At 34.8% G+C, this 72089-nt stretch overlaps 3 protein-coding genes and 1 long non-coding RNA gene across 5 annotated transcripts; 3 read left to right on the top strand and 1 right to left on the bottom strand.

Moving 5' to 3' along the window:
• The first annotated feature begins 1517 nt into the window (after positions 1-1517).
• Positions 1518-4131, top strand: LOC110463462. The gene is made up of 3 exons (XR_002464397.1): positions 1518-1597; positions 3283-3327; positions 4050-4131. It is a non-coding gene; the product is annotated as an uncharacterized LOC110463462 (long non-coding RNA).
• A 21069-nt stretch (positions 4132-25200) lies between these two features.
• On the top strand, positions 25201-32488 carry LOC110463439. Its single transcript, XM_021518045.1, has 9 exons — positions 25201-25532; positions 25836-25986; positions 26941-27125; positions 27409-27680; positions 28054-28189; positions 28716-28824; positions 29222-29599; positions 30814-31013; positions 31931-32488. Exons 1-9 carry the CDS (start codon positions 25221-25223, stop codon positions 32219-32221), a joined length of 2034 nt encoding a protein of 677 aa, XP_021373720.1. The 5' UTR covers positions 25201-25220; the 3' UTR covers positions 32222-32488.
• A 9607-nt stretch (positions 32489-42095) lies between these two features.
• Positions 42096-53468, top strand: LOC110463428 (tyrosinase-like protein 2). 2 transcript variants are annotated; one of them, XM_021518024.1, is made up of 4 exons: positions 42096-42183; positions 50010-50438; positions 51244-51356; positions 51921-53468. In XM_021518024.1, exons 2-4 carry the CDS (start codon positions 50028-50030, stop codon positions 53455-53457), a joined length of 2061 nt encoding a protein of 686 aa, XP_021373699.1. In that variant the 5' UTR covers positions 42096-42183; positions 50010-50027; the 3' UTR covers positions 53458-53468. The 2 variants fall into 2 exon arrangements, with proteins under 2 accessions (XP_021373699.1, XP_021373709.1); XM_021518034.1 differs by having other exon boundaries at positions 42138-42187.
• Positions 53469-63323: 9855 nt separating this feature from the next.
• LOC110463603 (toll-like receptor Tollo) lies at positions 63324-68734 on the bottom strand. The gene has a single exon (XM_021518350.1). It carries the CDS (start codon positions 68191-68193, stop codon positions 66157-66159), a length of 2037 nt encoding a protein of 678 aa, XP_021374025.1. The 5' UTR covers positions 68194-68734; the 3' UTR covers positions 63324-66156.
• Positions 68735-72089: the final 3355 nt, after the last annotated feature.

Genomic DNA, 72089 nt, shown 5'->3' with positions numbered 1-72089 from the left:
TCCTTCAATTTTGATATGACATATTCCAGGCGTGTAGAGAGCGAAAGTGAGCGTAGCCCCTGGATATCGAGGATGTGTCACGAATTGCTTTCAAAATATAGATTACCGCGTGAAGAATCAAGACTTCCGAAACAATTGTTTGTTAGATTCACGAAAACTTTAACCACAGAAAGACTTCTGAAACATACACGAACAAGAAGGAAGATTATAACTGGCATGTACACCGTCGAACAAGAAGGAAGATTCGAACGATAAACAAAAGTCACAGTACATATATTTATACCATAGCCTCGACAAAATAGTTATTTCGTGAATATCCACTGCATGTTGAGGTTGTGCGTCAATGGAGTGACTTGTTGAGAAAATTTGACTATATGAAATGAGTTATTTTTGTTACTGCTAATGTTGACGATACAGAAGCTATACAGAGTTGCGACCCTTGTATTGGTTCGATTTGGCAGTGTCAGATTTAAGGACCGCCATCTCGCAAATCTTTGATTCCCTGATCGACTTTCTCCCGTAGTGAGACAAGACTATATATATGTATATTGCGAAGTATTCCGGATTAACAGTAACAGGTTATTTTCGCGTGTTTCAAAATTCGCGAATTTGCAAAGTTAAAGTAAACGTTTTTACCGTTGCACGTTTCGTGACGGAATATGTTGGCGTATATTTTAAAACATAGTACCATTCGCAATGTTATCATATAACAATTAAAAGGTGAAAAACATCGTCGATCAACAATGTCATGAATGTGCACGTGCAATGTGTGATGTAGTGATAGCAATCGCAACGTCTCGGCCTATTCCGCCAAAGTTCGGAGTCAATTTGATTCAACCGTAGCCTTGACGGCATTAGCCGAGATGTTGCGATCGACGAAAGCAGATATATACTAATAACGTTATCATACACGGCTATCCCGAGTGTACATTTATGTCAATACCCTCATCACATACCTCATAGTATACTCGGTTTTTTCAAAGCATCGTTATCTTCGTTTTATATTTACCGAAATGTGTACTATTGAATATTCATAAGTGAAACAGAAATTCTTTTCACGTTTTGAATTTTTATTATTCAACAGAAAAATTCTTTAGTCGTCACAACGTTTGAACTACTTATCAATTTTAAATTACTTCAAACTTCTTTTGAAAACTATGTTAAGCTAACCAGCCTTTTATAAATTACACTACTTTGGACGAAATTGTTCAATGTATGATCAGCTTAACGAAATGTTAAACTCCAATTTCAAACGGATTTTTTTTATGTTTTAAACCTGAGAAATATTTCTCTTGTTTTTAAGCGTTTTTTTTTTTTTAATTATAATTTGAACAAATTTAGAAAATACTTTGCACACTGCATACATGCTTCAGTGTTTCAGTAAGCTAACTAAGCATTGGGTTTGAGCAACTTCAGCTCTTGACTTTTGTACTCTCATATCTAATAATACACAAAGCTAAATATGTAACGTGTATTCAATGCATTATGGACGTGCTTTCATTCGTAAATATTACCATGTGAATTAGCATCCTTTCTACTGCAATGAAGCTGAAGGTGTTTTCCTATTTGGCAACGGTCGTTGCATTAGCATATGCAGGTGAGTAATATATTATTAAGACGAATTTGAATCTGTAGGTATTAATAATAATAATAATAATGATAATATACAACATTTATATAGCGCCCTATATAATTTGTAAAATTACTCTAAAGCGCTTTACAACATATGGATGATAGTAATGGTTATAATTGTGAAAACAAAAAACAAAGGCTTACAATCACTTTGTATACATTTAAGCAAGCAGTGTGCACATAATTGAACAAATAATAGAGTGGTATTTACATGACGTCTTTGCAAAGATTTTAAAATGCAGACGTGAAGAGGTGAGTTTTGATGTCCCTCTTGAACTTGGCCAGGGTATTTGACTTTCAAAAAGCAGATGGTAAGCTATAAAGCATCTGTTTCCGTACGTCACAGTACGAGATTTTGGGATACACAACAAAACGATTTTAACGATAGTTTGATGTTATCCCGTTAAAAATATTCTAAACTTAGTTATGTTTAGTTTTATATTCAAATTCAATTAAATTTTAAATCACCATGATGGGTAGCCTCTTGGATGAAAAACGACAAGATAATACCGAAGCGTTACCAAACCTGAATTCGACCTCTCAAGTTCGACAAAACTAGGGCAAAATATTTGCAAAAGAAAGATTTATATGGAGACCGTTGGAAAAGTACAAGGAGTATAAGACCAGGTGTTCAGGAAGGGTAAGCGTCTTCTGCTTCATTGACGACACTCGCTATGTACATCTAGACAAAACCCAAGTAATGTCACGTCCTTACATCGATAATTCGGATAATGACAACAAATAAAATGAGAATAATAACAAACATCGACCTTCACATCACACAAAGAAATAGCATTTCCTTATGAGATCATGATGACGATCAGAAAACTGGTCCTTATTTTTCATATCAACCTACTTTCTGAAAACCTTGTATGTTTGTCCGTCATCAGTCGATATCTATTCCGTCTTTTCGTATTGCAGAGTTATCGTCTCTTGTGAGCATTGTTACGTCCTTTGTTTGTGAGAGTAACGTCATCGACTTTTGAGAAAACGACGTAATTTTCTCACACAAACCAATGACGTAACAATCAATACCTGCTCACAAGAGAAGATAACTCTGCAATACGCAAAGACGGAATAAAGGAAGGCAAATATTTGTAGCAGTCTCTTGAATACTGAACCAACTGCGACACGTAAATACCATAGGTAGTGGATGCAGGGATGTTACTACCGTGAAAGGGAAAATTCACAATAGGAACGTCGAAATCGTTTGCATCATGCTTTGTGAGAGCATGCGATAATCTCACCAAGACTACTCCAGGTTAATTATAATTTTGGACAGCGTCCAATTTCATCACGTTTTCATTCCGGGTCACTGACGTTTGGAAGCGATGGTTGAGCCACACGCATTTTCAAGACGGTGCATTAGATTATATTAATCAGCATAAGAAGCGTCTCATCTAAATGAGAGAAAAAAGAAAAATCTAAGAGAAGTCAAGTCGTTTGTATTAATGCTGATTAATATCGATTTTCTGAGTAAGAGGTGGAAGGAATATAGTTTTTCAGTTACATGAAGGTTTGAGGGATATAGAATCCTATTCACGTGTATAGAAATTGTGACCATAATTCAACAGCGATGTAAACATTTCATAGTCTCATACCTAGATAGTAGTATATTAGACACACTTTATCTAATTCCTTTCCTTGTAGGCCCTATTGGCGACGGGAATGCTTCGTGTTCAAATTCGTGCACTGGTAAGTTAATTATGTTGTGATATTGCAGCAGCAATATTACAACGGACAGCGATTGAAACCATTTTCAATAGTTCTTGTCCGCAAAATACATCTAGAAAAATAAAATGGAATAACATATGTTCAATTGTTGTTTAATGGAGCCAACACATACAAATTAATCCGGTGTATGTCCGGTTAGCGACGTGAAGGACTACTGTGCGAATTCCTGTACTGGTAAATTGATTACCTTGTAATATTACATTCGTACAATTGAAATGGACACCTAGTGAAACCAATTTAAATTGTCCTTGTCTGCCAAACACATTATAAAACAGTATAATGATACAAAATATGTTACTTTCAACAATATATTATTATTTAGTAAGTCAATTAATACAATATCTACAAAGAATTAAAATCATGTATTATTGTAAAATGAACATTTTCGCGGGTGGAAATGTTCACGGTGAGATACTTTAGAGTTTAAGCTGATTTCAATGAGGCAATTTTCGCTTTGGCAATCGTTTTGAAATCAATTACTCTATTACAATCTTTAAATAAATGTACGCATGTGGATATTTTCGCGCTAATTTACTCAACTCGAAACGCAAATATCCCAAATCGCGAAAATGTGTACTTTTTACAGTATTTGAGTTATTCAATTCTGAAAGTAGACTTTTTGAAAAGGATATTGCTAACCATGTTGATTATTGTACAGCTCATAATCTCTTTGCTGATGATAGGATCACATAAGTTTGGCTACCGCCCTGGGATCGCTTATGAGTTTGAATACAATATTAAGACATCTACGGGGGTGAAAGGGCCGTCAGAAGGATTGTCCAGCCTGGAAGTGACCGCTACAGTGCACGTGGAGGCTATATCAAAATGTGATTTTATTCTTAAGGTAAATATTGTGTAAACATTTCTTTAATATTCACGAACGCATGTGTAAATTAGGTCTGTTAGATTGAAGCCTGATTGACATAATACTTGTACTATAAAATGAACAACCTTACCTCATCTTCTTCATGCTTTTTGTCACATAAGGCCCTGTCTCAACTTTTCCATTTCAACCCGACTTTTCGCACTGTCCTCACCTCACCCCAATCTCTCCATCTGATGCGTCCTCTATTCATTTAACTTCTCCATTCCCTCTATTTCTATCTCTCCATCTGGTATCTTTGGTCTTCGTGCTCTTGTCAGTGCTCAACCTTAAAATACATAAAAGCAATGTCCTTCTTACCTTCACTCACTCTTTATTACTGTCTCGCCCATGATGGAAAACTATTGACTGTCTCTGTAATTGTAATTTTACTTTGGTTTGTAGGTTGACAATACTCAGTTGTATGAAATAAACACGAATTCGAGCAGCGAAAATGTGTTGTCTGCTGGGAGTGAACGTTTTCAACGGAACTTGGAGCAACACGCCCTGAAGTTTTCGTTTCAAGACGGCATCATCGACAGAGTTTGTGCATCTCCCGACGAAGCAATATGGACTTTGAATGTGAAACGTGGTATTTTGTCAGTCTTTCAGAACAGCATGGGTAATTTCAACCAGGAAAAGCGTTTGAAAGAGGTAAAAAAGGAATTGTATGTGTAAAATTCCAATGCATGTGCATCCATTGTCATTACCGTTACTGAAAAAGAATTAAAGAAAACCTTGAAGAACAGGAAAGCAAATAGATCATTATAATTGCATGATGTCAAACATTATTTTATGCTATTCGTGTCTTGTTTTTGGTTTATTTTTTATTTTTTTTTGTGATAAGTTAGAAAATTTAAAAAGAAAAAAATGCATATAGGGAGCAACACCAATCTAGTTTAAGCGATATGTATTCTGTCATTATTTGATTTTACACTACATTGTTATATAAATATTTTGTCTTTCTGTTGTTGTTTTTTTCAATGAATTATTTTAATATCATATCTCTGTAAGTCTACATAAATTTCACACACTTTGTTGACACATGACTGCCATTTATATTTTTACCAGTACTCCTCTAAAAATTTGAATTTATATCTGAGGTGTTTTTAACCTGCTGCTCTGTTTCAACAGTAGTTTATACTAGTTGGATTTCAAACCTTTTTGTCCCCAGCAACAAAGATGAGTCCTAGAAGGACGAAACAGCTGTGTGATGCAGTGTAATTCATTTTTGGTTTACTGTATATTACCAACATTTAAAGAAGCAGTTTTCAAGATACAAGGTGGTAGCTATATACATGTAGACTCTCAAGTCTGCTCGTGGATTTTTTAATCTCCGAGGTTTGCCGTAACCATGATGGCAAAAGTCATCCCTTTTGAGTAGTGGCATGTTTCATGATATACCACTGAAATACCCGTAAAATACATAATTCTTTTACTGTATAACGCGAAACTCATGAGTATATTCGTGGGTTTTTGGAACTCAAACCTGTTCGCATGTTTAGTTACAACTGCTGATCGCTAACATTTGTTTGAACAAAAGCACTATAGAACAATAGAACACGAACTAGAGCACCCAATAAAACTCAACGTTATATAGTATCCAACTTGTTGTAAATAAATATCAATATCTTATACAGTCACCTGTTTTTATCAGACTGACGTAACCGGTACATGTGACACAGAATACACAACGATGTCAAAACAAAGTGGTCACGTGGTGAGGAAGACAAAGGACCTTCACAGTTGTACTGGTCGTCATGGTTTCCGCACCGCAATACACGGAGTTCCGTACGGCGCTAGTTCGGTAAGTTTTGGTAATTTGTAATAAGATTACAATTTATATCTCACCAATTTTCATTTTTTTTAAATTCTTCCATTTTTGTTTCTTTCGCCGATCGAAGAGTTGTCACACATGCATCTAAAACATTTCCCTCACCTATTGGTAAAATAGCTGGACATAGTCAACAATGATTATGTAAAGTGGAACAAGTCATTTGCGACGAGGTGTTTGCTTTTGTTTATTGATGCATATTTACATAGCAGGGTTCCCCACTTCAATGCTTCAGTAAGCCATAACAGAGAAGCTTATTTTAACTAGGTCATCAGGAAATTCCAGCTTCGCATCTGGATCAACCAATCCCTGCATAGAAAAATGAGGAGACACAGCTGAAACAAAAGGCGAAATATTGTATATTGTTTAGTTGAATATAGAGGAACTAAGCACTTCGATTTTCAAAATAATATTGATTTAGAAAACAATCACACAATTCAAACATATGTTTTGTACTTTTGTTTAATGTTATATAGGATTTCCAATCCTTACCACTAATGAGTTGCAACCACCAATGTCAGCAAGACATCTCGACTGATGGGCTGCTGAATTTTGCTAGGTGCGTGGAAACCCACCTATTTAAACCTTTCTCTCGTGAGGGGAGTGGAGCTGTTACGGAGATAACACAGACACTGGAGTTCGTACAGGAAACCACACCAACAACAGCTGCAACACACGGTACTGGGCTTGTATACAAATTTTAATCTTACTGTTTTTGCTGCGTTTCTTCTTATCATTAGTATTGTTTAGTCTTTTTGTTCTGCCAAAAAAGGTTTTGGACATTTTCTCAGATCCCAATGAAACTATGCAAGGATATTGCATTTGAAGACGATGCATCAAACATCAAACATAGTCACCGTAGCCTCTAATTCTGTTTCACTACTGAAAGGTACGTGAGCGGTGCGCGCGCATCTTCCATCATTAGCAAACGTATCTTCTAGCTTGACAGGAACGGAAAATTTCGCCCTGAAAAAAAATCATCAGATTTATTAGATAATTTTGATAACTGACAAAGTATATCTTGTTGTAAACGGTGACAAAAGTTACAATTGATTGTTTGTCAATATATTTACTGACGTGCTTTTCAACTTACTGGTAAGTCTCATTTAATTTCTAAATTAATTGACACGTTTATAGGTGTACGCCAAGGTGATCCTAACGGTCCATCTCTATATGTTTGACTTTGTCTCGCTGTTTTGTTGTCACTAAATAAGTTGTCGGTGTAGAAACGTGGATTCGACATCGGTTTAAAGACTGGTGTCAGTGATGAAGCAAAAGAAAGCAGAATCCCCGCGAATTAAAGGCAAAATACAAAACAAAACAAAAGAAAAGATCTGGGTTCAGTCTTATAGTAACTGTGCTGCACTGTTCAAATTGTATGGTTCTATAAATGAGCCAAAAGAAATAAGGGCTCATATATATATGTTTAAAATCGGTTCAGAAATTCAGAACTTTTAAAAAACACCTTGGAATGCGATGTACTAAAAATATAATAGAAATATACAACCCTTACATAATTTGGTTTTAAGCCTTGGCTTTTGCCCCAAATTCTGTACCCTCGGTTAGAATATTCTATCCTACATATGTTCCATTGCAATTTATTTTATCTACATTTCTTGCCGTCTTAATAAAGTCAATTCGGTGATGGACTCTGTCCAGCGATAAAGATAATTTTACAACGTACCCTTGGTACATAATTTCGATACAAAATCCTCGGCCCGAAATTCTGTTCCCTCGGGTGGGAATTTCTAAACTACATAATTATATACATATTGTAAAGTCATTTAGTCTTTTATCCCTTAAACGTTAAGCAGAGTAACTTCAGATCTGACAGGACGCTACACACATGTTGTTTTATGATAATCTTTATTTGATTTCTCTTCAATAAATGTGTGCATACAATTGACACAATTTTCCCCATTAAATTGTATCGAAAACCTCTATTTGAAAAAAATGAAATCACTCGCCAATGTGCATCGAAATTCTTTCATCTTCTAAAAGATGTCAATTTCAATGAACATTAAGATAAATGAATTTCCAATGTATCGGCAATACAGGATCAAAGTAACCATAATTAATACAAAATATATAGTTTAGTAGTTATTCGTAACGCCTCTTGTACATCATAATGTTATACCATGTCATTAGGTAAACTGATTAATTGTACCAAGAATGACAATAGAAAGATATAGATGCGTAATATTGCAAACTAGATTAATTATTCTTTCTGTTATCAAAATACCCCAAGAACAATATATTTATATCTGTTTAAATAATGTTGATATTACACCGGACATTCTTTTTCTTTATGTCATCTTTTTTGACAATTAGGTACTTTCACAAATTACCGAGGATTGCTGTTTGAACACCAGGATGGCATTATGAAACCTAATGTGACGGTTAACGATCTCGAGACCGTTTTACAGAAAATATGTGAAAATACTCGCAGGGATATACGTCCAGAGTCCACTGCACTGTTCTCACAACTCGTCGATATAATAAAAACTCTCGATACACAATCATTAAGAGAAGTGCATCGCCGATTAAATGACGGTCATATTTGTGGGGAACCTTCGCGCACAAGGTATACATATTGCATTATATTTACTTATGATGAGGTTATTGATTAATTAGATATACTGTAAACTTACTTTTAACTACGCCTTTCAGGCTGTGTTCAACCCACTATTTAATGTACAGTGTTAATTGTATAAAAGCATATGCAATGAAAGGAATCACATAACGCTAATTTAAAGAATGAAAAAGACAAACCATATTAATCAACCAATTTCAAATTCGGAAGAATCTAAAAGAAAACCAGATCAATTTACCAATATAAAATTTGAATGAATGAAAAAGACAATCCATATATATATATCAATTTACCAAAAATATTAAACGATTTGCCAATTCCAATTTTATAGAAAGTTCTTCTTGGACGCCATGCCAGTGACCGGAAGTGTTGACGCCCTGCGGTTGATGACGGAACTGATACTTAGTGAAGATGTCACGGGACCGGAAACTGATATATGGCTGACAACCTTGTCTTTCGTGCAATCCCCAACAAAGGACATGCTGAGAGAACTGACGGTGAGTGTTTACAAATATGAACTATGTAAAATATATATCTATTCGAAGAATTTTGCACTATATTTTTTATCTTGGTCATAACAGCACAAAACATGGAAAGATAACTTTTATCATTTATCATGTTAATTATTATAAAAATTAAATTGGTGCATTGTATGATATATTAAAAATTTGACAAAAGAGTGACCACCAAAGCCGACAGGCATGTTTAATATCGATATACCACTAATTGTTCTTTTTAGTTTAAATAAATTCGTTGTTAAATAAAACATTCTTTGAAATGCCATACTTACATCTTTTTCACGGACATAGAATAGACTTAACTCTTACTTCCGCAAAATGTTCAATTGGTTTTTATATCATAAACGTTCTGTGCATATACAATTTTACATACAGTAAAGAACGTTTTATTTTGATGGAGAATTAATTTGCGTGTATAAAGGTGGTATGATTCTTGAATTTCCTGAAAAAATAAAAATAGGTTTAGGAAAAAGTTTAGGAAAAATATTTCATTTATTTTTGGTAGGAATTGTGATGGAGGACGTTCTCTCTAGAACATGCTTATCAGTCGGAACAATTTAGCTTTCACCAAGAAAGAGTTAGGATGAACAGATTTTCCGGAAGAATCTACTCTTTATTTAATATGATTTATTTAGTTTTAAGTTCAATTCCGATGTGTTATGAAAATCTATCTTCTACAGCCTCTTATTTCTCTGAGTAGTGGAAATGCTCTTCTACCCGTGTCGTCTCTCGTTCATGCCTACTGCAGCAGTACATCTTGTGATGGTGATATGGTCATTCACAACATCATGAACGCACTTAAGGAAAAGATGGCAGTAGGATGTTTTGTGGACGAGGACAACATACAAATGGTCGGTATCAACAGCATAGTTTTATTTAAAGGAGGGTTTTAGAGCAAGTCAATGTAAAATCTGACAGAGTCTGGAATACTCTTCTAAATAAATGATCTCCCCTTGATCTCCTTCAAGATGCCCTTTTAAGCTTACTATGGGAAACACTGAACAACTGTACTCTACAATCGGTTGTTATCAAATACACTCTCTTGGTAATCGCTTTATGAACCATGGTTTACGAGATTTCTAGTTTTATGCGTGTAAGCAAAATAGTAATAAAGTCCGTATGTCACAACTTTCAATAATCAATTTTATTTTTGTTTGTGTTTTTTGTTTGTTTTGTCTTTATTGATTCTTTCTTTTACACAAAGAGACGTTCATATAATTATAACTTTATTTGTCATGAAGAAAGATATATGTTTTTTTTTGTTTTTTTTAATTATTCTTTTTATTACATAAAGAGGGGTTCATATCATATAAAGAAGTAAGTTTTCACCAAAACAAATGTTACAATTTATTGATAATCATGGATATTGATTAAAAACAATGGTAACACAAATTGTGCTCTATGTGTCCTTTGCTTTTAACTACAATTGTACTATTTCATTATTACAGACAATTCTTAGCCTCCGCGCAATCGGAAACACTGGACAGTCAAATCAAACTGTTCAATTGATCAACAGCTGTTCTGAAAAATCAGAAAATCCGGTTGAAGTTCGACTCGCTGCAATAGATGCCTTCCGTCATTTCCCATGTAACGTTGAGGTATGTAAAATGTTCGTTATACAATCTGGATGTGCATTGAAAAGTTTAACTGAAATACATTGTACATTACTCGTATAAAAATACATCGCTTTGTTGTCGGTTTAGATTATCAGGTTGCTCAAACTCACCTAACGACAACCAATAGTGTTCTAACTTTCTTAATAATTACCACGAAAATGATTACTACAGAATAGCTCGTACACTGGGGTTATTTATCGAAAAATGGTGTTATGCATTCAACATCTTTACAGTATTATCATTGTAATACGTTAGCCTTCTTTTCATCCATTGTTTACTGTATACTGGAAAATTTTCGCGCAGTAAAATTTTCGCCTTTCAACGGTGAAATATTTTTTCGTCCATATCAAATGCACCCTTTACTCTGCATATAAAGCTGTTAACAATTTATCGCTGTTATAATAAATTCGCCCTCATTACGGAGGGCGAAAAAAGCGAAAATGAAACTGAAGTGAAAATTTCCCGGAATACAGTATCGGAAAAAACACAGCACACTCTGATCAATCTACAATGAGGTAATTTTACAATGATCTCACATAATAGATAAAACAATAATATGTAATGAATCACCTTCTTTGGTTTTTCCGAGTGTTCTGGATTCTTCCACATTTCGATCCCCTGAGCGCTTCCATTCAGGCCAGCAAGACTGCTTAATATAAGTTGAAAAAATCTTCATAAATGCTATGAAATAAATAAATGTTACATTTTATAACATGACCATCGCGATTTTACGTATCGCCTGTATTGAAACATACCAACAGACAATTGCGATGCGTTAGCTGGTTAACGGACAAAGATTTGGATATGCGTTATAAAAATAGCTATGATAATTAATTCTAAAGTTTTATTTTGTTTAGCGATACAATCTCATGCTGATGTTTACAAACAAAACTGAAGATCCAGAGCTCAGAATCGCCGCCTACCTCGCCTCGATGCAATGTACTGATGAACAAACACTCGACATGGTCCAGACAGTATTGGAGGACGAAGAAGTCAACCAGGTCGGATCTTTTGTGTGGTCACATCTCAAAAACCTGAATGAAACATCAAACCGTCATAGACAAAACATTAGAAATATACTCACAGCAGTTCAACTTGGAAATAAGTTCAATCTCGACAAGACAAAGTTTTCTCACAACTTTGAAAAATCTATTTTTCTTCAGCAATACAATATTGGCTCCTCATTTGAAAGTAATGTCGTCTGGTCTCCCTCCTCTTTTGTTCCGAGGTCATTAAGTGCGAATCTGACAGTTGACTTATTTGGACGATCTGTAAACCTTCTTGACATTGGCGGCAGATTTGAAGGATTAGATACCTTTCTTGAATCCTATTTTGGCCCAAATGGACATTTTTCGAATGGAGCCGCCAACGAGATTGCTAAACATATTGCAAGTTCTATCAGATTTCAGAAACTGATGGATATCGGAAGCAAGGTATGCGTGTACATGGTTTATGTTATTACGTCTGAGTGACTGCAAAGTTTTAAAATATTTAATGTAAATCATAATCTGGAGACTATCTAAAAGCTACATTTTATTGACAAAGACAACTAAATAAATAATCATTTTTTTGGAAATATTGAGAAATCCAAAAGCCTTCGGATTTGTTCTACTCGAAATTGAAACGTTATTTTTGATCAATCTCGAAAAAAAAAAATTTGAAAAAAATAATGGTAATCAAAGTATTCTGATAATCTAGCAACCCCTTTATTTTCATCTACGCAATCGACTTATAAACACATTAAAATGGTGATAAATAAATTGATATCATTTAAAACGTTACATGAAGGACAGCATGAAAAAACATTTACTTGAAACGTCCGGATTGTTAAATGAATGAATAAATATGACACTTTCCTTTTTATTAGTTACCACGTGCTACAGAGTTAAAAGGAAGTGTTTATGCTAGGGTGTTTGGGCAAGAGATTGGATTTACAAGATTTGACGGAAGAAGGCCGATATTCGGTGAGGGATTCAACATACTTGAGATGCTGATCAGCATGTCAAAGAATAAGGAACACACGATAACACAAAACGTCCTGTTTCTGGATAGTAGTTTGACCATTCCAACAAGTGCCGGGTTCCCATTAAGCCTTACCGCCAACGGAGCGGCTACGATTGATATGAAGCTTTTGGGAAAGATGGACCTGAGGAAACTCATTATCAGTCCGAGAAGTGTTTCCATTAATGGAGCGATCCAACCAAGGTACTTACTAGTATACAGAATAAGAACTTATTGAAGTCAAAGTCATATGCAATAGAGTGCCTAGTATAGCATTGTAAGTTATAAAAGTGGCGTCATAATCTAACCTCGAGTTAATGTGTTGTATTCATATTCATACACAAGAAAACATCGCTATAATGCACCGTATTTGATCCTTCGGTGGATTGCCAGACCAAGTCATAAGGCTAATATTGTTGTTATATAGCCTAATATTACTGTACAATTGTTGACATTTGTATAACGCTATTTTTCACACTTTCCAAAGTAGAAATATCCTCCATTCACTTAGTAATTCTTAAAAAAAAAGTGTTTAATTATAATTTGGAATATTTTGAATTGCTCTGTAGCAAATATGCTCAAACATAACGGCTATTTCTGTTGCATATATTTGTTTTGTTTGCCAACTCAGGATTTTTCACATAGCAGATGGTAATAGATCATGATAGTGTTTTTGTTTTTGTTTTTGAATAAAAATGTAATTAGTTATTAACACAAATATTTTCAGTGCCTCAGTCGATGTGTCGGGCTTGATGAGCCTGGACGCCTTCGTGACAAGAAGTGGAACGAAAGTTGTATCGAATCTCCACACCAGTACAGTTTTGCAGGGCAAGATTGAGTACATTGAAGGTCAAAATGTTGAACTGGAACTCGACATGCCTCGTGAGAAAATAGAGATACTCAGTTTCAAGTGAGTTGATAAGCAGTATACTAATTACCATAGGGAACGTTTCACTGTATGGTAGATACATTATGGCTTAATTGGTAAGTTTCTTGATTAAAAAAGACAGTCAGTGTCGTCATGTATGATGTGCTTTTTAGAATATGGGATCCTTAACTAAGTTAATTTATTTTCTTCGTATCATTGTTTTATAAGTAAAAGAAAAAAACCTTAATCATAAACAACTATAACAAGAAACACTTATATAAAAATGAAAATAAAACGAACGATGTATAAATACACACCTTGCTTGGCTATCATATAATTAAACAGTAATCCCCATTATATAGTACAATAACTTAAAATTTGTTCCCCAATCTCTTTCATACAAAATAATTGTCACTGTCCATACAACAAACTCAACGTCAATCATCTGAAATGTCCTATTTATTTAAAAAATATATATTCACATTTCACATTGTTAAGTCAACAACGATTGGTAACTATGGATGCTGTATTACCTTTTTAGAACGGCTGTCTTTATCATTAAGAACAATAGCCAGCGAGAACAAATTACAGCTAACAAACAGTCCCATCGGCTTTGCACTGGGGATATAGTCGGAACGTGTATTGGACTTCAACTCTGTGGTGAAATAGAATATCCGAATGCTTCTCTGCAGACGGAAGCACCCTATTTTCCATTGACGGGACCAATGCACATGAAAGTACAGTTGCTGAAAAAGGACACAATGTCGGGGTACAAATTCGAGGCAAAGTTTGTAAAAGTAACTACACTATTTTCTTTTCATACTAAATTTGCATATTTCATCATGTAAAGTGTTTTACTAAATGCCATAGATAGATGAAAACAATAAGCTGTATGATAACACATTGGCACGTACTTATGAAACAGTTCTCATTCTCAAACTCCGATTCTGTGCTCAGCCCCAATTTCTTGTTCCCGTAATAAATTATTCAATTTTCTTTTGACATGGACGATTTCGGAGATGCTAAAACCTTTTCAATGTTTACACATTTTTTGACCGTATTACAAGATTTAAGAGAGTTACAAGAACTTTGTCTTCAGCAAAGAATTTATGCTTGAGTATGAGAAAGGTTTGGTGAATAAGGGCCTGTTGTCAATACCGAAGACCGTTTCGCAAAACCAATCAATAATAAGTTGCAATTATCATTTAGAAGTGGATATTTATATTACTATGATATTTAAATTATGATAGACTCTTCTCAAGAATTCACACAAAAATATGTGTCTCTCTGAAAAATGAAAAAGTTGTATTTTTGATTCGCATTTAGGATGTCTTCAAGCCAAGGGAGTATTTCACAGAGGTTGCAGTGTGTGTTAATTTTATATTTAGACAAATCAGGCCGTAACAGCAAGAATCGGAGTTGACACACCAGGTTCAGTCATAGATCGACGTATAGGGGCAGAATTAGCGATAATTATGATGGACCCGTCTGTTACTCTGAACCTATTCTCACCTTGGAAGAATGCGACATTCAATGGTAATTGTGATTTTAGGATTTATATTTTGTATAAAAAATGTAATACCTTTTCACTTAAACTTTTACTTATAGTTTTAAACTCGAATGACTCTACATATTTCATGTGAAAAAATCGATGTCCTCATTGCATGTTCCCGTTCCAGGTATTACATGTGTTTGAATTTGGAAATTAAATATTACCTATCAAATTTATCATTGTACAATTCCATATAGATTTAAGTAAGCAGGCCAATTCGAAGGTAATCAAATCCAATTCTATAATAATTTTCATGTTTGATGTTTTACCTCCGTTTTACATAATATCAGTACTTTTTGTTTTAAATAGGCGCTTTACAAAATACCCGTTCTCTGAGGCGGCTTTTCGGTAGAATATCCGTCGATTCGAATCACGATTACTATATGAATGCCGAGGTGCTTCGCAGTCGTCGGGGCCATTCCTTTGTTTACACTCCCAGGCTTGACCTACATCTACCCATACACGATCCCATAAGGCTCGAGGGTAACATCGTATATCTACCATTTAAAACAATCGACATGGATATGGTGCTTTCTGGATTAACATCCTCGCCAGTAATGGCGAAAGGTTTGTTTGGTATTATTACGAAAGACAGATCTATGACAAATTTCATGACTGTAAACTTCTCAGTAGAAACAAAATAATCTCCCCTGTTCATGGAGCTTATGGGGACCATTTGTGGACCATTGCATTGAGTTTTTGGAGAAGAATGTGTAAAAGTTCTAAGCTTATTTTCTTATCCTCCTGAAAAATGTATGTATCTTATTATTGTGTTTCAACACAGCTATTTTAATGATTATTCATCAGTCGTTGTGTTGATGTGTTTTTTTGTAGTATTTGCCTTTTAGTGCTAATGATACTACATATGTCTCCTTTTTAATTTTGTATAGTTACCCTAAACAACAAAAGCATGATTCGCTCCATGCTTGGTAGTATCAGCTTTGAGCCAGGGAAGACGTTTAGGGCAAGCGCAGGGCTCCATAAGATAACGAGCAATAGGGCTGTCAAGTACCGCCCCTTTATGTCCGTACGCACACCAAAGAGGGAGGTGCTTATGTTTGATGGATCAGCTGAATATAGGCCCGGAAAAACTGTCACCATGGGATTCATTTTACGGAAAGTCACGAAGGAAGGCGTCACAATGTTTTGTATGCTGCTTTTGTATTCTACAAGTAGATAAAGAGTCTTAGAGGCAAAATATTGATAAATTGCTACATTTAGGACTGTCTATGCCCTAAACAATTCATATCTGTATCAAGGTATTATAAAAAAGTAAGAAGTATATATTTAAAAAAAAATATCCATGCTCCTTGTTTGTGTTAATAATTTCAATATTTAAAAACAAACTGTTCAAAGTATATTTATCAACATCAAATATTTATGGGAAAAGGTAGCAACATGTTTTATATTATAATCATGGAAGTTTTGGATGTCTTTTCAAATAGCTTGATTATAAGGTCAGTAAATAATCGTCCTCGTTGCATCCTTTACCTGAAGTTGACTGATAGTCATCCCCAAATGTTGTTTTATATTTAATTAACAGGTAGAATAAGAAAAATTGGGAGTAAGAAAAATCAAAGATACGAAACTAAGGTTGATGTAAGTAGTCCATATATCAACACCAAAGTGCAGTCCAGCGTAGTTGTAAGGGGAGGTAAGGCTATCATTACCCGGTCATCAGTGGATTACGTCATACCAAGAGTGATCAGAGACAAAATCACCATCAATGGAAAAGCAAACCTTGCTCTCACTAAATATCTGACTGAAGTTTTGGGAACATTGTAAGTATATGTGAAGGATTATTCTTTTGTTTAAACTTTTTTTTTTAATTAAAAAATGGTCAGTTATTATCAAGTTTGGAACATTTAGCCACTCTTTACATGGCTATTTCCTTGAAATGAATCTAGGTTTCAACTAAAACTGAAATGACCTGGATGGTTATTTGCTTCTGTAGAATTTGTCTTGTTTCCTATAACATATTTTGAGTTGAAATTTAAATTATAAGCATGAATTCAAATGCGTTATCAACAGAATTATATAAAGGGTTTGCAAATGATTTAACTGAATTTTCCTTGAAAATTAAAAATTAATGTGAGCATAACTAGCGGAGAAAGAAATGTAAATTTCAGTAATGTTACCAATACTGATAAACTTTTTTACTCCTAAATAATGATTAATATTTATCAATTTATTTGTAATTTAGAAATGTACATTTCAAGAAAAAGTCTGAATACAACACTGACGTCAGTACTGAACTTACACACAATATGAGGACCACCAGTGTTGGAATTAACATAAAGTACGGAGTTGACAAAAAGGGCACTGACAAGATTGTGTCGTTGTATACGACTTTGGTCCATCGGCTGACATGGTCCGAACCAACAGTATCTCTAAATTCAACCTATCGACAACCGGCAAAGGTAAGTTAAAACTTATTACAGGTAACACCTGGTTCGATTATAAACTTTGTAATATATATCTTATACAGTGATACAAACTTAAATAGGGTTAGGCAAATAAGTTTTTAAGTATTTAGATATGTAGTGATACACACTTGAATTGGATTCGGCAAATACGGTTTTATTGATAAGATAAAGAAGTAAACAAATCGAAAAGAAGTTTAGTTACCTTTAACAGTATACAGGTAGTAACTTATAGTATATTAATCTTTAAGAAAATAAAAAATAAATTAATTGGTGATAACGTAATTGCCTTTATTAAAATTCGAGCTGTGTTAATATTGATCTTTCCTGTAAATAATATTAAGTATAACAATTCATATCTATACTTTGTAACAGGGCATAGATGTACGATTCAATGCAGGACATACACACAATGAAAGATCTATGGAAAGTTCAGTCAGCTACGCGTCGGGCCCTGCGGAACCATTTGCATTGACAGTTCGAGTTAAAAAAGGAAACACACCCAGAAAGGCACTGTTTGGATCCATTCTGCTATCTTACATTGGACGGGACATCAAAGTTGGTTATGATTTATTAGAAGACGATGATGGTATATACAAAAACAGAATGACTGCTGAATGGGAACCTAGTAAGAAAAACATCATTTCGACAGTATTTCGAATGCCATCTAGACGAGAAATTCAATGCTCAATCGACGTTCATTTCGTGGACTATAGACGGGTGCGCTTTTCAGGAAGGTATCTGATGGACATAAATAACATCAGTTCACTATCAGAACTATCTTTAGCAGGGAGGAAATATGCGCTGTCTCATTCACTTGTGTTTCAAAATAGGGAAATACAATTTACAACAGATATCAAATTTCCACCGAGACATATCGTATTAGAAGTAAATTTTATTCCGAGAATGCCTTTATACACAGTTCGAACCAATGCCATGTGGGCAACCATTAACAGTCCTGTTCGGCGACTACACCTTTTAGCCTTTGTTAACGCTGACAATTTCGGGTTTTCTATATTGAAGAAATCACCTCTAGGTCAGTTTGAGGCCGATTTTAATCTACACGGTGACTACGACTTCCGGTCTCGTGCACACATTCAGTGGGGAACGCTCAAAGGCTTAACTGTAAATGGAACATTTCGTAATGACGGAATAAATGGAAATACAAATGTCAAAGGAATAGTCAAGGTCACTTCTCCTTTAAGAGGCTATCGGTTTATATCAATGGTGGCTAGTCATATTTCGGATCGGGAACGCTATTCAACGAAATTCAATGTACACACAAAATCCAGGAAAAAAATCTCAGCATCTGTTATCATTAGAAAACCAGTATCCATGTCATATCTAGTGGGTGATATAAGTTTCAAATCGACGTTAAAGCATTTTCAAGTTCTTACACTAGAATGTGTGCATATCATGGAACGCGGTCTTTCTACTATGACGAAGTTCTCTTGGAACAGGAATGCGATTCAAATTAATTTGAAAGGATACAACAGAGGAACAAAATATTTAAGAGACGTAAGCGGGACATTTGGTGTCAAATCAACGTTTCCTGATATTAGCTCAATTATTATCACTGGTAAACATGTTGATGCCGGCAGAAGATTTAGTAATAATTTCAGATTGCTGCGAAATGGTAACGGTATCAAATACGAAGGAGAAATGCTTCACGATCAGCACGGATGGCAGGTGCAGAATTCTGGATTTATTACATGTCAGATTTTGTCAAAAAAGTTTCATTCTTCTTGGAATCATATTAATACACAGTCAGAGATAATAACTCACCTGAACTCTACACTAGGAAAACGAAATTTGAAAATTGAGTTTGATATGGATCGTGCACTGACCATAGAAAGAGGAACATTCAACCTGAGGTTTAAGATAGTGGGAAACGTTCTCCCCAATGTGGAAATGTTTGCAATGCACACACACAGCACGCAAGGACTGGATAACTCTTTCACACTGCGACGAAGGACAGAGCTTTTATTTTCTGCTGCAAATCAAATCCAGTTAGACGGTATCAGCATCGAATCAAGTCACACAGCACAAGTCATGAACAAAGTTTATCTTTTGAAGACTGTAGCGCGATATCTTAACTATCCATACTCGGGTCTTGTCGAATTCCAATGGCCAAACAAGAAACATGTTCATGTTTCGTGTATGTGGAACAAAATTAACGGACTTTATAATGGGGATGTTGCAATCCGTACACCGAAGTCGAAAGACTTTCTTTTAGCATTGCAACAATCGAATGCATCACAGGAACTCGTAAGTACCATAGCTGCCAGTCACAAGTCTAAGATAATTATTTTCATGGAGAACCGGTACAGATGGGACGACATTAAATTCGTTCACATTGAGGTGTCAACAAATTACAAAATAGTTCGTACGATGAGGGGAAACGTGACTCTGTCGGGAAATTTAAAGAACTTTCATGCTGAATCACATGTAAATATTCAATACCGCCCAAACAAATATATTGATCTGGATGCCATCCTTAGCAATATAGGTAAAATAGAAGGAGCGCTTCTATTACGAATACCGCAGAAAGAAGATGTTAGGCTTGTCTACCTACAAAATGAAAACCCGATTAATATTCATATGGAGCTACAGTACCACCCGTGGAAAATGTTTGAAACAGATTTAAAGATAGTGTTTGGAGAAAATGCTGAGTTTGTAATTTTATCAAAGACACCTTTTACACAAGATTTGGTTGGCATCTTACGTCATTTCACATTTCCGTCAAGAATTGCATCGCACGCTGAAGTAAAATACGGCTTCACAAAAGTTTTATTTGGGGATGCGAGTTTCGGGTGGAAGAATAACATAACTGGAAATTTTGCTGTGAAATCCTCCTATATTGAAAACGTAAGCGCTGGATTTTTTCATAAAAGGACGTTTCGGTATTTTAAGACACAATGGGAATTTCAGCGCAGGTCTAAGAGCATGTTTGAAGGTGACATTGAGTTAAGTACAGACAAAACATTCACGAATAGAGCGCTGTTGTCTTTGACTGTTTCTGGTTTCAAACGGATCAACGCAGCAGTTGTTCATCGTGGACGTCTAACAAATTTCAACACGAATGCTAATTTCAAGTACGGAAATGCGAAATTTGACATCATTGCAATGTTCACAATCATTCCAAATCTGGAAGGCTCTATTCAAATCGTTACACCACTGAAAGGATACAAAACATTGCATGCTTCAGTTTACCATCAAGGTTCACGAAAAGCTTTTGACACAAAAGCGTCAATTGGGATAGGCAAGTCAACGATTGTCGGCACAGCAAGATTTACATTGAGACCTGTCAGCATAGAAATGAACTTTCAGACTCCTCTCACTAAATACAAACAACGCAGATTATTTTATACGCACTCTGGGTCTAGGACTCAATTTCAGTGTCGGGCGGAAATCTTTATCAACAACAACAAAAAATTCCTTGGTGATATTCAATTCAGTCTGAAACCGTTAACCGGATCATTGTCTCTCATAACACCTTTCTCAGGATATGAGAAGTTGACGATGAAATTGTCCCACGAAGTAAAACAAGAGGATTATCAGTGTTTCCTAGATGTAAATCTTCCAAGGGAACGGAAACTCACGGTTTCAGCAAATCTGGATTTTTCAGTTCCATTAACAAGATCGGCTGGTCTTGCAATTGTTACACCATTTAAGAAATACGACAAAATCGAAGCTGGAATCTCTGTCACAGGTTCCCTCAAAAAGTTTGAATGCCGATCACTTATTGGGATTGGCAAAAAACAAATAATTGGTTTTGCCCGATTTGATGTTGTGGAATCGATTGCTGGTGAAATAGCTTTCATGACTCCATTTGTTGGTTATAGAAGATTAAGTGTCGGGTTTCAATACGTCGGTGCGAGCATTAACTTCAAACTTCGTACGGAAGTAATGGTTGTTGACAGTGTCTATGAAATGGAATTCACATACAGTGCACTAAGGGATTATGAAGCGCTTTTGGTCGTCCGTTTTCCAAACGCAGAAGATATACGTTTGTCTACCCTGATTTCCAGAAGAAGAAGAAAAATTGTGACCCAAGCCGATTTAACATACGGAAGAATTGACGTAGCCAACGCAAATTTCAAATGCACACTTTTACCGAAAATAAAGGGCTCAGGAGATTTCACATCCAATTGGACGAAGCCTGCCAAACTCTATTTGTCTCACGAGGGTTCACTGCAGGATTTCCAGACAGTAATCCGGGTAGAATATGACAAGGACAGTGTTGTTCTAGACACAAAACTTGACACCACTGATGACATTTCCGGTAGACTTATTCTCAGAAGTCCGTTTTCATCGATGGAGAGAATGAATGCGACGATTTTTCACTCTTCTCGCCAATCCAGTTACCAATATCACTTTGAAAGTGGTTCTGATTCTAAAGAGACGACAGACATAAATATGGCTGTATATTTGTTAAATGGAAAAGACATTATGCTCGATATTACGGCCCCATTTGATGATATGAAGCATGTCATCCTTGTGGTAAATTACACGAATGAAAATAATAATCTAAAAGGACGCATCCAGATGTCAATTGATCAGGAAGCCATTGAATGCAATGTGATAATGAATATGTCTAATGGCGTTATTGGCCAAATCGTTGTTCAAACTCCTTGGTACAAGGACGTCACTGGGGCATTAACATACAATGGACAGTTTTCTGCTTTTCAGTCACATCTACATCTCAATTACAATGGCAGACTTCAATTTGGAACGGATGTTGTTGTTTCTACTGAGTCTCGAACTGCACTCACGCTGTCTGTTGACACGCCATTTGCTCAGGCCAGACATCTTGAATGCAGTGTAATGCAACAGGGCACGTTAAGACAGTTTTCTACTGACGTACATATTGTTTTCAACGAACATCGACTAACTGGAGATATTGACGTAAATGTTATAAATGGCATAATGGCAAGTGGATCACTCATAACATCATTCACTGAAGATATGATAATATCATTAAGTCACAATGGAACTATGACTCATATGCAGTCCCAAGTCGAAATGATGCATGGACAGATGCAACATTTATATATAAATATAAGTTGTGACCTGCCATCTGCCATCGATGTAAACATCTCTCTCCATACTGCACTTGAACGATTTAATAACTTGCAAATGGAAATCAGTCACGCAAGAGGAATAGATGGATTCCATACAAGTGGTTTAGTAGTCTGCAATACAAACAGGAAAGTAGAACTGCATATTCATCTTATAAACGAGACAGAGCACACAGGATTACTCGCTTTTGATTCACCACTCACGTCTGCAATTAATGCTTCATTCCAAGCACATGAAGGAGAATATGCTGTTGATTTATTTCATAAAGACGTGGAACTGGTATTTGCTAAACTGTCGATTAATGCCGAGGGAACGTTGCTGGTGCGAACGGTTTCCGACAGCATACGAAACATTCAAATGACATTGTCAAACAATTTAACAAATGGACTTTTGCGGATTCAATCGTCATTTAGTGAACTCCAAGATACTAGTGTTTTTCTGTCGTTCAACTATAGTAGAGACGCTGTGATTACAAATGCTGAAGTGCGTTATAGAAATAAATTAATAACATGTGACCTGGAAATTGACTTGCACAGCAAATCGCATGTTTCTTTCGCCATTCAAAATCCTTTTCAGATCGAAGAAGATATCATTGGATCTTTCGATTACAAAAACACACACGAAAAGGTTGTAAACCGTGTATTTCTGAGGGTTTCCCCATTGCACGTGTTTGATTCAAATATTTCATTTTTCTCACACAGAAAGTTTAATTTAAGTATAGCTCTCCAATCACAATTAGCTGGCTATGAACATTTATCTCTTATGTTTGGACATTTCCTATCAAATGATAACCTGGCCAGTCATGTGGAAATATCTCATCAACCGGATAAGATATTTGAAATCGATGTGCTTGGTTCTATGAGAAATGATATCAGTGGAAAGTTTGGCATGAAGACACCTCTACATGGATATGAGGAAACACTCGCTGTTTTCAGAAACAAGTTTCGATCAAACACATTCGTATTTGACGGAAAACTTAAACACAACGGACAGAACTTTGTTGCAAACGTTTCTCTTTCAATAACATCCGGAAATGCTACCATACAAACACCGTATTTTGGCTATGAACACCTTAATTTTGCCTACAACCGTAATTTAAAACCAGATCATCTTTCATTATTTCTGGAAGCTTCTAGAGAAACTGATTCTGTATATGGTGTGACGATAGACATAGGATTACCAAGCGGGATCGTTTATATTCAAACGCCTGTATCTGGTTATGAAGAATTATCAGCTATCTACGATAACAAAGTACAAAGTGATAGCTTTTCAAGTTATACAAAGATCATATATGCTACGGGAAAAAATATTGAACTTGCTCTCAACTGTTCCCTTCAAGAAGGTAGTTTGTTGGTGAGGACTCCATTATCTGGATATGAAAACGTGTCTGTGTCTTTTCTAAATATTCGTACCAACGATATGTTTGTAAATAAGGTGGAAATTGCCCTCCACAATAGAACACCAAGGGGATATAGAATTTATATCAATCACATTTCTTCAGAAGGATTCGTAGTGAACATCACTTTAAAAGCGATATTGCCACGCCTGGACTTTTTGCAAGGATCTTTAGGATTATTTTGGAAAAAACGTTTTGTATCTTTTGCTAACTTAGCAGCTTCTGTTGAGGGAGATTTACATGAACTTAGTATGAATGTGAAGCGCGATAACCCGTCGGGGATAACTATTCTTGCTCAAAAGGCAGACAGTCCAATGATGACGGAAAGTAATACGTCAAACATCGTTGTTACATTCACCGCAACAAATAGTAACCAAACGATTCTGGAATTTGCTTTAAACAAGAATGACGGATGTCTACTTTCGTTGAAAATTCAAAAACCATATTCAATAAGATTGTTCTTATGTGAAAACAAAGCATCAAACAAACACCTAGATAACGTTTCTGACATAGGTGCAAGAATGACAAATAATTTGGATATTAACAGTAATCTGACCAACGGCTGGACGATCATGCTAACCATTGAAGGTGCTACTCTATTTCGAATTATACACAAAACCAACGATAAATACTATTTGCAAACAAAAGCTCTTCATGAACATTTGTTAGTTCAACTTGGCTCGCGAGCACTACAAGTTGATAATATTTATAGCAGTGGCAATTACACGACACGGAACACAAGCGTGGAGGTTCTTTCCGGTGAGGAGGCGCTGCTTAAAGTACAGGGATGTATTTCATCTCTAAAACAATCAACGACTATGAAAGTCTCATGGACTTTTCCAAGAATTGGGAAGGCAAGTTGTTAATGTTTTCTTGAAAACTGGGAAAAATGACATGCTTTTGCGCAAACTTGATAACAAATTATATCCAAATACATTACGATTGTTACGAGATATTTTCTTATCCCCTTAAAATACAAAGGGACAATAACATAACATATGCATGTAAAATAATCTTGGAAACATTGTTGACTTATGTTTGATAGAAGTTGTGTCAAATTTCACTACTTCATTTTTTTCTTTCAGGTGCATGAAATACATTCAATTGTTATGCATAACAGTGGAAATATGCTATATGATGGAATGATCGAAATGAGAAATTCTGAAGATGCAGACAAACATATGGTGGTGTATTCGCGTGTAGAAGACGATCTTACAGACATGGGACGCAATTTCAGTTTCATTTTTGGAATCAAACACCTGATTACGACCGTAAATGTGCAGCTATTGTCCCACATTGGTTATATAAACGATGTTTATTTCACCGGCACAGACATTCAATACCTTAACGCAGACAACGAGAACAAAGATATCCGAGTTAAAGGAACGATTAACAATGCATTGACGGAAGCGGCGTTTGAGGTAATTGTTAAAATACATGGTTTACGTTAACTTTGACGACATGATTTCATTACTGATAACAATTTATATACAGTATAACCTCGATGTATCGACACCTTTTGTGCCGCCAAACTTTCACACCGCCATCAATTTTGTCAGCACCGATTTCCCCACATTAAATGCAACTGTGGTGCTGAAAAACTCATTGTAATATAAGTGAACTATCAAATGTGAAAAATGTATATAATTCATACATAATAATTACAGGCCGTGAATTGTAATTAAGGAAAATATGACAATGTTTACAATGTGATTCCTTTGCAGATTATGTCACCAATAAAACTAATGAGGTTTTCCGGACAAGTCCATACAGATAGTCCATATGGGATATATTTGCACAACACGGTGGATGAGACGCCAATGGTTTTGGAATTAAACGTTGATCCAACCCAACCGTACATTGATGGAAGAATTGGTAAATATGTCAATAATTAAACATATGTTTGTACGTTTCCATACCGTACACTGATGTTGGGACTCAATGATCCCTGTAATACTGCCAAATGATGGTGTAACTATGCATTGCTCCGGCATTACTATAAGTAGATTTAATGAATAATTCCTGAAAATAGAAGTAAATCTTGCGTGACTTTTATGAGAAAAAAATACAATTAGGATGAAATAAACAAAATTTTATTATACAATCATTGGACTCGTTGTGCATGTGAAAATCCATCGTTGCAAACCCAGGATTCGAACCCTGGACTTTCAGAATGTTAAAATTTCGATCTAACCAACTGAACTACCAACGCCACAGTTATAACAGAAACGTCACTTTTAATGCAGTGTGACGGGGATCCTTAAATAGGCTCATTCTGATATCCGATCCCTTTTGACTATTTTCTGGCCGTTGGTATTGAAATGTTTGAATCCTATCAATCGACTACGTATTTACCTCAAGCTACAGCTGTATATTCTCTGTGATAAAATGTTATCGTTGCCATTTGGTCGGTGGAAAAAGACACTGAAATACCTCTAATGATGAGACTCTATACTGTAAACTTTCATTTTCAAGGGCTTAACATTTTGTAAAAAGGCAGAACTTACATGATTTGACATATTTTTGTGCAATTCCTTAGAAAGGAATGTAGATAACTACCGTAAGGTGATGTTTAAAGAGACTGTTTTGGAGCTAAAACAGGAACCTCGAAAAATAAGTCACCGTAACACCTCCCCCCCCCCCCCCATACAACCCAGTTACAGTAATGCTATTGGTATCATGGCAGGCGTTGGTAGTTAATATTACAACCTCATCAATTAATGTTATATGTATCATAGCTAGATCTCCAACTTCGACAGAAAATATATATGAAAAGGTTAACAAAAATAACCAAACGCAGGTTAAGAAATTAGATTTTTATTTTTGCAGAAATTCCAGATAGAGTTATTTCCCTTGAAGTGTATTTTATCAACGACACTTTTATGAGGGCTGCCATTTACCGTGAATATTCCACAGGAAGAGTAAATGATACATCAATTACAATGCGACTTCATTCCTCCAGAATAATTAGCACAAGCATAAACTGGAGACCTGCTCTTGTCCAGGATATAACGGTATTAATATTGGCTATTTTCCTTTTTTAAATTTCAAAATCGATGCTTGATGTAACAAGCGTTGTATGTAAAACATTGAAATGTTCATATTTAATAAAAATTACCAATGTGCAGACACAATGATGAAAATGACAATGACAAGTTTCATCGTTTCGTATTTTACTATTGTTTTTCGACAAAGTTAAAGTATTATTTTGATTTTTAACAAATGTATATTTATTCTTTAATTTACAAAGAAAACAAATCACTTTGAGTTTATAAAGAATTTTTATTTTCCTTACAGAACTATGGACTAAGCTTAACAACACTCTCTGACATTTCTATGCCTTTGAGAGATCTGGGAAACTCCGTCAGTGAAGAAATCGACTCAAAATATAATTACATTAGACAATATACCTTCTCAGAACTTGCCACTATTTCACGATTGTCTGTCGATAAGATGCGGGAAGTTCAACAAAGCATTGTCGTTCTCAAGACAAGAATAAACCAGGACTACGTAATGGCCGATTTCAGCATGAACATGGCGGTCGTAGATTTGTTGATTGATCGTGTATCGTAAGTAGTCATTAGGTGGTTTATGTTTCATTTATTGCCAAGAATGTTTGAGAATTGCGAATGAAAGTTTATAAATTGGATAAGTTTTTTTTTTCTTTATTGTTTTTTTTTAATGTATCTTTATTTAAGTGGTTGATATAACTCTGTTTTGTGATTCGTCAAAAATCAATAATTTGTTTATGTACCTTGAAATGTTTTACGGCAAAACGTTGGTAAAACGGATTACAAAATATGAAGTAAGAATCATGTCACTTAAAGGTAACATACGACCATTAAATCGTTTCATTCAGAAATTATGATTTTATAATGATGCTTAAAAACTCCTATATATTTGTCAAGGTTTGATACAGCTTTGTTATCCTTATTATTTCAGACAGCATTACACCACAGCAATAAACAGAGTCGACGAGTTTTCAAATTGGATGGAAACTGCTGCTTCTGTACATGTTTCATACCCCAACAAGGCTATTGTTGATACATACATTCAGTCAGAATGTGCAATGCTGGAGGTTTGGAGAACTCGTGTCATTATTATAGATATTTTTTTTATCGATTTGTTGCTGTAAACGCTTGCGTTTTTTAATGTATAAATTTTCGCAATAATTCTCGAGGAAATTCATTTTCAAATTGAAATCTACAGCAACTGTTTACTTCAGAAACATATTTCGAAATTGATTGTGAAATTAGATTCTTAAAAAGATGTATTCTGGTGAAAATTTGTTTGTTTTAATGATCACATGACGTTTAATTGTCTGCATCCAAATATATCTCATTTTTAACGGCCATTTTTGTGTTTAATTATCACCACGGAAAATAAAAGTTATGACGCCTAAACGGTTTGAAATACAAAAATTTCATTGCGACGGCACATTTTACGCATAATTTATTCATGGCTGGAAAAGTCAAATAAGGTATTCGGTTTGATCAAAGAAAGAATGTTTCAATTTTGAACATTTCGTAGTTGACACTTCTCTTTCTTTAACGATATTTTGTATTTGATTTGAACTTAAATGCGTTCTTCCTTTGGATTCGTAGATTACGAAACAAGAAGTACTACGGCAAATAGCTGCAAAGATTCGCTTATTTCCCCGAACGCTACAAGACGGCTATGTCTCTGTTTTGCAATACCACGATTACGTCAGAGGTAATTTTATGACGTCACAAGTTTAAGTGATGTTGATAATTGTTAATTGGTAGCTGGCGCTGTTTGCATGCTTTACATATATGACCGATATCTGCATACAGAGAAAACAACAATTTCATACTCGTTTTGTAAGTTCCGGTTCGACAGACGCAGGCAACAAAGACGTTTACGTGCATTTAATTAGATTGTTCATGACATCAGTTGCGCCTCTTTCTGAAGCGAAACACATTTTCTTTCCTCTGAATATGCAAGCCATAAAACAACAACTTTATGCTTATTAATGAAGACGTTTCAAAATCATACTTTACTATTACAAGTATAAATAAGACTTACTTTATTTGCTGTTTCATTATAATTAGATATTACATTAATCCCTCGCATAATGTTTATCTTTCAGATTCAACTGCAGCAATGACAGATTTAATTGATTTTAAGTATACAGCCTTCCGGCACATATGGGCTGATGTCTGGAATGCCATAAATGCATTCGCTAGTCTTTCCGGATCAAACGTCACGAGGAGAATAGATAATGTAAAACAGGCCTTCAGTGACTTACAATCGACAGGTGTTGTTCTGTTTGACCCAGTTATTGGTGAGCTCGAGACTGAAGTACACTTGCCCATGGGTGTGGATTCATTGAAATCCCTTCCAAATGTCAACCTCACACATTACTTCACTGGATTGACGTCAATGATGGGATCTGTAAGAGAAGCTACATCTATATTGCAAGATTTCTTTGAAGTTGATGTGAGATCTTTCATTCCACCATTTACAGGTATTATTATAAAAATCATCACCAATCTTAATCAATAATTTGAATTTCCACCTCTTTGGTCCCTAGCATCAACGACGAGTCCAAGTAGGACTGAAAAATGGTAACGTGCAGTGTAGTTTAGTTTTGGCATACTGTACCGGTTTTTTTTTTTTAAATGTCCTATGTGTGTCTAAAGATCATCTTTCCTTTGCTAAATGACACATATAGGCAATCGCTTAGTCGGTCTTATTTCACTATCATTAAACTGAAAATGAAATATGCATGTCTGGTATAATACTCACATTTATGCATAAACGAAACCTTCAATACAGCTATCTGGCGTCTTATAGCTGGTAATGAGCAAGGTATTGATTGAGGAAGGGATTCGCGATAGATTCTTAATCAAACAACGGAAGGGGAAAAGGAGCATCAACACAAGGAATTCAGAAAAAGTTAATTTCCTTTGGTTTACATGTTTGATATTTTTACGCTAGCCGTCTGAAAAATGGTTTTGTCTGTAATTAAGCTTATTAAGTTGATAAAGAAAGGGTGGTCAGGGTGGTCAGGTGGTGCAGTGGATAGCGCACTTGCCTTTCACCAAAGCGGCCGGGGTTCGACTCCCCGATCGGACGTGAAAAGGTTGGGCTCACCTGCCCGATCACGTGGGTTTTCTCCGGGTATTCCGGTTTCCTCCCACATTAAGACCCCCCAGGCGCTAACATCCGGGCCAACAAGAGTGATTAATATAGGTTGAAATAACTTGTTTCATCATTGTTGTAAAATAAATAAAGTTTATTATCATTAAAAAAAAATTGAACTTCGCAAACTAGTCATCATATTTTAATTGCGGATACTATTATACGCGATGAAGAAGATGTTATGTAAATATCTATGTAACTAACATAGGGAAATATTTAAATTCGAGAACGAATCTCGCCAAATGAACAGAAAAATATATCTCTTGCAGAATTAACGGGGTTTTAAGTACTACATTTTAAACAACGGTAAACCTAACTTAAATGTTGCCACGTGTGTAGCATATACTCATGAAATGTCTATAAAAAATGAATAATTGATAACTTATTTGAAAGATACCCTAGAAGGATACCCCAAAACACAAGCATTGTTTATGCATAAGAAATTATACATTATCTTATACTTACGACTGAGTCTTGTTAAGGTAAAATCATTAAGGTACTATGTACATGTAAAGCGAAGTTTGTTTTGAATTACAGCCTCTGCTTCTATATCGAATGGGCTGGTCAAAACGTTTGACGGAACTACTTACACCATTGGAGGCAAATGTGACTACCTCCTGGTTGGAGATTTGACAGATGGAAACTTCATTGTTTATATGGAGAATCAGGGGAAACAGAGAGTGAAGATCGTGCTAACAACACACCAACACACAGTTCAAATCTCTCCTCGGAAACAGGTTTGTGTATTGCATTCACTTTGTTGATTTTGAAGAGGTCGACATGTATCTTGTTAACGTCGTTTTTTTTTGTTTTGCTGTTTTACTTGCAGTGATTAATTCCGGGTTATTAAACTTTTCTTTTTCCTGATTTTGTAAAGTTATTCAATTTTGCGTTACTAAAAGCTTCAATTTCAAGCATCAGAACATAATTGCTGATATTTATTTGGCGTACTACCACAGATAAATCCATTCAAATTTCTAAATTATTTTATTTGATAAAAATATAACTTCCGGTTTTTATTGACGTTGATTAATACGTATGTTAGTTGATAAAGCTTTTGATTTTTAATCTATGTTTTTTTCGATTAATATTTTATCTCTAAGTTATTCTTTTGTCCGAAAATATAGCAAACTTAAATACCTTGCTAGCATACCTTCATCTTTGAAGTTTAAAGAAGTATAGCATATATTCTTTTGGGAGATGTATGATGTATTTTCTTTTACCAAACTGTCTCGTCAGTTCCTGTTGTCTTTCGTTGAGCTCCTAACAGGAGAGGAAAAAATGCTTGGCAAAACCGGGATTCGAACCCGGAACAAACGTTTGTTACCAATTGAATTATCTAGTCGCCGGCGATCGACCCAGTCCAGTTTCGCTATATTCCTCTCTGTAAAGTTTTCGCCCCCGAATAGAACACTATCTACTATCCAGGTAAGGATACCCCTTTGCCAAGCAAACACCCTTACTTGGAACAAGGTTTGGTTACAGACACCACAGTAGTAGAAAAAAGGAAAATCCATGACCAGACGGGGATCGAACCCGGGACCTCCGAACTCTAGATTGACGCTCTAACTAATTGATCGACGGCGATCGACCAAGTTGAGTTCAGCTACTATTATATTTTGTCTGTATTTGTACACATTATGCTTTGTTACAGGTCCGCATTGATGGTGCCTTGGTCATACTACCATACCGCAGTCACGATGTATACGTCACAAAAATCGGTGGTACTATCATCCTGACCGGAAGTGGATTTAGTTTGCAGCATAACAGTAAAACAGAATCATATCATTTTTCTCTGAGTGGATGGTACCATGGAAAGACAGGTGGATTGTTTGGAACCTATGACAACGAACCATATAATGACTTGATGGCGTCTACTGGCAAAATTTCAAGGAATATCACTGAATTTAGTAAGACCTGGAAACTCAATGAGCAATGTACATGAGCTGATAAATATGTGGTAGCACTATATATAAACCAAAGCTAGTTACAAATCGGTCGTAGAATCTGTCCAATACCAGATGCATTGTCACAAGATATTTTGATATTATGTCATTGCGAATTCTTACACCATTTTGAATTATAATTCGTTGTCAATATCCAAACAGTAAGAGTATTCGTCAATGCATGCATTACATAATATAGAAAACCTGGTCTTATTCTCCTTGTAATTATTAAATGGTCTCAATGTTTATATTTCATTTGTTCATATTTTGCCATTGTTTTATCGAAGTTGAGTTCAAATCATGATTGTGTTGACGATTCGAAAGTCTCAAGCATCGTTTTTTTTTTTATATTAAAAGAAAATATTTAAAGAATGTACGGAGAATAAAAGAAAAGAAAAATAGTACTCTAGACAAGTAATTCATACTCTAAATTCTGTTCGTGGTCCAACATTTTCGCGGATTTGCTAAGTTTATCAAATTGCTGGGATTTGTTTTTGCGTCGGGCAATTTCGCCGTCAGCAACTTCTGCCAAATTCAATATTTTTTCATGTTTATATTCGAATGAATGTCTTTAACAATATGTTTTGACTATAACTATTTCACCAATAGGAATGGTAGCACTGAACTGTTTGAGTTATCTCTGAAATGACCGTGGTGTGTGTTTGCTGTTCCGCATCCGACATCCAAACTCTCATATGTTTTTATTGTAATTCCGGTCTTTCAAAAAAATGTACAAAAGTATATAATTGTTTTCTTCGCTGCTTTGGTAATTCTTTACTTCATGTTAAATTAAAAAAATATATGATATGTTTATTGCTTTGCAATTTTTAACGAATATGATTGCTGAATGAGCTATCGATTTGACGCCGAAGATTTTTAATATGTTGAGGCGGTTTAAAATATAATATTTTTTAACAATGTACACTACATAATATTAATAACTATTTGTAGATTAGTTGAGGTTGGTATGATTTCAATGTCAAAATGACTTAACATATATCTGAATGTATAAACACCCATCTGAATATCTTAAATTATAATAAGCTGCAGTTGATGCGAAGAAATTAGTGAGAGACGTGATGAATGGGAAAATTGACTTGAAAATAAATGTATAAATACAACCTACAGTAACAATTATATACATTGAATAATTTCAATATACATATATACCATAGTAGTAATAGGCATGTATGTGTTTTCAAATATAATTTTATTTGTATACATATTTACTATGTAACAACTATTTATTGTATTAACCCTTATGATTTTCCCATTTCAGTTTTTTGCAAAGTAAACATTTGGCTGATTTATAATGTTTTATCTTTAATTATAATTCAGAATTGTCAGTGATTCCAATAATTGATAATCATCAGGTCATTATCGTAATTCATTTTAAGCAGACACAAGAGAGAACTTTGTCGTTTTCGAATGGAGGGCACTGTAGAGAACCACATACTGTCCTAACCTGGTAGAGTAGTCTCCCTTCGCTGTTAGTAATTCCTCCCCCTGTCAGCGCCTGTGGATTCTCGTCGACGCATGCGTACGGGGTTGGACTTGGGGAGCCAACACTTCCAGCTGACAGAACGCCACGATAGGCTTTAACCCAGTCCGGGTAGCACTGCGCACGCCCGGGGATCATGATTGACGTTGAATGGAAGGAACTTCTGCAAACGGCACATGGCACGTCTTCATCCTGGTTTGGCATGTTGAATAGAAGCGCATCTTCATACTCTGCACCATACATATATGCAGGGTTGTAAGGCTGGATGTTTTTGTGGGGTCCCCATATAGGTTCAGTTGGTAGACAAACCGTACGTTTCATTCATAGACATGCATATGCTTTCCTCTTTTTTGTTTAATTTAGCATATATTTACCTGTTAATCAAATGGTCGTTATATACGTTTGCACTACTTCTCATATATCTGAGTAAGATGTTTTCTTATTCGATTAGGAAATATTTAATACAACATTTGTATGAAATGACGTTGTCAGTATCACGTGCATGTCCGTATGTCTGTTTCCATTATTTTCTTGATTTATTTTTTCTCTCTCTCACAAATGCATTCTTAAATTATCATTATAAGCAGCATTATAAGATTTTGACAAATGAAGGCATCAGTGCAGCAAAATCATACATGTGTTCACATTTTATCTGCTTTTGTTTATATATTCATAAACATATATGAATAACGTATCACAAAATACTACATTTAAGCTAGACATTTGTAGCGAGCACGTGCTAACCTGAGTAGACGAGGTTTGTTCCGTTTTCTTTAGGACAGTCGTTCCTCCCCCAACGAACGAATACTGCCCCTTTGTCACCTGTATAACAAATCGTGAAAAGGAATTTCCGGATAACATTGTTGACACATTATAAGAGAATCTGAAAGCTTGCATTATATATATGAATATCATTTTTTGGAAAAAAGAAATGCCTGGAAGAACGCGCTTTGTAAGGTAGAGTGATGTGCGAGTTTTAGTTTTCAGTATGAATCTGAATATACCAGAAACAATCGCACCATGATTGCAATTGTCATGCTTTTAAATAAAATAGCAAACATGAGCATGCTGTGAAAATTGTCTCATCGAGACAACAATAACTTCAATAATACACCTACAAAATAGAATTATAATCATGAAGTGTTATTTTATTAAACTATCTTTAAAGACCACCACTATATTTAAGTTATTTTGCTCTCTTCCTTTAGCGGACTTTCACGGTATTTTCAATAAGATTCATCATTTTGGAAATATGTGATATGCAAGTTTTACTTTCTACACAAACAATGTACGTATTAATCGTATCGCGACGCCCACTCAGTCATAGCTTGACAAAGGGACCATTCGGTCTTGGAACGTTGCGACTAGTTTATTGCGTAGAAAGTAAAACTTTGATTTCTCGGAATTTTCTTTTTATGTTCTTTACATGCGAAGTAAATAAACGAACCAAATAAAAAGATTATTCATAGTTTCATACATAGTGCAATGTTTTACCCGTCAATTTGACTGTTTCCAATTTCTCATGTCATATATTCCGTCAGTATCATTTTATTTTTAAAAGTAATATTCCGTCAGTATCATTTTATAGAATCCCTTCTCAGACTATATGAATGTTGTCTTTTTCGGTTAGACACATCTTCATTTTCACCTCATAAACTTTATGATTGTATATAACTTAAAAGGTGTTTTTGCGGTTCCTAATTTCCGCGATTTTGGTTAAAAGATCAAAGTGAATGGGTACTTTTTTCCTGGATATCGGTTCTATTGGCCATAGCAAGTAATGTTTAGTAAGGATGGACTCATTTGCTACGGATTTTGCGGAATTATCTTTTTGTTGAAACTTTTTTTATCGCAAAAATTAGAACCCCACGAAAAAGAAATAAAGATAAAATAAAAAAAAATCCATTTAAAATTTCATTTACCTCACAACACGTCTTGAAGAATTAGCACTATATCTTACCTTGTTCTGATTGTACTTGCGATTTCAAGTTTGATATTTCCGATTCCTGAGCAGCTAGTTTCATTGGAAACTCAGACACATTTGCGGTGACGATTGTTCGAAGATATAAAAATATTAGATTACTCAGCAAAGAGTTTAGATCGAATCGAGGAAATGTTTAGTTCCTGTGCCGCTACCTTCGACTGAAGGACGACCAATTCATGTTGTTGGGTGGAAACCTTTGACTGAAATGGGGCTATCCCGGAGTCCTTTGTCGAAAACTCAGATTGAAGTTTTGCCTTCAATGATGTTGTAGTGTTATGTTTCTGCTGAAGTGTAGAAACTTTCGGTTCAACAGCTGCAAGTTTAGATCTCAGTGCGGATAATTGGGATTCCTGTGACGTAACTTTCGACTGAGACTGGTAACTTGGTTTTTAGTAACCTCATAATCCTGCAGGTGTATTTGTATCTGATGTAGTTCCTGTTGAAGATAGTTCGGATCATTTAACAGTATTCGGTTTTTTTAAATGCTCTGTCGCTTTGACACTAAATAGCCCGAGAACGACTAGCATGCATAACAATTATGGTTTGGCCATCTTCAGCAATGCTTTTCGAACTACTCTTACCTGATAAGTTTGTGGGCGAACAGTGGGCTCAATTCTTCCTGATAAAACCAGATGTCGTGAAACAGTACCACACTCGCTTTCACACTATGTGAACGAAAACTTTCTTGTCAGACATAAATGGTGTAAAACAAGTATTAGCTTTGAGATATTTGTATTTTGTCAGTCTTGGTTTTATGCAGATTCACGGAAATGAGACTTAAATACACTATGAAAAGTTATGGAATTCATTATTTGTTTTGTTTGTGTTTTACGCCATATCAACAGCTATGGTCATTTAAGGACGTGGCAGGTTTTGAGGGGGGAGCAAAACCGGAGTTTCTAGGGAGAAAACCACCGACCTACGGCCAGTGCCAAGCGACTGTCCCACTTAGGACTCGAGCCCGCAACCCAGTGGTGGAGGGCTAGTGGTAGCAGAGTGTCAGACGCCTTAACCACTTGGCCACCGCGGCCTCGGAATTCCATACATGTACACATTTTATCAGTGATTATAAACAACTGTTGCTATCATACTGTGAAATCATTAATTTTCGTAGGGTTGATTCCGTCGTTAATATTCATTTAAGAATTCATACGTCCACGAAGTAGTATTAAGTATGATATATAGCAGTTCTCCGTTTCAGTGTGTACTCAACGAATTCCTGTACCCACGAAATGGTGTTTTGTCGGTAAACAACGAAGTTTGGGTCCCACGAAAATATCTAAGTTCACAATAACAGCAGTTATTTTATTTTAATATAATTATATAAATGTTAAATATGTTTTGCATTTGATTGTATGTGATTTTGTCGATAATGTACTTCCACTGGCATCCCTTATATAAGGTAGATTTAAGAGATAGCGTATAATAAAAAGATAGTGCATATATATATAGCTGTGTACTTCTGGGATCATTTAAATTTGACCTAGTTTTATCTGTAATGTATAACGGTTAAGTTCGTACGTACTACACTCAATGACGTGACATATATCATAATGTACATTATAACTATAGATGATGTTTTTCATATTCAAATTAAGAGGTATACATATTAATACCTGATTCCAGTTTTGACACTATTTTACTACGGTATAACGTAGTGGTTGTAAATGATGATGATATTTTGTGTAAGGCGTCTTTATATGATTTATGTTAACGTTAAGGAATGTATATTGAAATACGTGAATGAGTTATAACAAAGAAATAAGCATTAAATAAAAGAATATGTTTATCTTGAGAAAATTCGTGAACGATAGGGGATTCTAAAGACGGAGCTCTTACAATGAAACTTTTCAAAAAAATATACCTAAAAGGTCACAATAAATACAACTTTTCTGCCGTGTCATCCTATGTTGTCCTAACACATAATGGCCGTGACATTGAATCGATTATAAGTCGCTACTAACTCTGGGCAATATATGTCCAATAATTCATAATCATTAACATGAAACATATTTTCGAAATTTCTGTCAAATGTCTTTTAAAAAATGCTGCAAAAATCTTTTTACTTGATATGTTTTGCTCATCATATCATTAAGCTAACAGCGCTTTATTCACGATGATCCAAAATGTTAAAGACAGAGCTCTATTTTAAAGCCTGATAAGCTTAACGTAGTCAGGCTTAAACTCTTTTCAAACTCTCGTAATTGACTGATGTAATATCCCTTAATTTTAATAGAAATTGCAAAGATTAATTGACTAAACCAGTAGCATTTTAAGTCAGCAAAAAATCCCCGTATTAACATTAAAAAAGTCCATAACTGCTTTGTTATATGAAAATTCACAAGTATACCATAAACATATTGGGCGGGACTACGCAACTGTTTTTTGCAAGCGACTTTGGTTATTATCACCTTTTTTGGCATTCGACTTCGGGGATTATCACCTTTTCGCGTGGACTAATCCTTAAAACGTTAATAATTGTATGATCGTAAGACTAATTATTAAGAATAACGCTGAAGTTTTAGGGTTAATGCGATGTATAAGCCCATATATACTTGCTGAATAAGTCGTTTCCTCTGTCAAATCCTGCTTTCCCACATTTTATGTACAGTCATATGGTATTGTCGAAATGGAACTTTAATCAATGCTACTCAAGACTCAGAAACAAGCATCTAAAATCATTTAGATATACCGATTGATACAACGACCAGTCAGACGTTTGAACACCTTAGGTCGAAGTCATCTGGCAAGTATTATATATTCAGATGGTTACGCAAGCGAAAGACGTGTCATCATTCGGAACTTCCTGTATATTTGTCAAACAATGGGTTTCTTGTGAGAGATTGTCACAATAGAACTACAAGATATGCATGTTCAGAGTTTTTGCTCATCATGTTTTTTTTGCTGCTTTAAAAGAGTGGAATAATTTAGTTGGTGGCCTGAAGCAAAATGACTGGCTTGCCAATTTTGAACACAATCTTACTCAACACCTTACATCGATATCTTACAATTTCATAATTTTTCCTTGTAACTTAAACTGACACTTTCTTCAATAACTTTTTATTCTAATTAAATCAATCTAATTTAGATGATGCCATATTAGCAGATAACAATGTATTTTCATTGATACATTAGTCATAAATCAATTTACTGACGAAATGCTCTTCCTTTAATAACTCGTTGATATTCTGAATTAAAATAACTAACTGTGATACAACTTTATATATGTTGATTGAGTAAATAAGCAAATTTCAAAACTTCAAATGTTCCACTTCCAAGACGACCGAGATTAGCCTCAATTGATAAAGTTAATTATTATTATAATGGTATTTTACCTTACGTAGGAGTAGAGGTAAATAAAAGGGTATTCCGAGTATGATAGCAAAGAAGGAAGCACCATGACTACATCTTTTGTTTACAAAATCCACAGGAAGAATTTTGTGGCGGAATTGTATCAATTCGTTGTAATGTCTGTTAAAGAAAAAAAAGGGGAATTAACATAAACCAATCGCCCCGAAAAGAGGAGAAAGAACTAATCTTAATTCTCGTTTTTTTGTCTTTTCGCTACTAAAAGACGAAACAGCGAGAATTAAAAACGACTTAATCTCTATTTTTCGTGTCGAAAAGGCGAGATAAAAGAATCGCACAAATCAGCCACCATACTTTTATGAAGACATACATTATAATTTGTTGGAATGATGTTTTGTTGTGTAATAATACAGTTAGAAAAGATTGTCCCCCTTCCCCAAGAATTTTAATATTCATCTGGGGCCAAAATGTGTTGTGTGGCCCTGTCTGTTTGTGGTGTAATGGGGTTTCATCCACCCTCAGAAGCTGATATTTTCCTTGGTCTTCGTCAACTCGGGTCGAAAAATCCCCGTATTAACATTAAAAAAGTCCATAACTGCTTTGTTATATGAAAATTAACAAGTATACCATAAACATATTGGGCGGGACTACGAAACTTTTTTTTTGCATGCGACTTTGGTTATTATCACCTTTTTTGGCATTCGACTTCGGGGATTATCACCTTTTTTTGGCATTCGACTTCGGGGATTATCACCTTTTCGCGTGGACTAATCCTTAACACGATAATAGTAAGACTAATTATTAAGAATAACGCTGAAGTTTTAGGGTTAATGCGATGTATAAGCCCATATATACTGGCTGAATAAGTCGTTTCCTCTGCCAAATCCTGCTTTCCCACATTTTATGTACAGTCATTGTCGAAATGGAACTTTAATCAATGCTACTCAAGACTCAGAAACAAGCATCTAAAATCATTTAGATATACCGATTGATACAACGACCAGTCAGGTGTTTGAACTCCTTTGGTCGAAGTCACCTGGCAAATATTATGTATTCAGATGGTTACGCAAGCGAAAGACGTGTCATCATTCGGAACTTCCTGTATATTTGTCTAACAATGGGTTTCTTGTGAGAGATGGTCACAATAGAACTACAAGATATGCATGTACAGAGCTTTTACTCATAATGTTTTTTTCTTTTTCTTTAAAAGAGTGGAATAATTTGGTTGGTGGCCTAAAATAAAATGACTGGCTTGCCAATTTTGAACACAATCTTACTCAACGCCATACTTCAATATCTTACAATATATATATATTAGCAGATAGCAATGTATTTTCATTGATACATTAGTCATAAATCAATTTACTGACGAAATGCTCTTCCTTTAATTATTCGTTGATATTCTTAATTAAAATAACTGTGATACAACTTTATATATGTTGATTGAGTAAATAAGTAAATTTCAAAAAAATCAAATATTTTACTACCAAGAGGACCGAGATTAGCCTCAATTAGTAAAGTTAGTTATTATTACTATGGCATTTTACTTTAAGTAGGAGTAGAGGTAAATAAAAGGGTATTCCGAGTATGATAGCNCCAAGTCAGGAACCGTTACATTAGTGCATTTCACAATTATTTTAGGGTTTTTTTGCCAAAAAAAGGTCCAAAAATTTGATTCTACGCCCCCTCTTTCAACTATCCTAGAAACGCCCCTGATAGCAAAGAAGGAAGCACCATATCTACATCTTTTCTTTACAATTTCCACAGGAAGAATTTTGCTTTTAGTGAATATAATGAGAAATGGTTAGAATCAATCTACATGTTTATATAAATTATAGCAAAATTCTTTAATAGGCAAATTCATGTATCGTGTAGAATAGAAAGATATTCATGAATACAAAATATAATAATTAAGTTGAGTAATAATGTCACATTTTAGCAGCAGCTGCTTAATGCTTTAATAGAATGAATGACTTTAATTTTGAACAAATCTGAAAACGGACATTTCTAGAAATTTGATTCTGACAAATCTAAATCCAGAATTTCCCTTATTAAATTTCTCTTAACCTCAGATATAGGAACAATTCGAAGGGAAAAATGAAATTACAATTAAAAATAAGTGCAATGACTCATTATACATTGGTTGTAATATAATTGAAATAATGACTATCCTACTTATACTAAATACTTATAGGCATTTGTAAATGGTGTTTTGTTCCAAATGTTTTTAAGTACACGGGCCTCCCTAGTTTGGCAGTTTTGGTAGTCTGTATTAAGATTACTTCCAAAGAAGATATTTGGAAGAAAAGGAGGCACCAGTCTTATGATAAGATGCGTATACATTTCATCCTCAGTTTCGAAAACTGATATGATCCCTCGGTTCTTTCAGGTGAAATGGTTAGCTTAACATAAACCAAATTTTCACCTTCTTTTTAAAACTACTCTTCCCGAGCCGTTCTCAGGACCTACAATAAATGATGTTTGCACGGTTTTTGTTGTTGTTGTGAATAATGGAACAGTTTCAAATTCAACTTCAGTTTGGGATTTCCGGAGATTATTTAGAATGACTCTTTGGTTTGAGTAAGAAAAGACGATTGGTGAAAATCGCTTGAATATTTCAGTCACACTCCCCCAAAAAAACAGGACAATTAGATTCACTTCGTACGCACTGAATTTAATGGCAAATATTACATCATGTATCGGTAAGTTTGCATATGTTCTATAAGCAATGCATTAAGAGTGTATGCAATTAAATGGTTTCAAATATGGAATATGCGTCACAACAAAGGAGGATACGGACTCAATGACCTAGCACTATCCACGATAAATCATTACACCCGCAGAAACGGCCCGTCAAAATAATGAAATCCCACAAACCCACAAACTATTGCTTACAATGTACAACTTGGTCGTATGCATATTCTTTGCTTATCATCGACAGACACGAATGTGTCATAGTTTATGGTTTTAGTGGGGGTAGTGGAGAGACATATTTGACACCTACTGTCAGTCACAAATTGACGAGAGACATGGAGTTGACGTGTGATAATTTGCATACAGCTATCACTATCCCCTTGTTACACATGTGTATTTATATTGCGTGTATATATGGTGAAATGATAATTAAATGTTCATAGCTGGGAAAGCCACTGAACAGAATCCTTGTCGTAAGTATGTTTATCTTAGAGGTATTAGCTTGTTATTATGTCATGCTATGAAGTGTAAACTTATCATTGGGCTGTTATGTATAAATATAAAGATAAAAGCAATATTTTTCATATCCTCTAAAGATCATCGAAACATATATAGCTAGGGAAACGTAATCAAATTAAACCTTTGTCGTTAGTACTTTTATGATGAGATGTCATGTCATCTTGCTGTGTTTTAATACTCTATGTAGGTATTAACGTCATAAATGTAATAATGTTTATAATGTATATAACAAAATACGTAAAAAGCATTTCATATTATAAAAAATCAAGAGCTTTAATTGGTTTTTTTTAAGAATCGTGCAAACTTGCAGATATCTTATAAAATTTATAGAATCTTTAAATTGTTATAGATTAATGAGTTATGTGTCAGTGTATATATTTAACAATTTTACAAAAATTACACATCAAATATTTTGTGAGGTATTTGTATTAGTGGTTTTGGAATACGTCTGGCTTTTTATTATTAGGGGTGATCTTGCAGTTATAGCCTAACCATCTTTGAGCGTCGTGCATTTGTGAGTTGTAATACTCCAAAGTCGTACAATATACAAATATGATCACATGATGCATTTACACATGTAATTTTTTTTTAAGAAATCATGAAATACGTTAAGCTAGAAAAAACCCCGATTGAACACATAACTCTTGTCATCAATACTTCCGGTTTTAATGTGCACTTGTAGCTACCGAAATCGATGCAAGTCTTGCTGTGTGCAGTTCAATTATGTATATTTAAATGATTATCCATATTAAAATGATAATTCATTAAATGTGTTTTACATGTTTATACTGAAGTTACATTGAAAAGGAAAGTTAATTTCTGCTGAGGTATCAATGTATAAAAGTCATTTTCCCTTTCATTGTCACGTACTTACTTCGATGGTCTTTTACGACTAAAATTAATTCATAACCTCCACAGCATCAATTTGAAGTTGCAATCAATTGAATAGTCTAGCCCTTCAGAAAGAAAATGAAGAAATAGGATCATACAATTATTCCTAAAACTCATTCGAGTACAATTCATTGCAATGAAAAACAATTATATGATTGTGTATTTTATATTCATGTAAAAATATGTACACTTTTCAAAGCGTTTCTTTTAAATATGGACCATGTTACTGAACTCTAGTACTAAATGGATATGTTATGCTAGTGTTTCCGTGTTGTCTTTGAGCCAGATGTATAAATGTATTCAGCGGTTCAAACGAAACACAGTGATGTCATAAACGGCTCCAAGAAACACCTTTAATGATTACGTGCATACTTCTTGTGCACATGTTGCATTGTATGATTGGTAAGATGAATAATAAATGAGACTACTGCATATTCAATTATTTCCCGCCTACACCATAAAATGATGATTTCAATTACATAATCTACATGCACGTGTTACCTCTATGACGTCAGATACAATACTATTTATATTAAACGCTAGTCATTAAAACGTCTTTCTTTCGAGGGAAATTCACTAAACCCCTTTCTTGGCATTTCCCTAAACAGAAAAAGATGAAATAATTCTAAGATATATATAAAAATGACTGAGCTTTGCATTAACATAATCAGAAAATCTATTTCCTTCTTAAAAGACGTGGTCTATTATGCAATGGTTTTTGATTGCGGTCAATGGGTTAATGCAAATGTTTTATCCCCACAGCCTTGATGGATGCTCCCGGATGTTGTCTTGTTCTGACGTTTTAATTATTATTAAATTAATTATCAAGCATAAATTATTTTCAAAGTGAGATACTCTTTAAAAAAAACAATTTCTTAAAAAAATTACTACAAAGGATACTTATAGGGCGCTGTTATAACGCAACAATCTTTTCGCTTAAATCATGTTACGTATAGCCTATGTCTATTAGACATTTATAACGAACCCCCGTGCTTAAATTGAAGTATTTCAAGTTGAATCCGTTAAAGATTGCTTAAAGGTTAAACGTTTATGTTGATAACCAAACATCCATGTCTATTCAAAGTTATAATTATTAATACATCGTTTGGTAGGATTTATGTTATATAAAACTAGGTTTTAACCCTGAAAACTTTTCCGTATAAAATCAAAGTGATAAATTGTCCAATGAAATGAAAGGCATTCTGGTAAGAGACTATTTTGATTGATATTTATCTTGATTAACATTTATCTCTTAACATGAACAATCTCACTACGTTTCTTTGACTAAATGCTTGTACTGAAAAAGTTGATAGATGAAAACAATGTTTAATAATTAAGTTAGGTTTGAACGATTATTAAAAAGTAAAAGCTAAGTATTCCTTATAACCCGAATAAAATTACAAATGATGGTAAGCTGGACCAGAAACAGAAAGTGCATAAAAAAGTCTTAAGTATGCGACACCCTTTATATGTTTAACAGAGAATTACATAATTTGATTATATGATAGTTTGGTTTGAACAAAACTGGGAAATTGCATTTTTATTTCAGACCAGCAATTAAACATTCAAGATGGTTATATTGATACATCATTATTTCATGCTGCATTGATATGGATGTATCAAATTGATATTGTCGAAATGTCACTTAATGTATTTATATTTGGCATATATTCAATCACTGTGAAAATCATATTCGTCTGTTGAATGCTTTTTTTTAAGTCAAACAGTGCATGAGTAATAGATTGGATATTTTGCATATGATGCTGGCTTTTGTCTAACTGAATGAGGTTTTTTAAAATTGACATTTATGTTTTGAGTGACATGCAATATCTGTATAGCCCAGACAAATACGACCCAACTACAATTTCCCGATGTTTTATTTGAATATCTAATGAGTGGTACCACCTGTGACCACCTATTTAATTAATTACATACAGAATACATGTTTAATAAGCGATTTGTAATGCGACGTGCATTTTTGTAGCCAGTTCACCTTACTTTTCCGTTTGACCAATTCATTATTTGCATATTTCTTTTCACATTTGTAGCTTTGATCAGCTTAATATGTATTGATTAACTCAAGATGTAGTAGACCCACGTTTACAAACATCTATTTCCAATTAATATCAAAGTAAGAAAAAAATGTAAAAATCGATATAATTTTGTGCTAATTGTTGACCAGCTTTGCAGGGTAAGACCGCATGCAATTATATCAAGAGTGATAGAAATATATAGCTCTAAAAGAAATGTTAAGCATTTATGACATTCTTTAAAAAAGATCACTAGACGGTCTTAAAATACCAAGCTGTAGCAGTAAGAAATTCTGACGAATTATTACTATGATTATAACTTATATGCATAGTTTTATGGTAGAAATTTGTTTTGCCTGATAAAATAATTTAAATCATCTGTTATACAGCAAAAATGAACAATATTATTTTTACCACAGGCAATATATATAATTACCTTCTTAGAAAATAAAAGTATTTAATTTCAAATGTGTAGCAGTTACCTACTTTTGAGTCGATATCAAGTTTATTAAAACTGTAAGCCGTCTAACAGCATACTAGGTCCCTCGCCCCGCACATCCCCATCCTACTCAGCCATTCAGATGTAATACCGGATATCTTAATTTCCAAAATTTAAAAGGTCGACCTTTAATATGAAGTATATTTCCAATCTACTTCTCCCAAAAAGAATAAAAAAGTTGGCCCGTAGAACTCTTAGTTATAACCGTTATTGTCTCAGTCACTCTGAGGCCATAGTGGCTATCTAGATTTCCGAAATTTGAAAGTTTGCTTTTTCTTAGGAAGTTTGTCCTATATATATCATTATTATAAGGCATCAACAAAGTAGACAACATAGAACTGTTATTGCCTCAACCAATTAGACGCAATGAAAGCCATCTTGAATCCCAAAAATACAAGTTGGTCCCCTGCTATAACTCCCAGAAAGTTTAATTGTAATTGGTCACAAAAGTTTTGGAAATTTGGCCGAACAGGGCTTGAAATGATAAAAAGGCAATAGTTCTGGGGAAAATAAGGCCAAACCGAAAAAATTAATGTCAGGTACGTAACTAAATGCTAAATGATGACCCAATCATCAACATTAAGTATTGATGAAATCGGCTTGTTACTTTAGAAGACTCTGTCAGGACAAGATTTTATATATGGACAGACAGACTGGCAAGCTGATTCAATTTTACCATATAGCTTTGTTGCAGGGGATATAATTGAATAACATGAAATAAAAGAATATAAATACCTGCCACATTATCATATCGGAGTTAATTTAGAGGAAGTAAAACATTCTATTAAATAGGTAAATGAAGAATACACATTAGGATCCCCATGCCATAATTAACTTATTCAATATGTAATATCAAAGAAGTTCGAAGTACTATTAAATGGAGTAGGTTGATACAATTCTAGTTACGCATTTTTAATCTCCTAGCAAATAATATAATGGGAATATCGCAAAGAATACTTAGTGGAAAGATCAATGCTTCAAACGTAGTGCTTCCTCTACTCGAAAGGTCAGGTGAACAGAGAAAGGTTCAACGCACGTATTGATTTAACACGACTATGAACCACAGTCGATTTATTTGACGTGGGTAATCATTAAGGATTCAAAGACGAGCCTATCAATTATGATTTTAGAAGTGCCATTTATAGATAAATGTAGATCAAACTTCAATGAATTAGATAAAGGTCGTACGCAATGATCTTCCGCAACCAGGAAGAAAAGGTAAAGTTGATCCAATAAATTTTCAAGAAATCATAATTTGATGATCGGTTCCTACAATACAATATTCTTATTGAAACATACACAAGGAAAAACACCAATGGCACAATCTCGACGCATACTCGTTACAAAAATACAGCAACAAGAATGGATCCGGTCACACAAAAAAAACATATTTTCTATGCGTAGATATATAAAGGAAACAGGGGCTGAAACCAGTTGTTGCTGAATATGCATGTAACTTTAATATCAACTAATGTTTGTCGTATCACCTAAAGTGTTTAAAATATTAATTTACAAACATTTCATTAGATCATTCAGTTCCTTGCTAATTTAATGGTTGTATGTACAAAAGAGTTGTTCGTAAAATCTTGAAATTATTCAAATTGCTACAAATCCAAGTGTTTAAATATCAATATTTTAATTTCCGAAAAAACTACACCATATTGACAGATAACTTGTATTTTTGATAATTGATTGAATGTTTGTATATACAAATGACATGGGTATCTACTGTTAAAATGATTTAAATAGACACGAATTCAATTACTTGAAATGACAATATTCACTGATGATTCGTACTTTCGATAATTGATAGAATGTTTGTTTGTACAATAAAAAAAGTGTGTTTTCAATTCTGATATTACTGAAATTGACACGAATTGTAGTAAACTTTAAGATCAATGACAGAACGGAAATCGACACGTTGACTGATTAAATGGATGTTATGATAATTATTTCAAAGGCGATCACATGTCAAGTGTCAATCATCTCCCAATGAACATATTATGGTATATTAATTACGAAATTGACACCTAGCATATATCAATATTTTAACGATAAACATTAGCGACCCGTTTATCCAAGTATTGTTAGCTTTTTTTTTATTCAACCGGTTAATCAAATAGTTTTCGACCAATTGTTTACTTTATGGAGTAGTGTATATGTTTTGCCCTGGAATAAAGTAAACTGTTGTTTTCTTTAGCCTTTTTTTTTTTTTAAAGTTTTTTGATGTTAGGTCTATTTTCATATATATTTTATACTATCGAAAGACTTATGGACGAACATATGGGTCTTATGATGTTTTTTAGATTAATGGCAAATTCAAAACTTCGTTTATTTATTGATTCTTTCATTCATTTATTTATAATGACTTTAATTTGACAAAAAAAAAATGTATTTAAGTTCCTTTTCAGTAATTGCGTTTCATTAACGTTAACCAATATGAAATAATACAAATATTGCGAAAGCCAATTAAGCATCGTTTTAGCTATGTTAATCGTATGAGAAAAAGTACAATGTTCAACGACCTACCCAAAGTTAACAAAAAGCCAAGAGTATTAAAACATTATGCTACATTAGGTTTCTAGTCTTAAAATACAACACGGAAGTATGCAGATGTATTTCGAGTGTCATACATGAAATTATATTGTAAGCGATTCCATTTCCGTTTTAACAGAATAATTTTTTGTACGTTAAGCACGCAAGAACCTTTGCGGTAGCCTCAAATAAGCATTTGACAATACTGTTAATGTCTATTTAAAATAACATTATATGCATGGCGACTTATGAACTGTATTTTGTTTACATTTGTCAAAATACAAACACCAAAGATCTCATTAAAGGCAACTGTCATGCTTTTAATAAATCTATTGATATTTGCAATAGATATGTATGATTGTAAAATAATTCATACTAATTTACCAGGTTTAGTTATATTCTTTATCATCAGTCATTTTCATTTGTATTTACCTATCATAACAAAATAGTTTAATCATTGCGATTATATGTTGTACCTTAGATTACTTCTTTATTTTCTATTTGTAATTTAATACATTATTTCTCATCATCGAACATTTGACCCCATCGCTGAGAACTATGTCATTGTATTTGAATTGTCATGGGACCCCATAACGTTATTTTTATGCATTGCAGGAAACTAAAAGCTTATGATTTCACCGCCGATATTCATGTTTATTTGTACAGTGTTTTACCAATACTTGTGATATTCCTCTGTTGTCTTTTCGTCCGATGTTTTATGCTTGCTTTGCTGCTATTTCTTGTAAATGATCCTTTTCCCCACCACTTCAAACAGAACACTAAAGAGTTCCACCATTTTTATTTTTCATACACAGAGTAACCTCCCCTTATTATCGTTTTAGCTTTAACTGTAGGTATGGGTTTTGAGCCAGAGATCTACCGCTCATCAGATAACTTTGTTGCTGATAGCGACCTAATTGTGTTCTGAGGTCAAAGGTGCGGATCTCTGTCTTGTCTTATCTATTCTTTCTTCTCATAACACTTTCGTTAATATTGTTTCGTTTACTTTTGTTTATTTAACTTTTGTAATTTTTTTCTCTCTCATAAAGTGCTGATAGTTATGCATTTCTTTTCACAAAGTGACGTATCAGAGTGACGTATCAGTGACGCTATTGTTATGTCGGTAAAGAGTTTGAAATGAACAGGAACAGTTTCTGGCAGTGGCACGGGGGATCCTAAATATTGCGATGCTTAGTTTTACTTCGTATATACAGTCACCTCCCATTAATTTCGATTTAAACATAACAGTATCGCGATTGGACAGTACTTTCCTAGACCAGGAATCTCTGTTGGTTAGAACAACAGTATAATAATCTGACGTCCAGGGTTCGAATCATGGTTTGAGCACTCATCTAATTTATCTTTATTGTCCCGTAAGGTATGCATAATAATAAATAATATACAAAATTTTATATAGCGCCCTATTTAGCTAGAATAGGCCACTCTGAAGCGCTTTACAGTACATTGATATACAATTTATTTAATCAATACAATACGCATATACATTAATCAATACAATTTTTGAGGAATTTGCAGGAGCTGCCGTATCAGGCGCTAGCTACTAGTCCCATGTCACCTGGCTAATATCTCTCTATGTGTGTATGCCTGTGTGTGTGCTAGAGATGTATTGCGTCATGGTTTCTTTTCAGGAACGATTTATTAAAGCTTCAATGTCTGTCCAATATTATCAGCTGACACAAGACACAATTGCGGTTGGGGGTATTTCATAGTTCATGTCTGAAAAAATAGTTTCTAATATATGGTTACAGTTTTTGACAGCAGTGGTACAGGGATCCTTAAAAACGCATATTTTGTGGTATTTCAGGTGATCCAGACGATCAACATGGAGCTGTTAGGTGTGTCTGCCATCATGCTTGGCTGCCTTGTGTTGCTAGCGGAAGTCACGTGTCTGATACAGCCAATCAAAATGCCAGACGAGCTTTCGTCGTGCTATTCTGAGAGAACATGGAATCTCAGTGTAACAGAGCTTCCCTCCCAAGACATCAACAGTTTCTGTATCAACCAGTATCTGTGGGTTACCGCTGGAACTAGATACCATCACGAGGTTTCCAATGAAACCATGTCCTACATTGGGGCACTGTTTAGGAAGGTTTCAGGAGATCACTGGAATCATCGACATAAAAGACAGCTCTCATTGAGTTTATTTCGCAGGCGCCGAAGGGAACTTAGGACACTGTCTCAACAAGAATGGGATGACTTTGTAGGAAGAATGAATTGGCTGAAAATGCAAACGGTAATTCGTAAAATATGTCCTTTTCAGCTTTAAAAGTTTATTGTTTTCGTAATTAAAAAAATGAAGTTAAGTTTGGGAACCAAAATCATCAAATTTAACATATTTGATTTAGCTTTCTAACAACTGCACGTTTCTTTAATATTCAATATTTCCCAAATACAATTAAAGAAATATTTATTTGTGTTTTCAATTATTGTTGCCACGGTTACAAGTCCAAATTTGCATATATTTGAAATAATTGAATATTAAGACGATTAAATCTCAAGAATATATATGCTTGAACTAAATATTCGCGCAAAAAAGGGAAATATGATCGTGATCATTGTTTTGTAAATAAACTAGAGTAAAATAAGCAACTGCCGCAACTTTGACAAACAAAAACAAAATTAGTACTCGATACAAAGAACAAGACCAATACTGTATACCGGGAAATGTTCGCCCAGTCAAATTTTCGCCATTCGCCCATTAAATCAATGTTCGCCCTGTCAAATTTTCGCCCTTGAAATAATTTTCGCCCAGTGTAAATTTCGCATTTCACATTTAATTACTTTGTTTATCGTGTTGTTTCCCTATATTTTCCCACAAGATAAATGTGTCCTCGTTACGGAGGGCAAAAGAAAATGAAAATTATACTGCAGTGAAAATTTTCCGGTATACAGTGAAACCTCAGTTCTTTTGTTGTCGTTGAACATATTTTGTTTATCGAAAGGTAAGCATTGGTGTAATATGTTGACTTAAATGAAGTTACTGACTTTATGTATTACAAGACGTTTCTTCTAATATCCTCTCTCTCTATCAACTTTAGGACGTTTCTCCTAACCGGTTTGACGCTCTGGCCAGTTTTCACCAGGGAATAGCATCACATTCTGCACATGGAGGTCCTAACTTCTACGGCTGGCACAGACTTTACCTGTTGTTGTAAGCATTACATATGAACAAGTCTTCGTGATTTGTTTAAAAGATGTTTTAATTTAAAGAATTATTGAGAATATTTTTGTCCATATTTTTCCCCCTTTTTAATTCCCCGTTCCTTTTTAAATATTTTCCTTATTAGTATTTTATTTTAAACATATTTTATTGTCATAAATTCTGCAAAAGGATTGGGCACAATTTTTTTATTTTATTTTTTATTAATTTTTGTTCCTTATTTATTTTCTTAAAAATCACTTCCTTTATATCAATAATTATATTATGAAATTTTTAAGACTTATACTATAAGCTAGATTGAATTCATTTAGAAATACATGTTGAATTGCAATTAAAATACCTTCTTTGCAAAGAATCATCGTATTGTAATACCAGTGATAAAATAGATTGACTTTAATAACAGGTCACTTAAATGATCTGATAAATCCATTAACGAGTTCTAGTTGTAAAAAACAGAAATCAAATCTAATGTATTAGAAGATGTTTCATAAAAGAATCCTTGTGTCTCATTTTAGTGAATTGGATTTCGAACAAAGTAACTGCTTTATGTTTCAGGGTGGAAACTGCTCTCGGTGTTTCTATTCCATATTGGGATACCTCACTAGACTTCAAAATGATCGATCCCACCAGATCTATCGTCTGGAGTAGAAGATATTTTGGAAACGGTAATGGGCTCGTGATCAACGGTCCATTTAGGGGGTGGCAGACATTTGGAGTACCCCTGACAAGAAACATCGGTAGTGACGGGTCACTTTTGTCGCAAAGAGTCATCAACAGAGTTCTGTCTCAAATATACGGCTTCCAGATCACAGAGGGATCAGCATCGCCTATATTCAGTCTTGAGGGTATCCACAATGGACCCCATGCATGGTTGGATGGCGCTATGGGCGTCTCGGAAACGTCTACAGCTGATCCCGTGTTCTATTGTCTCCACGCACATATAGATTACATTTGGGAACAATTCAGACACAAGCAGAGACAATATGGAATCAATCCTGCCAGAGATTACCCACAATCCTCGCGTATCTTTCACGATCGCATGCGCCGAGTTGACGGATTTCCTGCGTTAACAAATATTGATTGTTATAGCGATTTCTTCGGAGATCTGGTACAGTATGAAGCGCCTCCGTCCTGTCCTGTTTGTGGAAATCCGTATTTGTTCCGCTGTGTAAGAGGGGAATGCATTCCGATAGAAAATCCGGAACTTTTTCCTTCACAGATAAACAGTCAAATAGGGTATGTCCCTGCCGAGCCTTCAATAGTTAGAAACTTACTTTCGCAAACAGGAGTACGTTTGACGGACCCACGGGTATATTCCAGAGGAATTCAACGCAGAGTGCAGGTACCTCAGATTCCATTTATGTCTCATTTAAGTGGTCTTCTATTTAGAAAACGGCGAAGTGCCAACAAAGGCGAAAGACATAAAAGAAGTCTGGGAAAAGCATCGAAAAAGGTAAAAAAGATTTTAAGTGACAACAATATTTTATTCCATAAAGACTATGAAAACACTTTCGTCATAGATGGAGTAAGAGATGTCGATGCTTGGTCCTTTATTCCGGTGAAAATAATTTATCAACGACCATCTAAAGAAGCAAGCGACCAAATGCAAATAGATGTTTTAGACAAGCTATTGCTGGATGAAGATTTAGAACTTGCGAAACATGAAAAATGCATAATCTCAGATAATCGTACGTCAAGAGTATATGTACAGTCAGATGGTGTTGATTATTCTGGAAGATACAAAGATTATGCTGTGGTTGATGAAACTGTCACCATGTCGACTAAAGTGACGTACGTTGGCATTAAGAACCCGGATATAGGTGACGTCACGGCTTATATAACCGCATATGATTCGTGTGGAAGAGCGTGCAAGCCCATGTGCCAAGTGCCCCATTCTAACCCAATGAAGTATAAGCCTTGCTCCGGAACGATACGCGTCTCAGATGAGTTACCTCAAATGTATTCTCCTTCCTTACTTGATGCTGTAGAAGAAATTTTGAGTTTAGATAAAAAGACAATATCGATCATTGATACTCCTATTGCGTTTGTATGCGACTATAACATAAAATGGCCTTGGGTATTGAATAAATAAAGGGAGATATAGAAGAATTCTTACAGGTGACTGATTCGCGTACCGTTAAAAATCGGAAACATTTTGGCGGTGTGAAAATGCTTAGTAAATAAACGTGAAAATATACACACGCGAATATTTATTTACAAGGTTAAAACCTACATAGAATATGCATGATTTCAGAATCATGACCAAGGCGAAAAGAAAATTAACATCTTTACCAGTTTAAAAAGTCACCACGCGAACATTCCCTCACGCAATAATGTTCAATTCTTTGTAGGAACCATCCCGTCGTCACACCCTTGAAATAAAGCTAAATGTCAGAGTTCCCTCTTTCAGTGAGAGGGAGAATTATTGTCTAGTTTTCGGTATTGTGGGAAGTTATAGCAAGATTAAAAAAGTCGATTGAAATAATTAAATCATTATTAATTATTAAAAGTCCTTGATTAACGAAATATTTACATGGTGCAGTAAAATTGTTTACTTTGTTTAGCTTTTTGAATTATGCATTAATTATTTTAATTTGGAATGTTCCATATTTCGTATTTTTATCAAATGAATTATTTTTGATTTTAAATGTTCCTGATAACCGTAATTTTAAGCGTTTCTTTAAGATATTGAAATTAATGGAATATATTATTGTCGTTATGTAAGAGTCCATGAATATGAGGGGAAATATTGCCATACTGGTAAGCTAGTATTTCCAGCGGTGCGGTATACCCCTCGGACGCGCTCAATGGTTCAGCAACGTCGAGCGCATCCTCGATATCCAGGGGTTACGCTCACTTTCGCTCTTTGCAACCCTGGAATATGTCATAGCAAAATCGAAGGCTCAGTGTGCGCCACCTTGTTGATGAGACAAGAAGACTAGTTCGATCCTTTGATAGTACATCAAAAGAATCTCGTGGTCACGTAACGGTAAAAATTGACAGGCTTTGAAGTCGGGCGTCTCTCCTTTGTAATGATCAAAGGACAGGACTCTGCCTAGCGATTGGTCAGTTGTTTTTACCTGACACCAATCCAACAGCTATCTTCGTGCCTTCAAGTTTGCTATGACATATTCCATGGGTGTAGAGAGCGAAAGTGAGCGTAACCCCTGGATATCGAGGATGCGTATAGAGTGTTAAATGACATCCTCGAAACTCCAGGGGTTACGCTCTCTGCACACCTGGAATTTGTCATAGCAAAATTTAAGTTTCAGTGTGCGCCGCCTTTTGGTTGAGACACGAAGACTAGTTTGATCCTTTGATGTACATCAAAAGAATCTCGTTACCCCGCAATTATTAGCAGTTATTGATTATCTGATTACTTATCAGAAGTTGATTTACCTGTGCACCATTTCTGCAATAGACTATAACTCACTATCATCACAACTGGCCACCTATGTAAACATGTGATTTTAAGCAGAGTTGCTGTTCGGGGAAGACCCCGTAAAATTCATCGGCTTTGAAATCGTGTTCGCTTACCTGTAATCTTCAAAGGACTATTATCAGCCTAGCGATTGGTCAGGTGTTTTTTCATCTGAGACCAAATAGCTAGGCGCGTGGCTTCAATTTTGCTATGACATATTCCATGGGTGCAGAGAGTGAAAGTGAGCGTAACCCCTTGATTATCGAGGAAAGGTCAGTGGCTGTGCATAACTGATTACATATATTTGTACATAACCTGGTAAAGAAGTGCTGGTCCCGTTACATCTGAATTCATTTGTAGTATATATTGTTGATTGAATGTATATAATAATTGCTGTATTTATTATTTTAAATTAAACGAATAAATTGATATAATGAATAATTGTATTACGTTTTCTTTCTTGATTCCATCCTCAAAGTTACAGGGGTTACGTTCTGTTACGTTAATTGAAACACTGTGTTATGTCATGACAAAAATTAATGGCTGATCTGGCATGACAAAAATTAATGGCTGATATGTCATGACAAAAATTACTGGCTGATCTGTCATGACAAAAATCAATGGCTGATATGTCACGACAAGGACCAATGGCTGATGTGTCATGACAAAAAACAATGGCTTATGTGTCATGACAAGAACAAATGACTGATCTGTCATGACAAAAATTAATGGCTGATATGTCATGACAATGACCAATGGCTGATGTGTCATGACAAAAACAATGGCTTATGTGTCACGACAATAACCAATGGCTGATGTGTCATGACAAAAATTAATGGCTGATATGTCACGACAAGGACAAATGGCTGATGTGTCATGACAAAAATTAATGGCTGATATGTCATGACAAAAATTAATGGCTGATATGTCACGACAAGGACAAATGGCTGATGTGTCATGACAAAAATTAATGGCTGATATGTCATGACAAAAATCAATGGCTGATATGTCATGACATTAAACAATGGCTGATATGTCACGACAAGGAACAAATGACTGATATGTTATGACAAAAACCAATGGCTGATATGTCATGACAAGAACAAATGGCTGATATGTTATGACAAAAACCTATGGCTAATATGTCATGACAAGAACAAATGGCTAATATGTCATGACAAAAACCAATGGCTGATATGTCACGACAAGGATCAATGGCTGATGTGTCATGACAAGACCAAATGGCTTATATGTCATGACAAAAACCAATGGCTGATATGTCATTAAAATAAAAATTGGCTGATATGTCATGACAAAAATCAATGGCTGATATGTCATTATAATAACAAATGGCTGATATGTCACGACAAGGACAAATGGCTGATATGTCATTACAATAACAAATTGCTGATATGTCATGACAAAAACCAATGGCTGATATGTCATGACAAGAACAAATGGCTGATATGTTATGACAAAAACCAATGGCTGATATGTCATGACAAGAACAAATGGCTGATATGTTATGACAAAAACCTATGGCTAATATGTCATGACAAGAACAAATGGCTAATATGTCATGACAAAAACCAATGGCTGATATGTCACGACAAGGATCAATGGCTGATGTGTCATGACAAGACCAAATGGCTTATATGTCATGACAAAAACCAATGGCTGATATGTCACGACAAGGATCAATGGCTGATGTGTCATGACAAGACCAAATGGCTTATATGTCATGACAAAAACCAATGGCTGGTATGTCACGACACGGACCAATGGCTGATGTGTCATGGCAAGAACAAATGGCTGAAATGTTATGAAAAAAATCTATGGCTGATATGTCATGACAAGAAGAAATGGCTGATATGTTATGACAAAAACCTATGGCTAATATGTCATGACAAGAACAAATGGCTAATATGTGATGACAAAAACCAATGGCTGATATGTCATGACAAGAACAAATGGCTGATATGTTATGACAAAAACCTATGGCTAATATGTCATGACAAGAACAAATGGCTAATATGTGATGACAAAAACCAATGGCTGATATGTCATGACAAGAACAAATGGCTGATATGTTATGACAAAAACCTATGGCTAATATGTCATGACAAGAACAAATGGCTAATATGTGATGACAAAAACCAATGGCTGATATGTCATGACAAGAACAAATGGCTGATATGTTATGACAAAAACCTATGGCTAATATGTCATGACAAGAACAAATGGCTAATATGTCATTACAAGAACAAATGGCTGATATGTCATGACAAAAACCAATGGCTGATATGTCACGACACGGACCAATGGCCGATGTGTCATGACAAGAACAAATGGCTGAAATGTTATGAAAAAAATCTATGGCTGATATGTCATGACAAGAAGAAATGGCTGATATGTTATGACAAAAACCTATGGCTAATATGTCATGACAAGAACAAATGGCTAATATGTCATGACAAAAACCAATGGCTGGTATGTCACGACACGGACCAATGGCTGACGTGTCATGACAAGAACAAATGGCTGAAATGTTATGAAAAAAATCTATGGCTGATATGTCATTACAAGAAGAAATGGCTGATATATTATGACAAAGACCAATGGTTGATATGTCATTACAAAAATCAATGGCTGATATGGCACGACACGGACCAATGGCTGATGTGTCATGGCAAGAACAAATGGCTGAAATGTTATGAAAAAAATCTATGGCTGATATGTCATGACAAGAAGAAATGGCTGATATATTTTTACAAAAACCAATGGTTGATATGTCATTGCAAAAATCAATGGCTGATATGTCACGACACGGACCAATGGCTGATGTGTCATGACGAGAACAAATGGCTGAAATATTATGAAAAAAACCTATGGCTGATATGTCATGACAAGAAGAAATGGCTGATATGTTATGACAAAAACCAATGGTTGATATGTCATTACAAAAACAAATGGCTGATATGTTATGAAAAAAACTATGGCTGATGTGTCATGACAAGAACCAATAGCTGATATGTTGTGACAAAAAACAATGGCTGATGTGTCATGGCAAGAACCAATGGCTGATATGGTACGACAAAAAACAATGGCTGATCTGTCATGAAAAAAACAATGGCTGATATGTCATTACAATAACCAATGGCTGATATGTCATGGCAAAAATCAATGGCACGTGCTGAGCTATTTGACTGGTAAATAAAATATGACCATTCGCTAGGCTATGCCATTTGAAGATAACAGAGTAACGACACCCGACTTCAAAACCAGTCAATCTTTTAACGTACATAACAGGATCAAATTCTTCTGCTAGTATCATGCTTAAGGCGGCACTTACAGAGCCTTCAGTTTCTTTGTAACATATTCCTGTGGTTCGGAGAGCGTAATCCCTGTAATTTAGAGGATTTATCTTACCAAGACAACATAACACAGTGAATTTAACGTCACGTGTTTTGGCCTCTTCCGTGGCACTCGCCACAATTTGGCAGATTCCGTACCGTCATCAAGGGTACGGAGATCAGCCGAGATAAGCCGATTGATTCCGTGGTATGAACTTGCAATAGTTCGATATTATGGGTATTATATATATATTAATATGAAATGTTTAAAAATCAGAAACACGTTGATCTGTAAAGCACTTGCGCTTTCATATATTTTAATCGCAAGTATTGAATGTAAATATATAAGGGTTGAATCCTATTCTGATAAGGGAGGTTAATGGTCTATAAACGCCAAAGGGTTCTGAAACTAATACGACCATATAAAATAAGGATTCCATCCTTTTATATCTCGCTAACATATGTGAACTTACATCAAACTGAAAAGAAATAACAAAAGAACGTTGGAATCGTATTTCATTTCAGGATTAATTGTCGAATAACATGTATCGCTCTATAAAGGTGTCTGAATATTTCAATAAATGACACAGCATTTTAAGGTAAAGGGGGACAACTCCGTCAGTTATACTCGCGAAAAAGAGTTCCATTCGGAGGTTATTTTTTTTTACTTGGAGTAGCAACCAAAAGGACTATTTTCTGGCTGTGACTTCCCTTGTCAACTTGGACACTCAATTTTAATGCTGTGTTTGTACAAGGTATTGAATTTGATGCCTGTAGCTATCTTGTTTCATTTTTTTTTAAATTATTGTTTCTATTTGCAAACATTCAAATTTCAAACAACTCTGTACAATGCATGGCAACGTGCGACGTGTGAAAATTTATTTTGAAAAGGACCTCAACAAATAATTCACAAAAGTGACAGTGGTAAAAATATAGTTTAACTTGTAGGTAACCTTTGCCTTAACAAGTAATATTATAAAGGTAAACTAAGGTAGTCCAGGGGCATATTGTTATAATTTAGGTTTTTAATAATTAGTTGAATTAGTGTATTCATGTTTATCAACACAACATATTAAATAGTACAAAATATCATCAGAAATAGTATGAAGAATAAACATTTCAGGATCACAACGTGCAAACATAAAAATATAGATTTGACGTTTACAAATGGGGGATAACTCTTCCTGTTCTAGGCAGAAATTATAAATCTTCAACACTATAATGAATTTTTGACGATTTACGGACACAAATCAATAGATGGGCTTAACGTGACGCAAATGTCTTTATTTGAGGGAGATGTAAATTTCCTTTTTTTTTTTTTTCACTGAACATTTCTCTAATCACCACCTATTGCGTGCCAGTTAAAGTTATTATGATTTTCAGCAAATTCAGATATGTTAAATGGTGAAATTGTCATCCAATTGAAGCTACTTTAATACTTTAAGCACGAAATGTTACAAGTACATGTAGTATAATGATATGAAATAACTATGGTATTTAAATTAATTCGTGATATAAATATCCGTGCCTGAAATTAGCCGACAACATTTTAATATAAGTTGAGTTTGTATGTTTGTTTAACCTGATTCTACTTCGAGAAATAGTTCCTAAATCAAACGAACATTTTGAGGAAAACATTCTCATATATCTGGATGACGTTAATATCACGATCGTTTACTTTCCTCAATAATATCATACAGCTTCTACGGTTAATGGAGGGTAAAGGTTACAGATTAAAGCTATCAGAATATTTTGGGTAGAGGAGGAGTTCGGTTGACCAATTAAAATACCCGTGTCTTTTTATTCTGATTAAAAAAACCCGTTTCTACATTGCAGACATTTCTATGGCCGTTGTCTTGTTAACAACGGGGTATCAATGTCTTGAATGATTGCTTAGTGACTATGTCGGGGATATATAGTTTGATTTAAGAGTCCCTGTCCCGGGACTGCGGTGGCCGAGCCGTTAAGGCGTCTGACCGTCTATATTCACTAGCCCTCCACCACTGGGTCGCGAGTTCGAGGCCTACGTGGGGCAGTCGACAGTATCGCCAGGTTGGTGTCTTTTCCACCGGGTACCCTGGCTTTCCTCCACCACCACCAAACCCTTAAAACAATATAGCACTGTTTTAGTTGGAATTCATTAAAAAAGTTTATTATATGATTTTGGCCTCGGTGAATATTGTTCAGACCAGGTCCATAATCCAGAGATAGACCTTACCTGAAGTCCATAATTGAATAATATCCATCCTAGGAGTTTGGACAAACATCCAAATTACATGAAGTGGATTGACCACAGGGAGGTGAGAATTTTGTTACAGTGTGATAATAGAATTTGTATTGGTGTATATCAATTTGCAGTAGAAATGCCATCCCCATTGATAGAACAAAGGAGATCGGGAAGAAACCTCTTGATGTCGAAAAATCGACAATTTAAATTTTACTTGAAGTCAGTTTACAAATGAAAAAAATCTTTTTAGAGTTACAGATATGAAAATAAGTAGTGTTGCTTTAACGTCGTGTACGTTATATTGTCAACAACAAACATAAGCTCAGAAGAGCTTTCATTACGACGCCGCTAAGGGAACACATGTTGTTTTCGCGGTGAAGGAAAACCCACGGGGCAAAACCAACGTGCCATCAGAGGGATAACAACTGACCCTATCAGACATCACTCTCGTTTTCTGCCACCGCTGGGGAAATAAAATTCTTGGAAAGATTGAGTGGTCTGCAGTTCACGCTTGATTGCGCACAGTAGAAATGGCAGTGCGCGTTGTAGCGATCACGACTGCCGAGGTACCCGGATATATTTCTTTTTCTTTAGAATCAGCGGTTTTACATTATAACTAACAACTATAACCATATTGATAAAATAACATACATGTGTATAACTTCCTAATTATACGAAATGTGTATCAGCTTTTATGACGATTATAGACCATTCCATCTGGCCCTCGGGCAGTCACGATCACGCGAAATATGACATCAAATGAAAACCAAAATGGCTAACCTCAAAATCCAGGTGTGTATATGATTAATCATTCTTGGATAAAAATATACATGACGATGTAAATCATTTTACTTTTTCATACATTATTTATTTGGTTATACAAAAATATTTGGAACTCTCATTCTTTTGTTCGAAACTACTTGTAAAGCACTTGAGTTTATGTACACGTGTAAGTTCTGGGCCAGTATTTATGACACCACTCCCATGGTCAAGCGTGGATACTGTGCGCAAGCCAACTTTCTTAAATTAGGTGTCGTAACAAAAAAGTTGCGTGTTCACATTGAAAACTGCATTTGACTTTAAGAATCTCCATATTTCTTCCATATCATTGAGAAAATGTGATTTTAATTATGAATTTAACAAAGGAATAAGAAAACGGGTTTGAGTACAGAATCTGAGATTGAACATATGGACAGTTTTATGAATACGGGCCTTGTTTTACATATTCCGTCTTTGCGTATTGCAGAGTTATCTTCTCTTGTGAGCGGGTATTGATTGTTACGTCATTGGTTTGTGTGAGAAAATTACGTCGTTTTCTCAAAAATTGATGACTTTACTCTCACAAACAAATGACGTAACAATCAATACCTGCTCACAATAGAAGATAACTTTGCAATACGAAAAGACAAGAAGAAAATTCTCTGTATTACGTTTTTCATTATAAAGACATGAGCTTCAGAGGACAGATGGTCCGCCACCTATGAAAACCATTATTTGAACTCAAAATCAATAAAACAAGGGTAAAATATGAACAAAGGAAATGATTACACGGGGATTCTTGTAGAAGAACAAGGATAATAAGACAAACGAAATATGTATTTGCTAGAGTGGCACAACATCATCTTTATTTTTCCTGTAAAACATTATATTTCACTGGTAATAATATACTTCAGAATTTAATGTGTACATGTACAATAATTTGAAAATGTAAAACCGACATAAAATACAAACCATTGTATCAGGTTAGTACAGTATTTGTACATTTATCAAACAATATCAATGTGCAATACATTTAAATGATACTAACGTCATCAGATAACAATTTTGTACAACTTAATTGAGCTAACAATCAAATATATCATTAAGTATTACAATCTACATATCAATTATTCCAAATTCATGTATATATTCTTGATAAACATAGTCAATTTGACAAACTTTAATAAGTTTATCCATAATTTTTAAATTGTATTTCCAAGTTTCACTATACCAGCCACCATTACCCAATGTTTAGTTGCCTTATTTCTTTATTTCTATTCAAGAAGTATCCAAATAACCCAAATCTACACATCCAATAACCTCAACATTTCGCATCCAGTAGCCCATACATTAAAAAAATCAAAAAATCCTAAAATAACAATCCAATAACCCAAACGTGAAACATCAAATATCCCACGCGTTACTCATTCAACAATCCAAACATTACACATCCATTCACCCAAACGTTAAACATCCAATAACCCAAACAATGCACATCAAATAACCCAAACGTTTCTCATTCAACAACCCAAACATTACACATCCATTCACCCAAACGTTAAACATCCAATAACCCAAACAATGCACATCTAATAACCCAACCGATACTCATTTAATCACCCAGACATTACACATCCATTTACCCAAACGTTAAACATCCAATAACCCAAACAATGCACATCTTATAACCAAAACGTTACTCAATCAACAACCCAAACATCATTTACCCAAACGTTAAACATCCAATAACCCAAACAATGCACATCCAATAACCCAAAAGTTAAACACCTAATAACCCGAACATTACACCTCCAATAACCCAATTGATAAACATCTAGTAACCCGAGCGTTACTCAACCAATAACACGAACTGAACGCATCTCATGAACCAAACACTACAGCATTCAATAACCCAAGCCTTGCAGATGAAAGGTATGACCACACAGTGCAGTAATATGATTACGTTTTTAGTTTTCTGCATCTTCAAACAAAGATTATTTTAAACTTGCGTTTTCTTTCTTTCGTCGTAGTGTAAGTGAACATTTAAACCACTTTTAAAATGGGAATAATGTGGCTGGCTGGAATAATGAAACACGATAGAATATAAACCCCTGAAGGATCCCCGTACCACTGCCAAAAGCTGTAAGTAAGTATTGGAAACTGTTTTTTTCCGGCATGACTATAGCTTTGATAAATTATTTCTGAAATGGAAAGCATACCTTGTGGGACTTGTATCAGAAAAAATAGAGATGAAATAAACAACAGTGTTCTGGGTGTAAAAACATATTCATCGAGAATAGATCGGAATTCGAAGCCTGGACCTCATATTGATATACAATCGCTCTAACTGATTTGGTCGGTGGCAGTGTCCTGGTCCAACTGTGTTACAGTTATACCAAATGGAAGTTAAGGGGAGGTTATGGTATATAGGCAAAACCACAATGGAGCGGGACAGGGATCCTTATATGGAATATATAGTAACACAAATTATAACAAATTTATATATACAATATGTTCTGTCATTCTGTCACATTATGCATAATCATTTGACAACAGATTTCGCTAATACAATTGTGTGACACAAGTCCGTCATGATCGTAAAACGGCTATATAAGACAGTACATATTAACGTTGTTCGGATATTTCGACTAATAGGAAATAAATGTGTCCTAACGTCTTTTTTGGTGATAATAATAATACTTTAACGTTATTCAGAAGCTGAAAATCATAAAAATAATTAGGTTTTAAACTCTTCATCGGTATAATTGATATACCTATATCAATCATGTTGTATTGTCAACTTTAAAGATATTTGCAATTCAGTTTAGGCGTTTTGAGGAAGTGTATTTCAAATTAACTTTCATATAAACATCAGTACCATGATCACTTTAATTCTTTACAATAATAAATATATACATATAAATATATCAGAAACCGAATTTCGATCTAAAGATATTAAATAAAGTTGACAATCTAAGATGTTCATTGAAGTTGGACAACCATTTTTAACCTGTTACATAATGTTTGTCTTCCCTCCAGGAAGAATGTGTCTATATTGAATTAATCCGTTACGTCGGTTGGATAAACACAAACATAAAAAGCATACCTAAATTTCATACATGTAAAAAGCTTAGATTAAGAGTTACGCAACATTCATTTGCCCGTTAAATGTATCTGACGTTCGTTTTTGTATATATACAAATCCTTTGATCACAATTTATAAATTCATAGCAACAGTTTCTACAGATGACAAACATGTTATGCATGAGCTATTTGATCAATTTTTATTAAGTCAAAAATTACGTAAATGTATCAGTCTGACATAAGTGTAGGTTTTAAGGGGTTCAACCAATCAGGTTAGAGGTCAACCTGGAATTATTTTTAACAAGCATTCCCAGCTTAATGATAAAATGAATAAAATGTATATACGCTATTAAAATGGTAATTAAAACTCAAAATACAAGTTATGAGAGTCAAATCGATCGCAAGCAGTTCAATATGCATGGCGACTTGGCTTGTTTTAGCAATTCAGACGGAATACGATAATTTGTATTAATACTTTGTTTATATATAGATACTTGATAGATGTATACAAAGCAACCGATTCACGGGCTAGGTTGTATCAAGCTTAATGTTATTAAGGCCTATTTAAGGACACTCGTCCCACTGCTAGAAACTGTAAGTAAGTATAGGGAGCTGTTTTCCCGGCATGACTATAGTTTTAATTGATCAATTTTAAAGAAAAAAAAATACTTTGTGGGACTTCTATGAGAAATAATACAGCTGAAACCAACAACAGTGCTCTGAGCGTAAATACTTCGGGGCTAGATCGGGATTCAAACCCCGGACTAACCGATTGAGCTACCTGATCAACGGAAGTTTCCTTGCCCAACTGTTCTACAGTTATATCAAAATGGAAGTTTACGGGAGGCTTCTGTATATAGGGAAAAAACCCACAGACAGTGGGACAGGGATCATTATGGTTTCAAAATGGTTCATCATTGTACATAATACACGGGAGAATATTCCCAACATTTCATTCACAAGTATTATTTTTTAAATAGGCGATATGCCATACGTTATATCAAAATTGAAATGCCGTAAAAAACTGTGAAAAAAGCTTTAAAAGGGCCGGACCATTGAAAAACAGTAAATAATAATAATGACCCATGGTGTAGTTCAGCTTTTCTGATCAATGGTTACTTAGATTTGGTTATCTGGTTCTGTCATATTCGAACCAATTGAGAGTTTACCTTTACTGGATCAGGTTAAATGAACAAACATAAGCATGTTGGCGATAATAAAGTATCAGACGTCAAAAACATTTCCATATCAGTTCATAAAATTATAAAATTATTAACATAAAAACTATTTGCATAAAGCGACTCAGTATATAGCTTGTGTTAATTGTAATAAAGCACTACGAGATCGTTTGAATGATGTTGAATGATATCATGAACACCTGTTCTGACAGGGGAGCACATATAATGGAGACTGTTAATGAATATTTCTGTTGACCTATCTTAATCGTTATAACATCAGGTTAAATTGGTATCATAAATATTGGTTCTGCCAGGGGAGCACATATCATATAGACTTTTGATGGATATTACAATTGTTCTATCTTTATCGTTATATCATCGGGTTTAAATTGTATCACAAGGGAGCACATATAATGAGGACTGCTGATGAAATATTTCAATTGTCTTTTTGACCTACTTATAGCATTATACAGTCGGGTTTAATGGTATCATGCACACTTGTACTTCCAAGGGAACACTTATAATGAAGACTATCGATGGATATTGCAATTATGCTAACTATCTCGTTATAACATAGGGTTTAAATGGTATTATAAATACTTGGACTGCCAAGGGAGCACAAATAATGGAGACTGTTGATGAATGTTATAATTGTCTTTTTGTGCTTCTTATATCATAATGTTTTCGGGTTTAATGGTATCAGGAACACTTGTACTTCCAAGGAAGCACATACAATGGAGACTGTTGATGAATATTTCAATTGTTCTATTCATACCGTTATATCATCAGGTTCCAATGCGATGTTATAGTAACCATTGATTTCAGACACCTTGTCCTCCATGGTTATAGGTGGAGGGTTTTCGACCTTCTTGGGGACGTCCGCGACTGATTTTTGTCCCTTTAAGGCCAGAGCGTATATAAGACGATCGTGAAATATGGCGTCGTCTTTCCTGATGTACGTGAAAGTTTTGAGACAACGTTTCAGTTCTTTTGGCAGCTCTGCCTCTGGGATATCTTCCATCAGTACAACAATTAGGTGACGTTTCCGCTCCATGATGCTTTGCTGAAATGCTTCCTGAAACTCGTACATGCACCAGTGACTGTTCAAAAAATATTTTGAGAGAATGATAACGGTATGATGGCTGGATTCTACACTATCGATAACATTGTCAAATATCGTTTTTCCTGCAATGAAATCTCGCTGATGGAGACAGAACCGGAAGTTGCACCCGTTTGACCCTCTTATGTGCTCTTCTTCTTCAAGAGCTTGGAAAGTTTTTACTACCCATCCTTCGTTTTCACTACTATACGACACAAATGCATCATATATCTTGTTTTGAAAACTCTGCTGTGGTTGACAGGACAGGACAATGTGAAATCTGGTGTATGTTAAAATTTGAATTTCCCGCCTGTATCTTGCCATGACAATAATCAGAACAACAAGAAACACAACCACAATGCTTAATATTATTATAGGTGCGTATGATGTCATCTCACATGACATATCAGCTCTTGTCAAACTTACAAATGTTTTCCCTTTTGCACTTTCAGGGGTAGCACACTTTAGATTACGTATATATGCGTATGGTGAATACAATTTACTCATCCAGATGTCACCATTTTGAACAAGATCTACAACTCTTTCCATGTCAGGACTGCAATCACAATGAAATGGATTCCCTTCAAGATTAAGGATCAAAACAGCTGACAGCCTAGCCAATTTAGTGATATATTTTGCAGTAATCCTTGTTATATTGTTATGGCTTATGTTGACATGAAGTAGAGGTAAATCCCATGCAACAGCAGTTGTGTCTATATCAAACACGTCTATGTAATTGTAAGATAAATCAAGAAATTCCAATTTCGGAAAATCCATCCACCATGTTTTGAATTTGGAATTCAAAATAGTCATTTTCGTCCGAGACATGTTATAAACGCGTACTTCCTTGAAAAACGAATTTTCAGTAAGCACATCAATATGATATCTGGATTTTGTGGCACTAATGCTTTGGTCGATGTATCTAAGTTTTGCATAGTCACACTTGTGTTGTATTTTTCTATTTTCGTCCAAGAATGTTTTGCCAACATCCATTATTTTACTTCCGAGACTTACAGGAGCATGCGTGGATCCGTTTGATTCTTTTTCCTCTTCATTAAAAGATCCTATAAAAGCAGTGATATCGCTTTCGTCAAATATATAGGTAATGTTTCGTAAAGCCACGTCCACGATTGTATCCTCATGACCACAGATGAAATCTTTTGGCATACTGGCAATATTACTCATGTAAGTAATTAATCCAACAAGACCGATTAATATTTGACTGTTAATGAGTCTCAGATCAATAAGCTGATCGGGAACGGCTGATGCAGATGTCTCCCCGAATGATGATTCAGACAGGAAATCTGTGATCAAACATTCGTTGACCTCTAAACTGACCAGGTGTAGTGATTTTACTGGCCAGGGAATGGACACGTTTGCCCAACTAGAACAATACACATGAAAATGGTACCGATATTTTGACGTGGATATCCAGTCTCTGAGAACGTCCAGTCGCCATAGACCTGAATACTTAGTATCAATAAAACATTGAAAATAAACACTGTTCTGTTTTGTTTCTTTCAGCGTGCACATATCTTCCCAGCCAACCGGCAGAAAGTGATTCTTTGAAACCAAACCAGGCTCTGGAATTTCTGTTGCATTTAAAGGAGAAAAGGTTGCAATGGACCTAACAATACCACAGTACATAAGCAAAGTCGTTAAATATGAAATGAAGAGTAAATGAAAACGCCCCATAATGCCGCTCATGAAAGGGAATGAAATGTTGATAGAGAAATGGTTGATATTCAATGAAATAAATACACGCTCTTATGTCGTTTAAGCGACTCGATGCTACATGTATCGTTCACTTACGCTGAAATATGTTCAAAATGGTACTTCCATTTTTCAAACGTTATAAGCACATTCCATCATAAATCAGTCTTTCAGTTTCTTCTGAAAGAGATATTCACATTTAATTCCTGTGATGATATTCAGAACGGCACACGACGGAGGTCATACTGCAGTGACTTGGCCAATCATGATGTTTGTTTTAGGCAGAATGTATTAATCCCGAGAATAAACCAAAATCCGGTTCACTCTGCAAATCATCAACTCATGTGTCCTTGTTTTTGATGATGTCACATTGATATCCTTGTCACTTTCAGGTGTAAACATTCTTGCGTTAGATCCTGTGCATATTTTGACCTATACACGAAACAGCTTTCCTGGAACTAAACCAACTAGGTGGATCTAATGAAAGATGCCTGTTACCAATCGAACACATCCACCTTTCCTGATGTCTTGTATATTCCCATGTTGTTGTACATCATAAGTCACAACATACATACCTTTCCCTAAAATTCACCTATGGGGTTCCATCAGCAATTTACATATCAATATTTGACCTATGTAGGTCTCCATAAACACACAAATGATACATTTGACACACCGAACAGAACTTCGAATGTTTTTTTTAAAGATCAATGACACAGACGTTGATTGTCCAAATTTATGGCGTTTCCATATAAAGAATTTGTTTGACGAGGTTTGCAGAGCAACCCGCGGAAGGCCTCTTTTCCATGTAGATTCAAGGAGCCTAAGGCAACGAGGAGAGTACAACGTAGTTCACGTCATGTTATACGCCGCGCTTCCTGTCAGACGTGAAGGCTGCTAGTTTAAGTAGATATGTTGTTCAGTGAACAGCTCCCTTAAACTTAAGCAGCTTTATTAATCAAATTATTATTAATAAATCTTTAAAGATACCTTGTTTTTTCTCATCTGTTGTTTATTTGAATCCGATCTGTACGAGTTAAGTTCTGAATATCTACGTCAATATTGCTTCAATAAATACGGAATACGCATAAGGCGGTACAGTTATATATAGCATATGCATTAAGCTTACCTGAAATTTAACGTTTGTTTACAAGTATACATCCCGTAAATAATCTTGTCGTCTTCTGTCATCTATGATCGGACAAATAATCTAACGAGGGCGAAATCAAAAATTGAATTTATTACATCAGCACGGACATATATTACTGTAAAAATAAAAAAAGGCAAACGGGAGTATTTATATTCTCTATTTATGCGTTTGTATACACTATACGTGAAGATGAGTATGTAAACATATTTTAATCAGGCGTAAACAGTCTGACCAAGAAGTTCATATGAATAATGTCAAGATTTTCTTGAACTTATAGGAGACAGTTTGTCTGTGCCAAACATGATACTGTCAAATGAACGTTTAAGAGAATATAGGTGCACCGCTTTGTCTTCATTTTCAAAGAAAGGGCGTATATACTAGTGTTTTCCACAGGGATAAAAAGAGCAAGGAAAAGTTGCAGGCAAAAGGGTAAATTGGACCAAAAAGGGCACATTAGGCCAAAAAGGGCATTTCAATCATACGTAATACGCTCATTTCCATATCGAATTAATACGGGATAAAACAAAACACTGTAAATGAACGTCTAACGAGGACTATAATGTAGTATGTGCAAGTCCTAGGCTATTGTACCCTTCATTGTAGAATATGCCTATTCAGCATTATCTATCGCCGTGTGTGCAGGGGACTATAGATATAGGTTAAAGGTCAATTTCTGGGATGTGACCTGACGTCACCTACTCTCAAAGGTCCAACATGATCTGCCATGTGGTCATCTATTCTCAAAGCCACAGGTTCTGAATAAAGATTATTTACTCTTAAATGTCATGCAGTGTCTGACCGTAGTCTACTCTTAAAAGTAAACAGAATCTTACTTTGGGTCAGACAAGATCTGACTAAAATTGACGGAGGTGCCGAGGAATAGTTTAGCTCTGCCAATTTCGATTTTAAGGATATGATTACTTATTCTTAAATTTGTTCTTACAAATGTAGTTGTCTGTGCTCGAAATTCAGTAAAGATAAATCGGATTCTTCTCTATATTTTTTCTTAATTTTACTGCAAAGATAAAGTGTATAAGTATTATCAATGTTATGCAATTTATAAAAAAACATCTTTTTTTTCTACCTCTAATAAATTAAATTTTTCATCACACCTTTTATTATTGATTTATTCTTGACATTGCAACGATCATGCTTAAAGTTGTATGTTATTATATTTATATAAACAGGGTTAGGAACAAAAAAGTTACCCAATAATATGTGCATACCCTATAATATGTTTATTACAATATAACTAACAACGAAATTAAAATATTTGTACTTTTGTAAACTCTTTATGTAAAAGTAAGCAACATTTTTAAACACCCCCTATCCCGATAATATCATCTCGGAAAAGCATCTAACTTGGATTGGCGCAAGTTGATGCAGTATTTTAAAACGTTAGCTCCGGTTTTCTTAACACTTCAGTAAAATACGAAATACGAAGTAGTTTTCTTCCTTGTAAATGGTTACTTCGTCTTTCGTCAGTGAAGTCTAATTTAATGAATACTACGACCATTTCTGCATTTGATATTTTTTTTTATTAAATCGGCAGTATTAATTAGCAATTTAATATTGATAACTAACAGGTTTCAGTCTACAGACAATAGGAATTAATAGAGAAGAGAGCGAAAGAATAATACAAACAAACAGGAGACCCTTAATGACTCTTTTATCAAGAAAATTTAAAAGTGATGTTATTAGATTTTTAGTCGAAGATAATTTTATTTTTAAAAAGCTTGATGGCCCTTCATTACAGTAACCTTTTGACTAAATATCATTACTCTAAGCCTTATAGTTCAAAAGAGGTCGTGGAAGACTTTATCTCAAATGACTTTGAAGAGTAGATTGTATTTTACTTTCAAAAATAGAATGGCTTAGTTTTCCATCCCGACATTCTACAGACATAATGCCTGATGGATTGCTGGGATCGTTTGAAAATTTACTGTTTTTGATCTCTTGACCTACAATGTGGGGCAATACTATTTATACAAGAAAAGTTTATAGTCCCCAACCTCAGGTTCACCCGTACTCATATGACTCTTACTATTATAAGGAAATTAAACATTAAACAAAAATCTCAGTAACCTACAGGCCAAAATCATGTAACTTCTTCGATGCCTCGTGGTTTGTTAAAAACTAGTTTAAATATATTAATGAATTCGACTCGATAACCTGAATGTAAATCTGTTATTTATTTAAACTTGAAACCTTTTCAACTCAGCAAGTTATACATCAAATACCATTACTTCAAGCATGGCGGTCCTTGAGAAGTAACTTGATTTTAACATGTTTAACCCCTGGACTTGAAAGTAGGTCTCCCGTTAATACATCGGATGAAATAGCGAGGGAACAAACTTAAACTGTGTCATCTGCTGACATATATGATAAGTCAAATAATCTGAACGGGGACAGTTTGACAGTGCCACGCATGCTGCTGGCAAGTGAAAATTCAAGAAGAAACAACCAATGCACATTATTGTCGGCTACAGCTACAAAGGGCAGGATTATATAAACTCATTTGCATATGTAATTAATACGACATAAAGCAATACGTGGGAAGAAAAACGCCCAATGCGAACTGTATCCTACGATGTGCAAGCCCTTTTGTAACCTTCATCTGTAAATGTCTATTAAGCTTCAACCGTCACCGCATTTGCAGGAGACTATAACTATAGCTTAAAGACATTTTTTAAAAAGGAGAATCAGTAAAGGAAAAGATTGCATGGATCAGTATCGATCA

This window comes from Mizuhopecten yessoensis, unplaced genomic scaffold (genome assembly GCF_002113885.1).
Source record: "Mizuhopecten yessoensis strain PY_sf001 unplaced genomic scaffold, ASM211388v2 scaffold1511, whole genome shotgun sequence".
Taxonomy (NCBI): Eukaryota; Metazoa; Mollusca; class Bivalvia; order Pectinida; family Pectinidae; genus Mizuhopecten; species Mizuhopecten yessoensis.
The sequence above is the reverse complement of the archived record's forward strand: the minus strand, read 5'-3'. Positions and strand labels throughout refer to the sequence as shown.

Bases quoted from the DNA above. Each gene is read 5' to 3' on its own strand.
- LOC110463439 (XM_021518045.1), top strand. From the start codon at position 25,221: ATGCATAACAGTGGAAATATGCTATATGATGGAATGATCGAAATGAGA. The intron at 27,681-28,053 runs GTAAGTAGTCAT...TTATTATTTCAG, and splicing joins TTGTTGATTGATCGTGTATC to ACAGCATTACACCACAGCAA. The intron at 28,190-28,715 runs GTTTGGAGAACT...TTGGATTCGTAG, and splicing joins CAGAATGTGCAATGCTGGAG to ATTACGAAACAAGAAGTACT.
- LOC110463428 (XM_021518024.1), top strand. From the start codon at position 50,028: ATGGAGCTGTTAGGTGTGTCTGCCATCATGCTTGGCTGCCTTGTGTTG. The intron at 50,439-51,243 runs GTAATTCGTAAA...TATCAACTTTAG, and splicing joins ATTGGCTGAAAATGCAAACG to GACGTTTCTCCTAACCGGTT. The intron at 51,357-51,920 runs GTAAGCATTACA...TTTATGTTTCAG, and splicing joins CACAGACTTTACCTGTTGTT to GGTGGAAACTGCTCTCGGTG.
- LOC110463603 (XM_021518350.1), bottom strand. From the start codon at position 68,193: ATGAGCGGCATTATGGGGCGTTTTCATTTACTCTTCATTTCATATTTA.